The following is a 72,089-nucleotide window of genomic DNA, read 5'->3' on the forward strand; positions in this document are numbered from 1 at the left end:
CCTAGCTTGAGTCAATCAAGCTCTACTTTTGCTACTTTGTGAATCTGGGCAGATTGTCAACTTGTTTGCAATTTTGCCGATGTTGTTGTAGTTGATCCGTGCATGCTATGTTATTGTTCTTGCCATGGCTAGCTTGCATTTTGTGTGTTCTTGATGGGTGTATGCTTAGCTAGTCATGACTTGCACCGTAGTGAGTGCATCGAGCTCGTAACCATGCCTACTTGATATCTGTTTTCAGCATGCTTCAGTTTTCACTAAGTCTGAAAACTGATTATGTTTTTGCTATGTTCACATGCTTGCAATTGTATTTTCTGATCCCTTTTGGCTCAAGGTCACTAAGGGACTTTTGTTAAGACTTTTGAGTAGCTCCATGCCATGCTTTACTTTGCCATGTTCAGGTCCTGTAGCATGTAGTTTTGTTGCTCCGAAGAGGGCTACCTGATCTGAAATTCTAGACAAGTGTTAATTTCACTAAGTCTGAGATCTGTTTGTCATATGCATATTTGCCATTCTTGTTTGAACCTGTTAATGGATGAATTGGCCATAGCTCAGTGCTAAACTTTTGTTAAGCATCTTGAATGCATCCCTGCCATGTATTTTGTTGTCATGTTTGAGTGCTGTAGCATGTTCATCTCATTGCATTTAGATGGCTACTTGCTGTAAATCGCAGATCGTGGTCATATTTGAATCGCTTGCCATTTCCAAACCGTGACTCCGATTCCAGCGTTCTTTATATCGTTTTCAAGCGATTTAATCTCATATTTCCAGTGGCACACTTGGATTCCAAAGTTGAGGCCAGATTCATGCATCCCTTGTCAATTCTTGCATATGCATCCCGCATCGCATCCTGCATAGCATACCATCCTTGCATCATATTGTTTGATCCTTGCACGTGGTTGATTATGTCCTTGTTGCTTGTTTGTCTTGTTTGGGTAGAGCCGGGAGACGAGTTCTCTAACGAGGAGACCGTTGAGTTTGCTTTCGAGGATCCAGTCAACTCTGACAACTTTGCAGGCAAGATGATCATACCCTCGAAATCACTACTATCTTTGCTATGCTAGATTGCTCGCTCTTTGCTATGCCAATGCTACGATGCCTACCACTTGCTTTCAAGCCTCCCAAATTTCCATGTCAAACCTCTAACCCACCATGTCCTAGCAAACCGTTGATTGGCTATGTTACCGCTTTGCTCAGCCCCTCTTATAGCGTTGCTAGTTGCAGGTGAAGATTGGAGGTCGTTCCTTGTGGGAACATCATTTATTTACTTGTTGGGATATCATTATATTATCTTGTTATCTTAATGCATCTATATACTTGGTAAAGGGTGGAAGGCTCAGCCTCCCGCCTAGTGTTTTGTTCCACTCTTGCCGCCCTAGTTTCCGTCATATCGGTGTTATGTTCCCGGATTTTTGCGTTCCTTACGCGGTTGGGTTATAATGGGAACCCCTTGATAGTTCACCCTGATTAAATCTTTTCCAGCAATGCCCAACCTTGGTTTTACCATTTGCCACCTGGCCTCTTTTTCCCTTGGGTTTCCGGAGCCCGAGGGTCATCTTATTTAAACCCCCCCGGGCCAGTGCTCCTCTGAGTGTTGGTCCGAACCAGGCAGCCTGCGGGGCCACCTCGGGGAAACTCGAGGGTTGGTTTTACTCGTAGCTTGACCTATCTGAGTGTGCCCTGAGAACGAGATATGTGCAGCTCCTATCGGGATTTGTCGACACATTCGGGCGGTGTTGCTGGTCTTGTTTTAACCCGTTGAAGTGTCTTGAAGAACCGAGATACCGAGTCTGATCGGAACGTCTCGGGAGGAGGTCTATTCCTTCGTTGACCGTGAGAGCTTGTCATGGGCTAAGTTGGGACTCCCCTGCAGGGATTTGAACTTTCGAAAGCCGTGCCCGCGGTTATGGGCAGATGGGAATTTGTTAATGTCCGATTGTAGATAACTTGAACCTTAACTTAATTAAAATGAATCAACCGTGTGAGTTGACGTGATGGCCTCTTCTCGGCGGAGTCCAGGAAGTGGACACGGTGTTGGAGTAATGTTTGCGCAGGTTGTCCTTTAGTTTCTCGCTCGCGCTTTGCCTCCTCTTCTCGCTCTCTTTTACGAATAAGTTAGCCACCATATATGCTAGTCGCTTGCTGCAGCTCCACATATATTTTTACCTTGCCTTACCTATAAGCTTAAATAGTCTTGATCGCGAGGGTGCGAGATTGCTGAGTCCCTGTGGCTCACAGATTACTATTACACCAAATGCAGGGCCTGATGATTCCACTCCAGGTGATGCGCTCGAGCTCAAGTGAGAGTTCGACGAGGACTCTCAACGTTATTATGTTTCCTTTCCTGATGATCAGTAGTGGTACCCAGTTGGGGGTGATCGGGACCGTGTCGCATGTTGGGTTATCTTTAATTTTGGCGCCGTAGTCGGGCCATGAGTGTTTGGATGATGTAATGTTATTTATGTACTTGATTGACGTGGCGAGTGTAAGCCAACTATGTTATCCCTTTTTATTATCTATATTACATGGGATGTTGTGATGACTGCCTGACTTGCGACATATGCCTTCAATGTGATTATGCCTCTAAGTCGTGCCTCGACACGTGGGAGATATAGTCGCATCGAGATAGCATATAGAACGATGGCCGCACTAACAAACCTCATGACCCGCTTTTGCGTGGGTGAGGACAGCTAGCTAGCCAGATGCAGCACCAGCGACCCCAGTACATCTGAAGTTAGAGATGGAAATGAGAAATCACGGTGCAACAGCAATAACAAACGCCGGAATAAAGAAGACAACACGAAGGGCACGACAGTAAATGCCGGATTCAAAAGCTCTCGGCCAGGTCAAAAGCCGCCCCCTAAAGGCACCAGGGATGAATTGTCCGGCCTCAACAAAATTCTGGACCAAGTATGTTAGATTCATAGTACCCCTGGTAAACCTGCTAATCATACCCACAGAGAATGTTGGGTCTTCAAGCAGTCCAGCAAGCTCAACGCCGTACACAAGGGGGAGGATACACCAAGTGAAGACGAGGACGAGCCCCCCAAGCAAGACGCGGGGAACAAAAGAAATTTCCACCAGAAGTCAAAACAGTAAACGTGTTACACGTAATCAAGGGAAAAAACAACGTGGCACTCTCAGGAAATATACCCAAGTGCCTATCACCACGAAGTCCTGCCACTGGTCATCTCAACCGATAACTTTCGACCATCGTGATTACTCAGCAAGTATCCGACACGCAGGATGGGCTGCCCTGGTATTAGACCCAGTAATTGGCGGATATTACTTCACAAGAGTCTTGATGGACGGCGGCAGTAGCCTAAACCTAATATATCAGGATACAATCCGCGGGATGGGGTTTGACCCAACACAAATTCGCCATAGCAATACTAACTTTAAAGGAGTAACGCCAGGCCCAGGGGCTCGTTGTACGGGCTCCCTCTTACTACAAGTTATATTCAGCTCCCCCGATAACTTCCGTCGCGAGTATTTAACTTTCCACATCACTCTGTTTCAAAGTGGCTATTAAGCACTGCTCAGACGCGAAGTTTTCGCTCGCTTTAATGCAATACCACACTATGCCTCCCTCACACTCAAGATGCCCGGTCCACGTGGCATCATTACAGTGCACGGAAATATCAAGCGATCTCTGCGCGCCGAAGAGAGTGCGGCTGCCTTGGCAGCCGCACACTAAAGGCGCCCGGACCAGTGAAAGCATCCAAATAGGTCATCAAGACCTGAGAAACAACTAATCAAGTCCGGCGCCGCTATTTATACCGAATAAGTGGTCACACCCCTATTTGTCAATACAAGGGGCTCAACGCGCGCAGACAAGTGGCAATTTCTTATCATCTTGAATTATACATGGTTTCTTTAAAAACTATCTTTTCGCACGACAACTTTTTCACTTAAATTCCTCTCTTTTACAGATGATCATCGTGCTACACCCGTCCAGGTTACGGCACAACGGAGACACAGGCGCAGACGTGTAGTAGGGACCCGCTCCAAGGATTGTTTTTAGATTAAGACCCTGTGTAAACCTTTTTTACTGTCTCTTGTTGATACATATCAACCGTTGAGAAGGATGCTGGCGTCTTGGCATGTGGCCACGCTAGAACAATGCACGTACCTGGACACAAGGGGCTTCTTACAAAGGCCATTATTTAGGCCCGGTTTACCACAAAGATCGAATACCTTAGGGAGTGTTCGGCATCGCGAGTTTGGCCCTATATGCATCAGCTCCGAATAATTGTCTTTGGTCAAATGTTGGGTTTGCCCGGCTCCTGTGTTTTGGTGCCTTACGTTCCGCCTTGCCGGCTAAGGTAGCACCAGGAGAACTACTATGATTGTGCCCTGGTTCATTCGGATGAGCACCTCAGTAGAGAAAGCCGAAAACTGACTGTCATGATATAGCGTGAGACTGGTCAACCACTCGATGACCCGTGGGAATGTTAGAATTCCTCCCCCTTAACGAAGGGCCGTTTTTCGGCCAGGCATGTACGCACCCCGGAATCGGGAGAGTGCGGAGCCACCAGGGGCTATCTAGTGGCCCCACTGTCAAACTCCTATGGCTAAGTGAAAGTGCTAAAGCATTATAGTCCGGTTGCCTCGCTCGCTCCGCTATCACCTCCTTAATAGGACCAAGAAGTTGGGTTAAGTGTGAACGCGTGTTTTTGCGAGCACCTCCGCATTATATGCGTGGGGGTTGAAGCCGACGACTGCAATCTTTCAGGTTATACACATGTATACATAAATGGCCGCCCAGGAGGCATCATATTACTTTCAGGCAAAAGTATAAAAATAGCCTTATAAAACTTTATAAAAGCATTTTCACTTACAATAAGATTACATATCACTCAAACATAATATTTTTTGAGCACTGGGTCTCTATCAAACGAGCACCCTCAAGAACTTCTTCAAAGTAGTGCTCAGCAGCCATTCGGCCTATCGCCGAATCCCGCGCTGCAACAGTGGTGGCATCCATTTCCGCCCAGCATGCTTTAACATGGGCAAAGGCCATCTGTGCGCCCTCTATGCACGCCAACCTCCTCATTGCATTAATGCGCGGCACCACGTCAAGGACCTGCTGCACCAAGCCGAAATATCTGTTCGGTTTTGACCTTTCCGGCCATAGCTGATCCACAACAGACCTCATGGAGAGTCCGAACAACCTATTTAGTTCGGCCCATTCGGCTAATTGGTCAGTCAATGAAAGTGGATGCTCGGGAGAATGGAATTGTCTCCAAAACAGCTGGTCTACTTCACGGTCCGTCTGACCCTGGAAGTACTTGGCCGCATCGGCAGTGCTCGCCACCAAATCCATATACACATCCTCCGAACTCCACAGCCAATCCAGAGGGGCATACTGTGGATGTCCGAATTTCCTCCGCAACATAAAGGATTTCCCAGCTACAATATCCCCGGCTTCCTGCAGCTCCTCCTTCTTCGCCCTCATAGCAGAGCGGAGATCCTTTTTCGTCGCAGCAGCCATCTCAAGGTCCGATGCCTTCGCTTGGTTTTCCTTTTCAAGAACCCAGCAATGGTCGGCGGCGGCTTTTAATTCTATAGCCATCTTGGCCATCTTGTCTCGGGTCTCGCCATGCGCGGCCTTCTCGGCTTGCAACTCTTCGGCCGCCTTCACAGCAGCCGCATTACCCAACCTCGCTTGTTCCTTGGCTCGGGCAAGTTCTGCCCGCAAGGCTTCAACAGTGGCAGCTCCATCTGTAGTCACAACATATTAAAGATACTGTCATCATGCTGCTCTTCCTATGTGGCGTTTACCAGATAATGACACTTACCCTGCGCCTCGTCAAGCCTTTTGTTAACAAGCTCGATGTCGGCATCTGTCGCATCCAACTGTCGTTCTAAATGGGCAAACTCGCTAGTCCGGCTAGCCACCGGAGCTTCCATCACCTGCACATAGAGGCAGTATGGTTATTACCTGGGAATATGATCCTCTGTTTGTCGTCATTTCCGACGACAACCAGAGTCTCAGGGGCTACTATCTACACAGGGCACACCTAGCATGTGCAGGACTATCATACATTCTTTTACGTACCTCAAAGCCTGTCAGTAGACTCATAAAAGCTTCATGCAATCCACTTTTGGCGGATGATATTCTCTCCATCACCGTATTCATCAGCACATGGTGTTCATCTGAGATGGCCGCTCGCCCCACCAACTCCCTGAGAACATCCGATCGCACACCAGACGGTGCCGGACTCTTTTGTCTGCTCTCTTCGGGAGCCGGACACTGGGAGCTTCGGGGGTCAATGGGATTATCTTCTGGCCTCACTGGACTCGGAGAAGCCCTCCGCGACGACACTTCGGGATCGCCCGCTTCTAGAGCGGAGGAGTCCGGAGGAGGCGTTTCGCTCTCCATCATCTCTAGAAGAAGATCCCCCGAAGACGAGCTCATTTGAGAGGGGCTAAGGCCCGAACTGCAAAAATATATGCGGTGGTTATTTTCTCAGAAGAAAAAGATGGCATATCTGTACTATTCAAAGTATTTTGGGTCACTTATGACTCGCGGGAGAATTGATCCCCCCGCGGACTTTGTGCGGCAACGGCGCCCCCCGAGGTAGGACCCTCTGTGGGAGACTTCTTCTCCCGTTTGGAAGCTTCGGCTTCCGAATCCCCGGGCGTAGTCCTTTTCCTCTTCTGGTCGTCTTCCTTCATGGAGACGCTCGCTCCCCCGGCTAGAATGGGCAGCATTGGGGGCCCGCATCCGCCCGCATTATCCTCCACAGTATCTTCCTTCAAGGGCTCCGGGCAAGGTGCGGTCTGGAGCATTTTTTCCAATACCGGATTTTCCAAACCCTCAGGGACGGGGGCCGAACACCGAATCAACTTCGCCTTTGTTAGCCAGTCCTGGTCAAAAAGCGAGCTTTCAGAAATAACTTCGTAACAAAGAGAGATAGTATGTTCGGCCGGAAGATGCCTTACCTGTTCGGCGGTGCGGTTACTACTCAGGCCCATGTCCTCAGTGATTTCCGGACACTCCACCTGAGGTCCGAAGAATGACTTGTACATCTCCTCGTGCATCGGGCCGAGGAAATTTTGAATGGCACACGGTCCCTCGGGATTGAACTCCCACAGGCGAAGAGGCCGGCGTTTGCAAGGTTGGACTTGACGAACCAGCATAACCTGTATTACCGCAACCAAACTGAAATCTCCATTAAAGAGATCTCGAATGCGGCTTTGCAGTATAGGCGCGTCCTTGGCTGGCCCCCAGCTCAGACCTCTGCTGATCCATGACATCAGCTGTGGTGGGGGGCCCGAGTGGAAAACAGGGGGGCCGCCCACTTGGCACTTCTAGGAGTCATGATGTAGAACCACTCCTGTTGCCATAATTTAGACACCTCTAGGATGGAACCTTTGGGCCGCGGAGCTCCCGTCATCTTGCGTATTGAGGCACCTCCACATGCTGCATGTTGCCCCTCGATCATCTTCGGCTTCACTTCAAAGGTCTTAAGCCATAGGCCAAAGTGAGGGGTAACTCGGAGGAAGGTCTCGCACACGACAATAAATGTCGTGATATGAAGAAAGGAGTCCGGAGCTAGATCATGAAAGTCTAGCCCATAGTAAAACATCAAACCCCTTACGAAAGGATCCAGAGCAAGGCCTAGACCTCGGAGGAAGTGGGAGACGAACACGACGTTCTCGTTGGGTTCGGGGGTGGGGATGGCCTGCCCTCGGGGAGGCAGCCGATGCGAAATCTCGGCGGTCAGATATCTGGCCTCCCTCAACTTTTTGATGTCTTCTTCCGTGACGGAGGAAGGCAACCATCGGCGTTGAAGGCTAGATCCGGACATGACTGAAGGTTCGGAGCACCTGACCTGAACTTCGGGCGTTTGAGCTTGAGGTAGGGGAATGATTCGATTGAGCACGGGAGGGAAAAATAAAAGCCTTGTCCCCTTTATAAAGAGGGTGGATATCAAGCGCCCTCTCCGTGTCCGTTTGGACTTGCCTATAATCTAGGGGTCCTAGAAGCGGTTGGGTTACCCACGCCCATATTGATGAGAATCCCGGAATAAGGGGACACGATCTCTGCTTTAACAAGACGTGCCAAGGAAACCGCATCGCATGACGCGCTGAGGTGGGATAATAAAACGACTCGGATAAAGGCTTGGTCGTGGTGTGTCACACTACGGAATACGTCAGCAGATTAGATTTGTGTAAATATTATTCTCTCTATGGCAATATGTGGAAACTTATTTTGCAGAGCCGGACACTATCTTTGTGTTCAAAATCTTCTATGAAGTACTTGGAGGAGGAACCCGCCTTGCAATGTCGAAGACAATCTGCGCGCCAGACTCGTCATCATTGAAGCCTGGTTCAGGGGCTACTGAGGGAGTCCTGGATTATGGGGTGTCCGGATGGCCGGACTATACCTTCAGCCGGACTCCTAGACTATGAAGATACAAGATTGAAGACTTCGTCCCATGTCCGGAAGGGACTTTCCTTGGCGTGGAAGGCAAGCTTGGCGATACGGATATGCAGATCTCCTACCATTGTAACCGACTTTGTGTAACCCTAACCCTCTCCGGTGTCTATATAAACCGAAGGGTTTTTAGTCCGTAGGACAAGATACACATCAACAATCATACCATAGGCTAGCTTCTAGGGTTTAGCCTCTCCCATCTCATGGTAGATCTACTCTTGTACTACCCATATCATCAATATTAATCAAGCAGGACGTAGGGTTTTACCTCCATCGAGAGGGCCCGAACCTGGGTAAAACTTCGTGTCCCTTGCCTCCTGTTACCATCCGGCCTAGACGCACAGTTTGGGACCCCCTACCCGAGATCCGCCGGTTTTGACACCGACACCTTCTATCACAGATCCGAAGGCAAGATATTCGTTGCCAAGAATGGATCCTTTCTAGAGAAGGAGTTTCTCTCGAAAGAAGTGAGTGGGAGGAAAGTAGAACTTGATGAGGTAACTGTACCTGCTCCCTTATTGGAAAGTAGTTCATCACAGAAATCAGTTCCAATGATTCCTACGCCAGTAAGTGAGGAAGCTAATGATGATGATCATGAAACTTCTGATCAAGTTACTACTGAACCTCGTAGGTCAACCAGAGTAAGATCTGCACCAAAGTGGTACGGTAATCCTGTTCTGGAGGTCATGTTACTTGACCATGATGAACCTACGAACTATGAGGAAGCGATGATGAGCCCAGATTCCGCAAAATGGATTGAGGCCATGAAATCTGAGATGGGATCCATGTATGAGAACAAAGTGTGGACTTTGGTTGACTTTCCCGTTGATCGGCAAGCGATAGAGAATAAATGGATCTTCAAGAAGAAGACTGATGCTGATGGTAATGTTACTATCTATAAAGCTCAACTTGTTACGAAAGGTTTTTGACAATTTCAAGGAGTTTACTACGATGAGACCTTCTCACCCGTAGCGATGCTTAAGACTGTCTGAATCATGTTAGCAATTGCTGCATTTTATGATTATGAAATTTGGCAAATGGATGTCAAAACTGCATTCCTTAATGGATATCTTAAAGAAGAGTTGTATATGATGCAACTAGAAGGTTTTGTCAATCCAAAAGGTGCTAACAAAGTGTGCAGGCTCCAGCGATCCATTTATGGACTGGTGCAAGCCTCTCGGAGTTGGAATATACGCTTTGATAGTGTGATCAAAGCATATGGTTTTATACAGACATTTGGAGAAGACTGCATTTACAAGAAAGTGAGTGGGAGCTCTGTAGCATTTCTGATATTATATGTGGATGACATATTGTTGATCGGAAATGATACTGAATTTCTAAATAGCATAAAAGGATACTTGAATAAGAATTTTTCAATGAAAGACCTTGGTGAAGCTGCTTATATATTGGGCATCAAGATCTATAGAGATAGATCAAGACACTTAATTGGACTTTCACAAAGCACATACCTTGATAAAGTTTTGAAGAAGTTCAAAATGGATCAAGCAAATAAAGGATTCTTGCTTGCATTACAAGGTATGAAGTTGAGACAGACTTAATGCCCGACCATTGCAGAAGATAGAGGGAAAATGAAAGTCATTCCCTGTGCTTCAGCCATAGGTTCTATCATGTATGCAATGCTGTGTACCAGACCTGATGTGTGCCTTGCTATTAGTTTAACAGGGAGGTACCAAAGTAATCCAGGAGTGGACCACTGGACAGCGGTCAAGAACATCCTGAAATACCTGAAAAGGACTAAGGATACATTTCTCATTTATGGAGGTGACAAAGGGCTCGTTGTAAACGGTTATGTCGATGCAAGCTTTGACACTGATCCGGATGACTCTAAGTCACAAACTGGATACATATTTTTATTGAATGGTGGAGCTATCAGTTAGTGCAGTTCCAAGCAGAGCATCCTGGAGGGATCTACGTGTGAAGTGGAGTACATAGTTGCTCCGGAAGCAGCAAATGAAGGAGTCTGGATGAAGGAGTTCATATCCGATCTAGGTGTCATACCTAGTGCATCGGGTCCAATGAAAATCTTTTGTGACAATACTGGTGCAATTGCCTTGGCAAAGGAATCCAGATTTCACAAGAGAACCAAGCACATCAAGAGACGCTTCAATTCCATCCGGACTAAGCCTCTCTCACGAGCAAAACATGATCATCACCGAGACTCCATGGGTGTTAGAATCATTACTATGTAATCTAGATTATTGACTCTAGTGCAAGTGGGAGACTGAAGGAAATATGCCCTAGAGGCAATAATAAAGTTGTTATTTATATTTCCTTATATCATGATAAATGTTTATTATTCATGCTATAATTGTATTAATTGGAAACTTAGTACATGTGTGAATACATAGACAAACTAAGTGTCACTAGTATGCCTCTACTTGACTAGCTCGTTAATCAAAGATGGTTAAGTTTCCTAGCCATGGACGAAAGTTGTCATTTGATGAATGGGATCACATCATTAGAGAATGATGTGATTGACTTGACCCATCCGTTAGCTTAGCACTATGATCGTTTAGTTTATTGCTATTGCTTTCTCCATAACTTATACGTGTTCCTATGACTATGAGATTATGCAACTCCCGAATATCGAAGGAACACTCGGTGTGCTATCAAACATCACAACATAACTGGGTGACTATAAAGATGCTCTACAGGTGTCTCCGATGGTGTTTGCTGAGTTGGCATAGATCAAGATTAGGATTTGTCACTCCGTGTATCGGAGAGGTATCTCTGGGCCCTTTCGGTAATGCACATCACTATAAGCCTTGCAAGCAATGTGACTAATGAGTTAGTTGTGGGATGATGCATTACAGAATGATTAAAGAGACTTGTCGGTAACGATATTGAACTAGGTATTGAGATAACGATGATCGAATCTCGAGAAAGTAACAAACCGATGACAAAGGGAACAGCGTATGTTGTTATGCAGTTTGACCGTTAAAGATCTTCATAGAATATGTAGGAACCAACATGAGCATCCAGGTTCTGCTATTGGTTATTGACCGGAGATGAGTCTCGGTCATGTCTACATAGTTCTTGAACCCGTAGGGTCCGCACGCTTAACGTTCGATGACGATCGGTATTATGAGTTTATGTGTTTTGATGTACCGAAGGTAGTTCGGAGTCCTGGATGTGATCACAGACATGACGAGGAGTCTCAAAATGGTCGAGACATAAAGATCGATATATTGGAAGGCTACGTTTGGACATTCGAATAGTTCCGGATGAGTTCGGGCATTTACCGGAGTATCGGGGGGTTACCGAAACCCCCCGGGGAGTCAATGGGCCTTATTGGGCCTTAGTGGGAGAGAGGAGGAGGCGGCCAAGGTGGGCCCCCCAAGCCCAATCCGAATTGGGAGGGGGGCCAGCCCCCCTTTGCTTCTCTCCCTCTCCCTCTTCCTTCTTCTCCTACTCCAACTAGGGAAGGAGGAAAACCTACTCCTACTAGGAGTAGGACTCCCCCCTTGGGCGCGCCATGAGAGGTCCGGCCCTCCCCTCCTCCACTCCTTTATATACGGGGGAGGGGGCACCCCATAGACACACAAGTTGATTGTTTAGCCATGTGCGGTGCCCCCCTCCACAGAATTCCACCTCGGTCATATCGTTGTAGTGCTTAGGCGAAGCCCTGCATCGGTAACTTCATCATCACCGTCATCACGCCATCGTGCTGACAAAACTCTCTCTCAGCCTCAACTGGATCAAGAGTATGAGGGACGTCACCGAGCTAAACGTGTGCAGATCACAGAGGTGACGTGCGTTCGGTACTTGATCGGTTGGATCGCGAAGACGTTCGACTACATCAACTGCGTTTCATAATGCTTCCGCTTTCGATCTACGAGGGTACGTAGACATACTCTCCCCCTCTCGTTGCTATGCATCTCCTAGATAGGTCTTGCGTGATCGTAGGAATTTTTTTTGAAATACTGAGTTCCCCAACAAATACGACCACGTATGTACATATGGGCGGGGTCTCGAACACCTACTCGCGCATACGTACGGCCAGGGCTCGCGTACATGGATGGGTCAGAACGGAGAAACTGTGTCGTCATGTTCATCGGGAGGCAACGGAATGCGTCTTGTTCATTAGGAGCCAACCGGCTTGGACGGAACAATCGATCGAAGCGAGGCCTTGCGTTCCGCAGAACAGAGGAAACGGCCTTGTGTTCGACTGCCTACGGTCGAAACAGTATCCTATTCACTGGGAGGGGTGTGGCGTACCACAGAACAGAGGAAACAGACTTCTCTTCGAACTCCTACGATCGAAACGGGGTCCTATTGATCAGGAGGGGTGTGGCGTACCGCAAAATGAAGGAAACAGACTTGTGTTGGAGCGCTACAGTCGAAACGGGGGTCATGTTTATCGGGAGGGGTGTGGCGTACCGCAAAACGGGACTCCACGGACTACTGTTCATCTCCACCATCGACTGCCTCCACGAGCAACTGTTCATCCACCGTCGACCTCCTCCAGCCTCCACCTGCGACTGTTCATCCACGGCGTCTCCCCTCCTGCCTCCACCAGCCACTGTTCATCCACGGGCTCCTGTTCATCCAGCCTCCACCGCTCCTCCACCGTCTACCGTTTAACCAGCCCTCTCCACGAGGTCCTATTCAACCACCCCTCCACGGGCTACTGTTCATCCAGCCCTCCACCGGCTACTGTTCAACCAGCCCTCCACGGGGTCCTGTTCATCCAGCCCTCCATGGGTCTTATTCATCCATCCTCAACCGGCTCGATCGGGGTCTTGTTCGACTAGCGGCAATGACCTCTACTACCACGGGGTCCTATTCATCTAACCCCCCACTGGGAACTATTCATCCAACCCCCCAACAACGCTCACTGTTCATCAAGAGGCAGCAGGTTCGATCGGCTTCAGTTAGCAGTAGTAGTGAAGGAATCACTCAATCGGGTTCAGTTAACAGCTAGATCGATCGATCGCTCGGGTTCAGTAACGCCTAGCCTGCAGTGCAATCGCTCGGGTTCAGTTAGATCCCACGCCTAACATCTACGCACGTACGTGTACGAGAGAAACGCGCATCGCTCAGCCCCCGACCACCCACCGTAACCGGGAACTCCCTAATATTTTCCTCGCCCTCGCTTCTACCACGGTTTTTTTGTCATGGACGGCCCAAAGAATGTCATGCAGCTGCGTCTCCGGCCCACCCAGGACGAGAAGCCCATTTTTTGTCATGATTTTTTGTCATAGAAGTAGGAGCCCACCACATTTATGATGATACCGGGTTTTGTCACAATTATCATTATAGAAGTGTCATAAGCATGACAGGAAAAAAATCGTTCGGCCCAAAATGTCACAGATGTGTCTTTTTTATAGTGATTGTTCGGTGTGAAAGGCTTCTAATGTGGGACATGGAACACCAGACGAATCTTGTTGTCGGCCTTGAGCTTGATGCGAGCCTGAGTACGGATGACTTGCTCCCGAAGCATCTCAGTGTGCTTGCTCCAGTCCATGTGGTTGGTTGTCGTAGTTGTTCAGGGGCCTAGCCAGCTTGCTGAAGCTCCCAATTTTGATTCTTTGCCATACAATGCCTTGAAGAGTGAGCAGTTGAGTGATGAGTGAAACGAAGAGTTGTACCACAACTCTGCCATTGGTTGCCAGCGCTGCCACTTGCTTGATGTCTCGTGAATGGCACACTGAAGATACATCTCGAGGCACTGATTCATCGCTCGCTCCGAACGTCGGTCTGCGAGTGGTATGTTATGCAGTACTAGATCTTGGTGCCCACAGCTATGAGCATCTCGCACCACATGTGACTGATGAAGATGCTATTGCGGTTAGAAGCGATCGACTTTGGCACCCCATGCATATTGACAACCAAATCCAAGAAAGCTCGAGCAACTTGTTGCACTGTGAAAGTGTGTTAGAGAGGAACAATATGTGTTATCTTGATGAAGCGGCCGACCACGACCATGATCATGTCGAAGTTGCCGGACTTGGGCAAATCTTTGACGAAGTCCATAGGTAGGTCGGTCCATGGCCCTTCCGGCACTGGCAGGGGTTCGAGGAGGCTTGCTGGTTTGGTGTGCTCGAGCTCAACATGTTGGCACACAGAGCACCGATAAACAAAACTGTAAGTACACAGGGCCTGCGACACCTCCTCCTTCACTGCCTTGTTGTGCCAGACGGGCGTGGCGATGCAGGGATGACTGGTCTATATGGATGTACCAGCTGTGGAGCGGTGACACCTACTCCGACCCGACATTCGATTTGGACACTGCAGTTACGCGCGGGAGTGGGGCGCCTACTCTGCCTTCACGCGGCGAAGAGGGCGGCGACGTCGGCTCCGTCTTGACACAATAGCGAGGTGGCGATACCGGCTTCTCCTTGACGCGGGCTCGCAATGGCAAGGATGGCACCGGACAGCGACCACTTGATCATGAGCTTTTTTAGGGGTAATAGCCTGATTTTATTCATCGAACTCCACAGAAAGTGGGATGGAAGTTACATTATGCGGCTGGCCAAACCACACATGACACCCATGAGCTAAAGAGAGTGAAAATTTAGCTAATCTATGCGCCTCAACATTTGAGTCACGACCTTCAAAAACAAAAGTACAAGTAAAAGGTGCCGCCCTGGCTTTGATCTCCTTGATAATTGCTCCTCCTTTGCCTTGGTTGTTCTTCACAATATCATCCACAACCTGTTTCGAGTCACATGCTACCACAAACTAGTTTACGTGTAGGTCTTCTACTAAGCAAAGAGCCTCCCTACACACTATGGTTTCCATGGGAGATGGATCATCCATTCCGTCAACAACCAAAGATGAACTACCCATGAAATTTCCATGGTGGTCCCTACATATTGCTGCAGCTGATACTTTTCTTCCAAACCTGATTCCCGCATCAACATGAATTTTGCAGAAGTTAAGGGACGGTGCCTTTGGTCTTTGTACTGGGCGTGAGCCTATGGCTAAGGCACTCACCTTTTTTGTGTTGATTACCTGCGGTTCGTCCAAAAACCTTCCTACAAATGAATGAACTGTTTGAGGGCTTTGGAAAATCCCCTCATGGATTGCTTTCCTCCTTGATGTCCATATGGCCCATAGGGTAACAGCGAGCTTTACAAACCGAGCATGTGATAATGTTTCCATCTGTGAGAACAACCAGTGTCTAGCATTCGGTTCAGTGTTAGCAACTACTGCTTGGCACACCTCCTCATCTGCCATAGCCCAAGTGCATCGGGATGTTGTACATTCAACTAGGGAGTGACACCATGAGTCCGGTGCTCCACAAAAGCCGCACATGCTGGATGTGGACATATGATGGTGAGCCCGGACATCCTCCGTGGGTAATGACTGCTTTGCTAGCCTACATAGAAACATACATATTTTTTTCAGGACTTGGGTTTTCCAAAGACTCTTCCATGCGTCCTTGTTCATGTTTCTTTCCGAAGAGCCAGGCAAGCCATTCAGCCAAGCTTCGCGGCGATCCCTGGTAGAAATTAACATTCTGTATGCAGATTTCACCGAGAAGTGGCCTTTTTTCTCATAATTCCAGCTCCATGAATCCTCAATATTCCGTGTGCACAACGGTATACTCGATCATGCATCCCCGTTGGTACTCATCATCACAAGCCTGACGCGGACTGGCCCAACCCAGCCCAACTGACCTGGACTGGCCCAACCCAGCCCACCTGCGCGCGTACTTCATCGCACCCCTCTCCCCGTCGGCTCGCACTGTCGCACCCGTGCACCACCACCACCCCACCATCACCAAAGGGGAACGAGCGCCGCCGAGCACGCACGCCCGCCCGCCTCCCCCCACCGGAGCACGCGCGCCGCCCCGAATTCGCCTCTCGCATCCGTCGGGCGGTCTCCTCCCCGTGCCCCTCCACTTAGCTGGAATGGCGTCGAGCGGTGACGCAGCCGGAGTTGTCGGTAAGCCCTAGCTCGCCCAAACCTCTCCTGCTACTTTCTCCTCCCAGCCAGCCAGCCGCCAAGCCCCAAATCTCCCCGTATGCGACCGATACGATGCTTCAATCCGTCCAATCAGTCGCGGATTTGCTCTCTGACGCCGTGGATCCGTTCCCGTCCACCCATCCATGGTTCGAATCTGGTCTTCTCCGGCGCGTCCGCGGGGGAAGAGATCCCCCTCTGCTCAAGTACCTGTGTTAGGGTGTGGACTACTGCTGCGAATGGCAGATTCTTAAATTTAGCAAAAACTGGGGTTCAGTTGAGCTCAGTTCATTCAATTCTCGGGACTCGTGTTAGGTCGTCGCCTTCATGCTTCATGGTAATATAAGTTGCAGTATTTAGGAAGAATTGATGAGCTGGCATCCGTTGCCGCCTGCCTTCCCGCGATGTCTTGGCTGCAGGGCTCTGACACATTAGGCAACAAGTAATGTTTTGACTGCGAGAAAATTATGGGAAGTGGTCTTTCATAGGTCGCGGTATGGTATGGTGCAGGAAGCTCTGCACCTGAGCCACATACTGTTGCCCCCATGTCACTAGGATGATGATGCGGGGTTGCTTGTTTGGATGAAGATACCATGGAACTGGAGTCCATAGCTGCTGGTAATCTGTGTGATCTATGATGGAGTAGGAATTGTCAAATTTTATCTACCCAGAAGATAGGATGAACGTAATGACTTTGCTGCTGGTGCCGATATTTTCGTAAAATGCATCATATGGACTAGCTTTGTGCCAAGTGGTGGTAGATAGGACACTATCATACGGATGCAAGCAGCGACCCACTTATCCTGCAAAACTCGGCAATAGTTCGCCGCTCACAAAATTGACGCTAGCATGCATAATATGATACTGGCCGCGAACACGCCCCACTTACATCCTTAGACTATCAGCTCTTCATCTAGTCCAGAGGGTTGCTACAACTGAATACTTGGGGTTAATGTGTTCCCCGTCTATGCTTGTTTGTTGTCACGACATGAAATAGTTTGTTGGCAGCTGGCCGCTTTGTTCTGGGAAATTCACTATGCGAGTCTGCAAGGTGTAGTCAACTGGGCGATTTTTCCCTAAAAGAGCAACCAATCACACTTTATATATTTATAGAATTCACGAATCCTTGGAATAGAAGACACTTAATGTATTAATCCTTATTGCTTCCACACCACATTCCCACTATTGTCTAGAGCTTGTGAATAGCCGCACCTTTTGGAAATACAGGAATAAAATCTCATTTCTGTGATTGTTTAGCTGTACAAGCGAGTAATCTTCTGATGCTACACAGCCAAGGGAAATGGCACATTAAAAGAATGAGAACAAAATTAGGTAGAATCCAAGATATCTGAGAATTTTTGTCATTTAGGATTGCGATAATTTACTCTATGCAGCCGGGTGCAATTATCCCTTCGTTATCTACTGGTCCTAATTGCTCATTGGAACAACTTGTATTAGAAACTCTGCAAGCAGAACTAAAATTGTTAGTAAGCTGCCGGCTACCTGGTTCAGTGTATTTTGGGTGGAAAAAAATTATGGTCATTTTTCGTTTTATGTATGTAGCTATTCTGAACATCAGATTTGATGATGTGCCTATGCCGTATCTATTAATGTTGTTGGAAGTGAATTATTGATACTGACTGCCATAAAAATATTTCTGTAGTGCCGAGGAACTTTAGACTGCTGGAAGAGCTTGAGAGAGGAGAGAAGGGCATTGGGGATGGAACAGTTAGCTATGGAATGGATGACGCAGATGATATCTACATGCGCTCCTGGACAGGAACAATAATTGGTCCCCACAACGTGAGATATTTCCACTGACCATTGTTTTCTTGAAATATGATTTGTTGCATTTCTGAGTTTGTGCTTTCTTGTTGATCTATATATGGTTTTGTAGACTGTCCATGAGGGCCGGATTTATCAGCTGAAGCTTTTCTGTGACAAGGACTATCCCGACAGGCCACCGACTGTTAGGTTTCACTCAAGAATCAACATGACCTGTGTAAATGCCGAGACTGGATTGGTATGGCACTGTCTCTTGTATATCCACTTGTTCTCCTTGTATTTCAAACTTAACCTGGAGCAAAAATGCAGGTGGACCAAAGGAAGTTTAGCCTGCTGTCCAACTGGCGCCGTGAGTACACAATGGAGAACATCTTGATACAGCTTAAGAAAGAGATGGCGACATCACACAACCGGAAACTAGTGCAGCCTCCGGAGGGGACGGTCTACTGAACGAGCGCTCATCGCGTCGAACGTGTCATTCCCAAGGACCCTCGCGGTTCTCATTTTAGATATCGCATAAGATCGCAACATTTGGTGCAAACGATTATGTATAACTTTGACGGTGTCCTTCACATGGTTTTGTGTGTCTTGTCTTGTTATATCTCCTGGGTAAGCCTGTGTTGTAATGATACGCTGGAGCTTCAGCTATGTTTTTAAAAGTACCATTACGTTGCTTCGTTCTTGGGGTCGTGAGTACTATGCTATGCTGTTTGGTTATTTTGTCTGTAAAACCTTCTCCTTCTCCTGTGTAAACCTTATCCTCGTGATTCTGGTGATCAGTGTCATCTTGCCAATGGTTTTGCTCTGCATGATGGATCTTAAGACAGTATATATGTCGAATGGGTATGTTCATATGTGCATTGCTCTCTAAAATGCAATGCTTGCACACTAGTAGAAACTTTTAAAATAAATTGCACAGCCTGTTCACAAAAGTTCTTTAACAAATCTGCCTTTTTTGTTCCTCACTTAATTGTAGCAAATTACTTTTGAGTTTATAAGAACAGTGCATGCACAAACGCCCACAACATGTGTAAACATAAACACTGATTATGCTTTAGCCGGTTGATGGTCAATTTATGCTTTAGCCGGTTGATGATCGGATTGACCGCCTCAACAACCGTTGGGTGGCGTGCGTAATGGCCCTCCGATCTCTGTCACTCAGCTGCGCCCAGCCATTTGCAACATGGCTCATGCTGCGTCCGGGCGTTTGCAGCATGAGTTGTGTTGTGGTCTGTCGAAGCGTTTATACCTTTGCAATGTGGCCTATGTTGTGTCGGCAACAAACCCTATTTGCTCATATCTGCAAACAGAGTTGGTATTGCGCTTGAAGCCGTTGCAACAAGGGCCATATTCTAAACTGGACTACATTGTATGAGTTGCTGTGGTCCGTTCGATCAAACTTAGATCCAACGGCCATGAAGGCAGTCAACGCGCAAAGAGTTATGAACGACTGTTTTTGAGTGTTTTCCTTTTGGAGATTACCATTTAAATTCGATAAATACTTCCTCCGTTCCTAAATATAGGGTTTTTAGAGATTTTATATAATAAGAACTACAAGCGGATGCATATAGACATTTTTTAGAGTGTATATTTATTCATTTTGCTCCATATATAGTCTTAATTAAAATCTTTAAAAAGACTTGTATTTAGTAACGGAGGGAGTAATTTAGTACTAGGAATTATAGTGTACTCCACTTTGTGCGTAATTAAGATCACTAATGGCCTCCTTACAATCCTTGCCGTAGAAAATCAGGAGTGAACCGGGATCAAAAGAGGACCCACCGATCTGGACCCTCCAGCGGCCCGTCCCGAATCCTAAAGCCCCCCACGCGCCGTCCGATCCACCTCCCCCTGCGCCTTCCTCTCCAATCCCACTCCGCCTCGTTCACTCCTCCACCTCTCTCCCCCTCCCTCTCCCCCGCCTCGCCACCACGGCGAATCCATCGCCGCCTCCGCCGCAGCCGCCGATCGGGCGGCCGCCGTCGCCCTGCCCGATGGCGGCCGCGGGGGATCCAGAGGAGCCCCCGAGGCCCCCGCCGCCGCTCGAGCCCTCCGGATCCGAGGCCCCCACAGACGCCCCCGCGCCCGCGCCCGCCCCCGTCCCTCCCCCGCCTCCCGCCCCAGCCCCCGCCCCCGCTCCGGCCGCTCCTGCCACCGAAGCTATGGCGCTCGTCTCCGCGCCCGCGCCCGCCGCGGTGTGGACGGCTGTGTCGCCGCCGGCCGAGGCGAACGGGAGCTCCGACAGGAAGAAGAAGTCGGTGCCCCCACTTTTTACCCTTTTCGGCAAAATTCGGGTTTCGCCTCCGATTTCCTCTTTTGGTTCGTTGCGTGCGGAGTATTTTCTCTGGGATTCCCTCTCACCAGCCTTTCATTTTCTCTCCCGTGTTTGGTTATAGGAGGAAAGCGGAGGACGGCGAAGGGTGCAGGACGTGCAGCTGCAAGAAGTCCAGGTGCCTGAAGCTGTAAGTCGCACGATTTTTCCACTGTCTCGCTGGTAATGCCAAATGCTGCAAATGTCTCATCGTAGAACGCCTGAATTTAGTGAGGGGAGAGATATAGCGAGCTTGGATTCTCAGTGCATCTTCTAATTGTTTAGGAGCAATTGGCGTTTTGATCCGGCACTAGTTCAGTTGGACATCTGCAATGAGTCTGGTGCTCTTTTTTAGCAACTCTAGATTCGGTGGTCGAGCATTTCAGATGTTTGATGGATAAGGCACCCAATGTAGCCAATCGAGATCCCTAAAGATTTTGTGACTCTATTTGAGCATGTTTACCAGCTCTATTTGAACATGCCTACAACTTAAAAAAACACAGCTTTATCCAAGCATGTTGATTTGTTGTTTCAATTTTACGTTCACCTGTACTTACTGGTTACTGCTGCAATGTCACACACTTGAAGCACAATTAAAATTAGTAGATTGGCTGTGATTCTGGTCTAGCTGTACATAGCCTGCGTGTTAGTGTAAGGCTTCACAGCACTCTTGCAATGGAGGGAACTGAGTTTCTGGCAGGGGGTGGTGATGCATGGAAAAGATGGGGAATGCTGACTTTTGCATGCACTGATGCACCCACCCTGCACACACAAAACATACACCATACCTATCTATCCACGCTCATGCATACCCACAACATGATTTATGATTTCTTACTGCTAAATTCAAGTTCATTACTGTTGTACTGATCAATTGCTTTATGTCTTGGCAGTTATTGTGTGTGTTTTGCTTCTGGGTCACAGTGTTCTGAATTATGTGGCTGTGACCCATGTTATAACAAGACTATTCATGGTGTTCAACAGAATACACCACCAGGCTTGCCTTTGCAAGTTGTTCGACCAGCAGAGGGTGGTCAAAATTCAGCGGTATAAATCTTGTTCAAACATGACATGGTAAATGTGTAGCTATTTCCTTGTTCTATTTTTGACGATCCTGATACTTCTATTCTTCTCTCAAGGAATTTGCAAGATACCAAATTGATTTTTTTAGAAGAAAATGCACTTGCAAAAAGTCAGGCTGCCTTAAGAAATACTGTGACTGCTATCAGGTTCTCTATCCAACTCTATCCTATTTTTTAAAAAACGACAACCCTATCCTATTAGTTTTTCTCTTCTCTCAGTTTGTGACTGGTATTTTTTTTCTTCTGTGTTTGAAGGGAGGGGCGGGATGCTCCATCAACTGTAAATGCGATGATTGTAAAAATCCATATGGGAAAAAAGGTAACATAATCTAGTGCCAACTCTTGGAACTAGTGAACTACGTACTAAATTGCAAGATGTTAAAGTCAGTGCTGTGTAAAATGATATGTGCTATTTGGTGGATGGGTAACTACTAATTCATGAATGGGTTGTCACAATATGAACGTGTTATCAAAGTTCAACTAATTATTATTATGTGTTTTTGCGTCTATGAGAACATTTTTGTTTTAGAGTATTTAAGATTGATTAAGAAAAGCACCACAGTTATGCAAACCACCGGTCTACACATATGGAATAGTATTTGCTATACTCTACATTCTATAGGTTGTACTCCATCTATATGGTACACGTTGTGAACTATATACACTGCACAATAAGGTAAATTACTCCCAGTTAATTTATTAGTAGTGAAGATAAGCTAACTCGGCACTTAAATGTAAAAAAGGATGATTTATAGGAGAATGATCTATTATTTATATTATGTTCCTGCTTAATATTTGGCAGTGTTTACAACTGGCCATATGGTGTTACGGTACATTATCAATGTTTTGGTACCATAGATGACCTCAGCTTTTTACCACGTAATACTAACTCTGGAATGCATGCTGGTTCAGGGCCTTCAGAATAGCTTTGCTTTATTCTGCATATATTAGGTTAGGATATGTTGGAATTTGCTTGATGAATTCTATTGCAGTACCTTTTCTTCTTACAAAGATGTCTCATGTCGGACATAATATTGGGGATTTATTTTTTCTGATGATTTGCTTGCTACCCCTAATGGGAGAAGCTGACTTGATCTCAGTTATAATTTTTGGTCTGTACCTAAAAACGAAATTTTGTTTGTTCATGTTGTGCAGTTGGTGTTATTTTGGATGGTAAAAGTATTCTTGCCGCACCCACACCTACCCCAAATGAAAGGAATGGTGCGGAAGTTATCTCAAGTGATGATGATGATGATGATGAAGATGATTATTACATGAATCGTCCACTGTCACCTATCCCCCCATCTCCAGTATCCAGAGAGTCTTCATTCCAGCAGGAGACTCTAGTGGGCGTTGAAGTTCATACTGTGAATGGGCACCTGTACCCGAAACCGCTGACCCAGGTGCGGCCAGAGTCATGGCAGCTCTCGAGGAGGCCTGCCGAGGAAGCACGGGGAGATCAATGGCGCTACATGAGGAGGCCCAGCGAGGACGGAACATCCGATGCCATGGAAGGACACGCTGACCCCAAGTTTCATCATCAGAGAGACAGCAACAATAAACAGCGGGAGAGCCATGCCGACAACAGGTTCAGCATCCCGCGGTGCGTCGAGGTGATGAACGGCATGGCGGACCTTTCGCCGGTGGACAAGTCGCTCGCCCCAGACGTCTTCTTGGATCCAAGCAACCGGGAGATTTTCCTGTCGCTGAGTGTAGATATCCGGACCATGTGGCTGAAGCGAAAGATGAGGAGCCTTGTGTAGAGAATAGTAGCACCGCCGCGGCGATTCTTTTTCTCAGTCAGGAGTAATAACACTTGAAATAAGTAATGCGGTGTGTGCTGTAGATATCCCTAGTCTCTTCTGATTATGAGTTATGTGTTTGATGTGTATCTAGCACCGACTAATCTATTTATGGTAAATCTATATTGGGACCCAGCCTGTTCGCCGTGCCGCAGTAAGTTTGCCCTGATCTTCGGCTAGAAATGAAGTTCTTCACCCTGCTGCTGCTGCTGCTGCTGCTGCCTGATCTCCTCTCAAGGTTCATGTATCATCTGTCTGTCCGCCTTCTTCTGGAAGGGGCATCTGTCTCTGGGATGCAAGAGCCACTGATTGTACATACAGTTTATAATGGTGATGCTCAATGATTGAGCCCTAAACTGCAACCCTGATGATGCAACCTGAAGCATGAGGTTGACAGGAAGGAAAAGAGAGCGCTACTAGTGAGGGTTGCAGCAGCTGAGTTGACAGCAACAGCACCAAGACAGGTCCTTTGCTCCGGATGCTCCCTGTAGCCCAATGAGACAAACCTGGGGGCATGTGAGCCATGGGCGCCATGGAGGAGTGCCCCACATGGGGTGCCGGCGCCGGAAGGGACCAGCGCCTAACTGATTGGCCGTCGCCCATGGACCATTGCCCGTGCTCTTTTTTCTTCTTCCTTGGCCAACAGGGATGTCGACGTTCAGTAACATTTTCAACATGAGCTTCCGTTCTAGTAGAAGGGGAGAGTTTCTCCAGATCACTGTCCGTGGTCATCTGTTCTCCTTTTGAGATTTGTGCACCTTTTCTTCCTTGGCTAACAAGGATTATCATCTTCATTGCTGATACTGGTCGAAAACCGATGTCGGTGCTCAGGAACATTTTGGCATGAGGTTCTGTTCTTCAAGGGGAGACATACTTGTTCACCGCGAAAATCTGGCATAAAGTCCTTCGTTCCAAACGTGGCCTTAGTTTTTTTACCATTGTTATTAGTACCCTACTAATTGAGTTCATTACGGCCCACTTATGCTCTTTACAGTGGTTCCTTCTTCGTAGCAAATATTTGTGCACGTTATGTCTGAATTTGTCGACACCATATACGGTTTTCTATTTAAACAGTCCTCTCAGAGGAACCATATATGATCTGACAGTCCAACGATTTCATCCTTTTTTTACACCAAGTGTGCACCCTGCTGGAAGCCGAAAGCCTGCGCTGTTTTGGTGCTCCAAGAAGCCGACATTCCGATTTGAAGCTCCAGGAAGCAGGATCGTCTCATCATGTCCTTTCTCTCTCTCCATCTTCTTGTTCTTGACTGAATTTCTTCGGCATGATAATGTGTTTAGGGAAAGGGGTCTCGTAGGCACATTAAAGGTTTATATAATTGAAAAAAAAAGGCTCGTGGCTGTCATCAGAGGCTACACAAGTTGCACCTTACAAGGTGGCAGATGCTCGCCAAAGTGCAAGTAGAGGCAGGGTTTTCAGGGGTCAGTGATGGCATTTTGCATTAGCCGGAATTTTAGAAAGTGCACACGTACTATATGTCCTGGACAGTGTAGAACCACATAAATAAATTGGCTTTAGCCATTTTTTCCAGGGAATGTCGAATGACAAAAGGTTTTAGCTGCTCATCGGATCAGCCATGTCTCAGCCAGAGAACGTGATTAAAAATGTGGAACTAAAGTAGACGACACATGGTAGCCTGGTAGGTCCAGCGGCCCAACTGATGTCTGGCCCACGCGCAGTGGGCCCATCACAAGTAAGGCTGCTTGTCAGTGAGAGCGGAAAGCAGGGGAGGAACCAAACTGGTGTGTTCCGGCCCGGCTTGTGCGGCACACTTGCGGCCATCATTGCGGCTTGCTCCCCTCAGTCCTCACTGCCACTTTTGCTTGTCTCAGAAAAAAAAAGGAATAAAAGATTAAATATTTTTCAGAAACTGATCATGTACTGCTGGACATTTTGTTACCAATGGTTCAATGCCAAACATGGCCTAATATATATACTGAGATAGAAAGCAGGACGGCCAGATTTCACGGCATCATACCAAGTTATCAACCCTCCCAAGAGGCGAAAACACCTCGATGCGAAATGGAAATTCCCGTGTTTCAAACGGAGCGTAATGTTCATTTATTTATTTTTGAACACGGTACATTCACAGATGCTCATATACAATTACCCATATATAAGCGCACACCACCCGCCTTTATGAACATCTTCGAAATAATTAATGTTTATTTGACGCGTTTGTTCCCACGACGCAAAGGGTCAAAAGGCACACATGAATCAACCGTAGGCGGGCAGTGACAGTGAGGCCGTGATGGGCACCTTTCATGTGCACATCCGAAAAAGGACCGGAGATCATCAAAGAGATCACACACGGCCACACAGGCTGCAGGCAAGCAAGCTACATGCCATGCTGAGCTCGCCAAAGCTCATTGATTGATTAAGCGAGATACATGAGATCTCCCCTTTTCTTCTTTTATTTTTGGGTTGCCCGCATCGATCACATGGAGGTACTGCCGATAATCATGGATGGAGAGAGCATGCATGCTTGCCACCATTGTAAAGCCACCATTTGTATATATGTTGGTGTCGTGTTGCATGCCTAGCTAATTTTGGTTCCACGTACATGTGGTGGGGGCACACATATTGTTTTTCTTCTTAGCCTTTTCTCCAAAAAGAGAGGCCCTTATTAGCATTTATGGTAATGCGTTTACGTACACTCTAAAGTGTCGAATAATTGCGAGCAAATCGAGAGTACGTGTATGCTACAACTGGTTTTCTTTCTTTCTTCTTCTTTAACTAATATTGTGTCAATGCGCTTTGGATGTCGTACCGGAATCAAACTTTAGTCATTTTTTCTATTTCATGCATACCAAAATACATGTTGTAGATATAGACATGGTTTCTGAAATACAACTCCAAGCGTCAATTTAATATGAATATACTAAAGTTATATCAAGTCATCGACAAGTAATACAGATCGGAGGAAGTAGTATTTTTTTTACCAAGCAGTCAGCTTGGTAAGCTATGAAGAATGCAATCGATGTTAGTTTTTTTTACAAAACTGTAGAACACTTTCATGAAAAAATATTAATCAACATTATGTTCATTTGGTCAATCAACAATATTGCTTGTATATCGATAGTTAAAGTCAGATTAGTTTGGTTGCACATTATTCTCTAGGGAGCTAGGGTGCATCTTGGAGAATCGAGCAAAAAAAAAAAACTGGCCCTAAATATGATGGCAAAACCAGTTTGGCGTGTTATATTGCCTCTGGCTTGGTGTGATCCTGTATCGATCCATGCATGTGAACAACCTATGGCTATGCTAAAACCTAATTTCGCTTTCCATTGCTAGATCAGATATCAAGCGGAAGAAAACAACAAATATGTAGGTCGGCATGTATACCAAAATGTAGCTAGCCGGCCGGCAAGTTTCACCTAACCACGATTTCTAAAATAAAAAAAAGGTTTCACCTAATCACGTTCACATGCGTCCAGGCATGGCTAGGCCAGCTCTAGACTTGCGACAGGTGGACAATCACACAGTGCTTGAGCAGAAGAGCAGGGCAGGAGCTCCGAGTTATATCTTGCATGTTAGCTAGGGCATTATCCATGAATTAATGGATAGCACTTGGACTGAAGAAGTTGGTGCCCAATTAATCTAGATGAACGTCGTACGCACCAACGTGGTGGGAACTGGGAAGACGATCAGACCAGACCAGACTAGGGCCAGGGGGTGCACATTGCCTTGCGTCTACTGGTGGACAGCGAAGCTAGCCAGCTATGTAGGCATCAATGGCGTTTGAGTGCATGCACTGGAACTGGGTGCATGAGAGCCAGGCAGCGGCGGACCCAGGATTCGAGTATAGGAGGGCCGAATATGTATATTGATCTAATCTCGTTGAGAGTGGCGTTTTGGCTCCTAGGTGCATATGCACCCATTGTCGAAATCCAAATTCCTAGAAGTTGAAAAATTCAAAACAAAAATCCCGCGTGTATATCCGGACATTTTATGTGCGTTCACAAGGTTTCGGTGAAAAACGACGTTTTTTGTGGCTTGTGTAAAAAAGACAATTTCTGATGCTTCATTCTAACTATTCACGAGGCATTTCTTTATCTTTTTTACACAAGCCACAAAAAACGTCGTTTTTCACTGAAACCTTGTGAACGCACATAAAATGTCCGGATATACACGCAGGATTTTTGTTTCGAATTTTTTAACTTCTCGGAATTTGGATTTCGACAATGGGTGCATATGCACCTAGGAGCCAAAGGCAATTACCGAATCTCGTTGGTAATTATTCGTCGCTTCTACTAAAATTGTTGATCGTTGGGGAGGGGGGGTGGGGAGGGCAGGCCCCTGCTCGTCCCCCCTGGCTCCGCCCCGAGAGGGTCCTTTCCAGTGTTATCAGTATCAGTGTGGGCTCATCAGACCTCTCTTGTACTTGCACGTCCCACATGGGCTATTTTGTGGTACCCCCAGGCCCCGTTGCCTGCCTTTGCTGCTCCACAAAATAAAGGGTGAGAGGATCCGGATCCGTATTGGCGCGGGAGGAGGATCCAGGTCATCCTCCAGTTCGAGCTATAAGATCGTGAGAAAAATACTACATAATTTGCAAAACTTGAAATGTAATTTGGTCTACATATGTGCAGAGATATACTCCTACCGTCTTGAATTAGTGTTAGATACGTCCGTATATATACACAAATCTAAGACAGGTAATTAGGGACGAAGGTAATATAAAAATAAAAGTATTTTTTAAAGATGGATCAAATAAAAATCCAGCTATAATTAAGAAACGCTAATAAGTGGCTTTCCTAGAGTAAATGCTATGACTTCGACAGTGCACCCAAGAAAAGCCCGATTAAGCCTAGCTCGTTGATTAAGTCATTCACTCTCGCCCCCCCCCCCCCCCCCCACACACACACACACCTTAGTATTCTGGGGATTTGCGTGGACCCTAAAGCATCCACATCACACGATCCCTTCCCAGCTAGGAACACACTTTTTTTTAAGATTTAATTAGAAACTCTTCCGAAATTTAAAACCCACCAACCCCTGAACATGCAGCGTTGCATCAACCGATCACGAACCAAAAGAATCTGAGAATAGTGTCTCTATCATGTCGATCATGTGTTGTACTACGCCCCATGCGCACCAGCTTGTAATTCAAGCTGCTTAACCACACAAATTGCATGCACATTCTAGTTTAGCCAATAGAAAAACTATTATAACGTTACCTAGTTTGGTTTAGCGGATGTTGTGCCATTGTATGGATAGCGAAAGATGCACGCTCGGTCATTGATCTTGTCCATAGCTTTTACTTTCGCGTAAAATACATTTTTAGTCATTGAGCTTGTGGAGATGCTCACTTTGCTGACTTAAGTGATTAAAAAATAAATTCTATTACTCATACCAAACGTAGCCAGTACTTTGCTAGTGATGCAATGACATCTTTTTTTTTCTTCGAAAAATGCAATGGCATCTTATGGTCAAACTGAACCTATAAAGTTATGGCCAGATGTAGTCCTGGTTGAGTAATACAATTAAAAGAAAATAAATAAATAAATACTTCCTTCGTCCCATAATGTAAGACGTTTTTTGGCACTAGTGTAGTGTCAAAAAACGTCTTACATTATGGGACGGAGGGAGTACAAGATATTACTACCTCCGTTCGAGTTTATTAGCCCCCTTATAGTTTTGGTCAAACTTTTACCTCTGATTTAACTATCAAAAAATAGGTTGTAAACCATAAAAATAACATCATTGAAAAACTTTCCAAATATTAATCTAACAATATAATTTTTGTTAATCAAATGTATGATTAAAATTTGACACAAAATACGAGAGGCCAATAAAGCAGGGTGGATGATGCCTTTTTGCTAGAAGTACATAGACAATGTAATGGTAGACAACAACCATCAAACGTGTGTAGTCAAGTCATCACAAAAAGAAGACAGCAAGCTCTGCATGCAGCATAGCCAGTGTGCTTGTTTAATTACTTCCATTATTAGTATTTAATCATGGTTTTCTTTTCTAATTCTAGCACTTCCCTAGTAGCTCTCATGCCTGTCTCCACTACTACACATGCTTTGTTATACAAATGCTGCTCTTAAGAATGATTAGGGGCCGTGGTTAGGCGTGCAATCCCTCTCCCACACACTAACCACAGGCTGTTAATAATAACTCTTGAATTGACTGGGAGAACATGGCATCTGGTCATCATGCAGTCCATGTAACTGTATAAGTAAACTATAACCACAGCGGCCACGATTTTGCCACTACTCTTTCTGTTAGAGAACCGGCAGCAGAGCTGTGTTCGGAACTGAAAAGGCAAGAAGATTGTTACATAGAGGTGTATTTATATTCATTATGATCTTTCTTGGAATTTATATCTCTGTTTTTTTTTCAGAACCAAATATAAGAGCTACTCCCTCCGTCCCATAATATAAGAGCGTTTTAGACACTACACTACAGAGAAATTTCACACTACAAAACCTCTTACATCCAGAGTATAATCACGTCTTCTATTAAATATCCTCTATAACGCTATGCTCCCTAATTTTTGAAGGAAATATACTCTAGAGGCAATAATAAAGTTATTATTTATTTCTTTATATCATGATAAATGTTTATTATTCATGCTACAATTGTATTAACCGGAAACATAATACATGTGTGAATACATAGACAAACAGAGTGTCACTAGTATGCCTTTACTTGACTAGCTCGTTGATCAAAGATGGTTATGTTTCCTAACCATAGACATGAGTTGTCATTTGATTAACGGGATCACATCATTAGGAGAATGATGTGATTGACTTGACCCATTCCGTTAGCTTAGCACTTGATCGTTTAGTTTGTTGCTATTGCTTTCTTCATGACTTATACATGTTCCTATGACTATGAGATTATGCAACTCTTGTTTACCGGAGGAACACTTTGTGTGCCACCAAACGTCACAACGTAACTAGGTGATTATAAAGGTGCTCTACAGGTGTCTCCGAAGGTACTTGTTGGGTTGGCGTATTTCGAGATTAGGATTTGTCACTCCGATTGTCGGAGAGGTATCTCTGGGTCCTCTCGGTAATGCACATCACTTAAGCCTTGCAAGCATTGCAACTAATGAGTTAGTTGCGGGATGATGTATTACGGAACGAGTAAAGAGACTTGCCGGTAACGAGATTGAACTAGGTATTGAGATACCGACGATCGAATCTCGGACAAGTAACATACCGATGACAAAGGGAACAATGTATGTTGTTATGCGGTCTGACCGATAATGATCTTCGTAGAATATGTGGGAGCCAATATGAGCATCCAGGTTCCGCTATTGGTTATTGACCGGAGACGTGTCTCGGTCATGTCTACATAGTTCTCGAACCCGTAGGGTCCGCGCGCTTAACGTTTCAATGACGGTTATATTATGAGTTTATGAGTTTTGATGTACCGAAGGTTGTTCGGAGTCCCGGATGTGATCACGGACATGACGAGGAGTCTCGAAATGGTCGAGACATGAAGATTGATATATTGGACGACTATATTCGGACACCGGAATGGTTCCGGGGGTTATCGGATATATACCGGAGTACCGGGGGGGGGGGGTTACCAGAACCCCCCGGAGGTTATTGGGCCTCATGGGCCCAAAGTGGTGGGAGAGGAGAGGCAGCAGGAGGTGGCGCGGGGCCCCCTTACCCCAATCCGAATTGGGAAAGGGAAGGGGGTGCGGCCCCCCTTCTCCTTCCTTCTCTCCACCTCCTCCTTCCCCCTTCTCCTAGTTGGAATAGGAAAGGGGGGCAAAACCTACTTGGAGTAGGATTGCCCCCCTTGGGCGCGCCTCCTCCTCTTGGCCGGCCCCCTCCTCCTCCCTCCCTTTATATACGGAGGAGGGGGGCACCCCATAGACAACAATTGATCAAGTTGATCTTTTAGCCGTGTGCGGTGCCTCCCTCTACCATAGTCCACCTCGATAATACTGTAGCGGTGCTTAGGCGAAGCCCTGCGTCGGTAGAACATCAACATCGTCGCCACGCCGTCATGCTGACGAAACTCTCCCTCAACACTCGGCTGGATCGGAGTTCGAGGGACGTCATCGGGCTGAACGTGTGCTGAACTCGGAGGTGCCGTGCGTTCGGTACTTGACCAGTTGGATCATGAAGACGTACGACTACATCAACCGCGTTGTGCTAACGCTTCCGCTTTCGGTCTACGAGGGTACGTGGACAACACTCTCCCCTCTTGTTGCTATGAATCACCATGATCTTGCGTGTGCGTAAGATTTTTTTTTTGAAATTACTACGTTCCCCAACAGTGGCATCCGAGCTAGGTTTTATGCGTTGATGTCATATGCACGAGTAGAACACAAGTGAGTTGTGGGCGATATAAGTCATACTGCTTATGAGCATGTCATACTTTGGTTCGGCGGTATTGTTGGATGAAGCGGCCCGGACCAACGTTACGCGTACGCTTACACGAGACTGGTTCTACCGACGTGCTTTGCACACAGGTGGCTGGCGGGTGTCAGTTTCTCCAACTTTAGTTGAACCAAGTGTGGCTACGCCCGGTCCTTGCGAAGGTTAAAACAGCACCAACTTGACAAACTATCGTTGTGGTTTTGATGCGTAGGTAAGAACGGTTCTTGCTCAGCCCGTAGCAGCCACGTAAAACTTGCAACAACAAAGTAGAGGACGTCTAACTTGTTTTTGCAGGGTATGTTGTGATGTGATATGGTCAAGACATGATGCTAAATTTTATTGTATGAGATGATCATGTTTTGTAACCAAGTTATCAGCAACTGGCAGGAGCCATATGGTTGTCGCTTTATTGTATGCAATGCAATCGCCCTGTAATGCCTTACTTTATCACTAAGCGGTAGTGATAGTCGTAGACGCATAAGATTGGCGAGATGACAACGATGCTACGATGGAGATCAAGGTGTCGCGCCGGTGACGATGGTGATCATGACGATGCTTCAGAGATGGAGATCACAAGCACAAGATGATGATGGCCATATTATATCACTTATATTGATTGCATGTGATGTTTATCTTTTATGCATCTTATCTTGCTTTGATTGACGGTAGCATTATAAGATGATCTCTCACTAAATTTCAAGATAAAAGTGTTCTCCTTGAGTATGCACCATTTCCAAAGTTCATCGTGCCCAGACACCACATGATGATCGGGTGTGATAAGCTCTACGTCCATCTACAATGAGTGCAAGCCAGTTTTGCACACGCGGAATACTTGGGTTAAACTTGACGAGCCTAGCATATGCAGATATGGCCTCGGAACACTGAGACCGAAAGGTCGAGCGTGAATCATATAGTAGATATGATCAACATAGTGATGTTCACCATTGAAAACTACTCCATTTCATGTGATGATCGGTTATGGTTTAGTTGATTTGGATCACGTGATCACTTAGAAGATTAGAGGGATGTCTTTCTAAGTGGGAGTTCTCTAGTAATATGATTAATTGAACCTAAATTTATCATGAACTTAGTCCTGGTAGTATTAGCATATCTATGTTGTAGATCAATAGCTCGCGTTTAGCTCCCCTGTTTTATTTTTGATATGTTCCTAGAGAAAACTAAGTTGAAAGATGTTAGTAGCAATGATGCGGATTGGATCCGTGATCTGAGGTTTATCCTCATTGCTGCACAGAAGAATTATGTCCTTGATGCACCGCTAGGTACAAACCTATTGCAGGAGCAGATGCAAATGTTATGAATGTTTGGCTAGCTCAATATGATGACTACTTGATAGTTTAGTGCGACATGCTTAACGACTTAGAATCGGGACTTCAAAGATGTTTTGAACGTCATGGACCATATGAGATGTTTCAGGAGTTGAAGTTAATATTTCAAGCAAATACCCGAGTTGAGAGATATGAAGTCTTCAACAAGTTCTATAGCTAAAAGATGGAGAAGAATAGCTCAAGCAGTGAGCATGTGCTCAGATTGTCTGGGTACTACAATCGCTTGAATCAAGTGGGAGTTAATCTTCCAGATAAGATAGTGATTGACAGAATTCTCTAGTCACCATCACCAAGTTAGTAGAACTTCGTGATGAACTATAATATGCAAGGGATAACGGAAACGATTCCCAAGCTCTTCGTGATGCTGAAATCGACGAAGGTAGAAATCAAGAAAAACATCAAGCGTTGATGGTTGACAAGACCACTAGTTTCAAGAAAAGGGCAAAGGGAAGAAGGGGAACTTCAAGAAGAACGACAAGTAAGTTGCTGCTCAAGTGAAGAAGCCCAAGTCTGGTCCTAAGCCTGAGACTAAGTGCTTCTACTTCAAAGGGACTGGTCACTGGAAGCGGAACTACCCTAAGTAATTGGTGGATAAGAAGGATGGCAAAGTAAACATAGGTCTATTTGATATACATGTTATTGATGTGTACTTTACTAGTTTTTATAGCAACTCCTCAGTATTTGATACTAGTTCAGTTACTAAGAATAGTAACTCGAAACGGGAGTTGCAGAATGAAGAGAGACTAGTTAAGGGTGAAGTGATGATGTGTATTGGAAATGGTTCCAAGATTGATATGATCATCATCGCACACTCCCTATACCTTCGGGATTAGTGTTAAACCTAAAATAAATGTTATTTAGTGTTTGCGTTGAGCATAAATATGATTGGATCATGTTTATTGCAATACGGTTATTCATGTAAGTTAGAGAATATTTATTGTTCTGTTTACATGAATAAAACCTTCAATGGTCATACACCCAATGGAAGTGGTTTGTTGGATCTCGATCGTGGTGATACACATTTTCATAATATTGAAGCCAAAAGATGCAAAGTTAATAATAATAGTGCAACTTATTTTTGGCACTGCCGTTTAGGTCATATTGGTGTAAAGCGCATGAAGAAAATCCATGTTGATGGGCTTTTGAAACCACTTGATTATGAATCAGTTGATGCTTGTGAACCATGCCTCATGGACAAGATGACTAAGACTCCGTTCTCTGAAACAATGGAGCGAGCAACAGATTTGTTGGAAATCATACATACTGATGTATGTGGTCTAATGAATATTGAGGCTCGCGGCAGGTATCATTATTTTCTGATCTTCACAGATAATTTGAGTAGATATGAGTATATCTACTTGATGAAACACAAGTCTGAAACATTTGAAAAGTTCAAAGAATTTCAGAGTGAAGTGGAGAATCATCGTAACAAAAATAAAAATTTCTACGATATGATCGCAGAAGTAAAATATTTGAGTTACGAGTTTGGCCTTCAGTTAAAACAATGTGAAATAGTTGCACTACTCACGCCACCTGGAACACCACAGTGTAATGGTGTGTCCGAACATCGTAACCGTACTTTATTAGATATGGTGCGATCTATGATGTCTCTTACCGATTTACCACTATCGTTTTGGGGTTATGCATTAGAGACAACTGCATTCACATTAAAAAAGGTCACCATCTAAATCCGTTGAGACGACACCGTATGAACTGTGGTTTAGCAAGAAACCTAAGTTGTCGTTTCTTAAAGTTTGAGGTTGCAATGCTTATGTGAAAAAGTTTCAACCTGATAAGCTCAAACCCAAATCGGAGAAGTGCGTCTTCATAGGATACCCAAAAGAAAATGTTGGGTACACCTTCTATCACATATCCGAAGGCAAGATATTCATTGCTGAGAATGGAATCTTTCTAGAGAAGGAGTTTCTCTCGAAAGAAGTGAGTGGGAGGAAAGTAGAACTTGATGAGGTAACTGTACCTGCTCCCTTATTGGAAAGTAGTTCATCACAGAAATCTGTTTCTGTGACTCCTACACCAATTAGTGAGGGAACTAATGATGATGATCATGTAACTTCAGATCAAGTTACTACCGAACCTCATAGGTCAACCAGAGTGAGATCCGCACCAGAGTGGTACGGCAATCTTGTTCTGGAGGTCATGTTAATTGACCATGACGAACCTACGAGCTATGAGGAAGCGATGATGAGCCCAGATTCCGCGAAATGGCTTGAGGCCATGAAATCTGAGATGGGATCCATGTATGAGAACAAAGTGTGGACTTTGGTTGACTTGCCCGATGATCGACAAGCCATAGAAAATAAATGGATCTTCAAGAGGAAGACGAACGCTGATAGTAGTGTTACTATCTACAAAGCTAGACTTATCGAAAAAGGTTTTTGACAAAGTTCAAGGTGTTGACTATGATGAGATTTTCTCACTCGTAGCGATGCTTAAGTCTGTCCGAATCATGTTAGCAAATTGCCGCATTTTATGAAATCTGGCAAATGGATAAACAAAACTGCATTCCTTAAAGGATTTATTAAAGAAAGAGTTGTATATGATGCAACCAGAAGGTTTTGTCAATCCTAAAGGTGCTAACAAAATATGCAAGCTCCAGCGATCCATCTATGGACTGGTGCAAGCATCTCGGAGTTGGAATATACGCTTTGATAAGTTGATCAAAGCATATAGTTTTATACAGACTTGCGGTGAAGCCTGTATTTACAAGAAAGTGAGTGGGAGCACTACAACATTTCTGATAAGTATATGTAAATGACATATTGTTGATCCGAAATAATGTAGAATTATTCTACAAAGCATAAAGGAGTTTTTCAAAGAAAGACCTCGGTGAAACTGCTTACATATTGAGCATCAAGATCTATAGACATAGATCAAGATGCTTGATAAAATTTTTCAATGAGTACATACCTTGACAAGATTTTGAGGTAGTTCAAAATGGAACAGTCAAAGAAAGTGTTCTTGCCTGTGTTACAAGGTGTGAAATTGAGTAAGACTCAAAGCCCGACCACGGCAGAAGATAGAGAGAGAATGAAAGTCATTCCCTATGCCTCAGCCATAGGTTCTATAAAGTATGCCATGCTGTGTACCGGACCTATTGTATACCCTGCCCTGAGTTTGGCAAGGGAGTACAATAGTGATCTAGGAGTAGATCATTGGAGTTGGTCAAAATTATCCTTAGTGGAATAAGGATATGTTTCTCGATTATGGAGGTGACAAAAGGTTCGTCGTAAATGGTTATATCGATGCAAGTTTTGACACTGATCCAGATGACTCTAAGTCTCAATCTGGATACATATTGAAAGTGGGAGCAATTAGCTGAATAGCTTTGTGTAGAGCATTGTTGACATAGAAATTTGCAAAATACATACGGATCTGAATGTGGCAGACCCGTTGACTAAACTGCCCTAACAAGCAAAACATGATCACACCTTAGTACTCTTTGGGTATTAATCACATAGCGATGTGAACTAGATTATTGACTCTAGTAAACCCTTTGGGTGTTGGTCACATGACGATGTGAACTATGGGTGTTAATCACATGGTGATGTGAACTATTGATGTTAAATCACATGGCGATGTGAACTAGATTATTGACTCTAGTGCAAGTGGGAGACTGAAGGAAATATGCCCTAGAGGCAATAATAAAGTTATTATTTATTTCCTTATATCATGATAAATGTTTACTATTCATGCTAGAATTGTATTAACCGGAAACATAATACATGTGTGAATACATAGACAAACAGAGTGTCACTAGTATGCCTCTACTTGACTAGCTCGTTGATCAAAGATGGTTATGTTTCCTAACCATAGACATGAGTTGTCATTTGATTAATGGGATCACATCATTAGGAGAATGATGTGATTGACTTGACCCATTCCGTTAGCTTAGCACTTGATCGTTTAGTTTGTTGCTATTGCTTTCTTCATGACTTATACATGTTACTATGACTATGAGATTATGCAACTCCCGTTTACCGAAGGAACACTTTTTGTGCCACCAAACGTCACAACGTAACTGGGTGATTATAAAGGTGCTCTACAGGTGTCTTCGAAGGTACTTGTTGGGTTGGCGTATTTCGAGATTAGGATTTGTCACTTCGATTGTCGGAGAGGTATCTCTGGGTCCTCTCGGTAATGCACATCACTTAAGCCTTGCAAGAATTGCAACTAATGAGTTAGTTGCGGGATGATGTATTACGAAACGAGTAAAGAGACTTGCCGGTAACGAGATGGAACTAGGTATTGAGATACCGACGATCGAATCTCGGGCAAGTAACATACTGATGACAAAGGGAACAACGTATATTGTTATGCAGTCTGACCGATAAAGATCTTCGTAGAATATGTGGGAGCCAATATGAGCATCTAGGTTCCGCTATTGGTTATTGACCGGAGACGTGTCTCGGTCATGTCTACATAGTTCTCGAACCCATAGGGTCCGCATGCTTAACGTTTCAATGACGGTTATATTATGAGTTTATGAGTTTTGATGTACCGAAGGTTATTCGGAGTCCCGGATGTGATCACAGACATGAAGAGGAGTCTCAAAATGGTCGAGACATGAAGATTGATATATTGGACGACTATATTCAGACACCGGAATGGTTCCGGGGGTTATCGGATATATACCGGAGTACCGGGGGGTTACCGGAACCCCCGGGGGTTATTGGGCCTCATGGGCCCAAAGTGGTGGGAGAGGAGAGGCAGCAGGAGGTGGCGCGTGGCCCCCCTTGCCCCAATCCGAATTGGGAAAGGGAAGGGGGCGCGACCCCCCTTCTCCTTCCTTCTCTCCACCTCCTCCTTCCCCCTTCTCCTAGTTGGAATAGGAAAGGGGGGCAAAACCTACTTGGAGTAGGATTGCCCCCCCTTGGGTGCGCCTCCTCCTCTTGGCCAGCCCCCTCCTCCTCCCTCCCTTTATATGCGGAGGAGGGGGCACCCCATAGACAACAATTGATCAAGTTGATCTTTTAGCCGTGTGCGGTGCCCCCCTCCATCATAGTCCACCTCGATAATACTGTAGCGGTGCTTAGGCGAAGCCCTGCGTCAGTAGAACATCAACATCATCACCACTCCGTCGTGCTGACGAAACTCTCCCTCAACACTCGGCTGGATCGGAGTTCGAGGGATGTCATCGGGCTGAACGTGTGCTGAACTCGGAGGTGCCGTGCGTTCGGTACTTGATCGGTCGGATCGTGAAGACGTACGACTACATCAACCACGTTGTGCTAACGCTTCCGCTTTCGGTCTACGAGGGTACGTGGACAACACTCTCCCCTCTCGTTGCTATGCATCACCATGATCTTGCGTGTGCGTACGATTTTTTTTGAAATTACTACGTTCCCCAACAATTTTAATGGGCTCACAATCAATTGAGGTATCCAATTGAAATTGGGTCACCCATTTTGACCGAGTCAACAATTTCTCAAAGCTCTCTTATTTAATTCTTTCATATTATACAATTATTTATTGAGGTCTTCCATTTAAAATCGAGTCACTCAATTTTGACTAGGACAACAATTTTTTAAGTAGCTCTCCCATACAATTATTTTAATTCACCATTGTTCCTCAATTCTGAAACTTTTTAATTCGATTGAGGTATTCGATTATGGATTTGGTTTACGATTTTGGTCGGGCCAATCATTTTTCAAATCAATTAGCAGCAACCAGGGTGTAAAAACGTATCAATCACGCACACCCTCCCACCACCCAGAAAAAAGAAACGTTAACATATGATACTGTAACACTAATACAGTACATGCAACTACCGACATAGAAATTTTCCTACATAGATATGAATTTCTTAGCGGATAACCCAAAATCACATCCAGAAAGGCCCACCAAATCATCGAATTATATATAAAAAAACACTCCATCATCTCCCTGCCCCGCCAAACTAAATACTATCAGTTCCAAAATATATAAGGCGTATTAGTTTTTTCGAAAGGCAAATTCCTCAGAGCCAAAAATGTCAACATCCATAATATTAAACCAAAAAAATATGGAAATTAATTTCATGATGAATCTAATTATACCGATTTGGTATTATGAATTTTGATATATATTTCTCTACTAATTTGATCAAAGTTAAAAATGTTTGACTTTTTAAAAAGTAATACACCTTATTTTAAAATAGAGTGAGTTATGTTTTTAAGAGACCCAACAATAATGGCGCAGCAAAGCGCGCCCAACCCTTCTAGTAGGGGTGAAACTAGATTGGATTCGGTCGCATAACACTAGTACGCGTTGGTGTTATACAAATGGTTTTTAACCCCTTTCCGCGAAGACATTTGGGATCGTCGCCTAGTGAGTGACTGCGATAGAGGGGGTCCTTCCCACACGGCCCAGAAGCCGTCGAGGATAAGGTCCCTACAGTACTCTTACTCGTTTGTACTCACATTGCCATCAAATTCGGTATTCTGTGGTGCTACGTTTATGATGCACGGCCCATCACAAACCGTTCACTATTATAGAACGTGTACGATAAGCATACAATCACACACATTTGCTTTTCACAAACCGTATGCGATAACTAATTAAGAAGATTAGCTAATCGTCGTACGAGTGCCGGACAGGATTACGAAACATCGGACTGTCGTAACATCGTCGTACACAACAACTATCGCACACGCTATTCTGTGGTGCAATGTTTACGATGCATATTTCATCAAAAACCGTTCATGGTTGCGAATCGTGTACGATAAGACAACTAACACAAACATATAGTTTGCCCGCACCATTTGTGATATTGTCTGACATCGCACACGCTTTGCAAACGGCAACTATGTGCATGCTTGCACGCATTTCCTCTCTGTGAATCGTCTTGGATTATGGTGTATATCGCAAACGTTTGTGTTTTACCAATCGTGTGTGCCGTAACAACCTGGAGAGCATAATTTCACCGTAATTTAATTCCTGCTATTTCAAATTGTATCGGATTTGAATGTATGCTACAGCTTTATTCATACCCATCAGGTTCAAACAACTAATGCATTATTCGATTCATAGATACATATGTTTAAAAATTACATAAGAGCCAAATAAAGAATGAAGCGCAATGTTCTGGTTGCCGAACAAGGTGAAGCGCAATGTTCATATTGTGCCCTCCTTCATGTAGAAGGCATGCACGATTCTAGTCCAACCCCTTGTGATGGCCGACCGCCCATCCTTCACGGTATTCATGAAAACATATAGATAATCATCGTGTTCTGGTAGAAATACTTTAACCTTTGAATACCCACCAATCATGTAGTTTGAGAGGTAATCTTGAGAAAACTGATTTGGCAACCACTGCAAAGGAAAACGATTTAGACATTGTCATCTAACACAATTCATTATGGGCAGTAAAAATAAGGTTGGAGAGTTCTTACTTACGATCCTGCAGTTCGATGTTGTCTTGGATAAACTGTAAACAAATAGTTTAATTGCCATCTTTGGACCCATTTTACTAACAATCTTTATTAGCATCCTCACTTGATACTGGTTCATCGATATCTCATTACCCCATACGCAGAAAGGGTCGAAGCTCGGATCTTTACCAATGACATATGTACCTAAAAGCACCAAGTTAATATTAGAAGCTAAACAACAATTGCACAATGATGTAGTACAACACTCTTTTATAATACTCCCTCTGTTCCTAAATATTTGTCTTTCTAGCGATTTCAACAAGTGGCTACATACGGAGCAAAATGAGTGAATCTACACTCTAAAATATGTCTATATACATCTGTATGTGGTAGTCCATTTGAAATCTCTAAAAAGACAAATATTTAGGAATGGAGGGAGTATCTTATAACATCCATTATACTCACATATTAGATGAATTACATCTTATATTATGGTTCGGAAGGAGTTTAGTGCATTCTTACAAATTATCGGTTGATTAACTGCTGCGGTATCCATGGTTTATAGTTAGTTTGAGCTAGTTCGGGCTCAAATAGCCCTAAAGTATATCTAAACATGATGGCTAGTTTGAGCTAGTTGCATCTATAACCCACCCCAAAAAACTATCCAACCCAAGAGGTGCTAATTGGAGCTAGTTCTCCTAGTGCATTTATTGTCAACCTAACCCTGCCATCCAAACAACTCTTTGGATGGAGTTAGTTCAGGGTTAGTCATGAGCTAGAAACTAACTCTAACCTCTTGCTAAGTTGAGTATCCAAACAGGGATGTGTTGTTGTTGCTACTGCTACTGCTCTTCTACGTATATCTAGACATCATTAGAACATTAATGTAACACTCTTCCTTGTTGCTATGTAGCCTAGGATTGCATATTTAGACATTAAGTACAATGCATGTTGCTATGTAGCCTCAGATATATTACATATGGCCCTAGTTAACCTAACGATAAATGGGTTGCAGATATATTCAGTTAAAAGTCCGATTCACCCGATTAGTCCCTTATCAGCCCCCGACTTATATGGTACCAGCTACCGATATCCTGAACAGTGAGCAGATATAAGCCATGGGATGAAACTAATCTCGATGGAAAACAACAGTCGTTCCCAAAATTATCATGTGTAGGTACATCAAGAAGCATGTTAAGCACAACAGGCTAAACATCAACCAAAATTATCCATGACGGACAAAATAATATCCAGAAGATAGCTTCAGTGTGCAGGTTTAAGCACGCTAGTAAAGCAAAACAAGTGGAAAGGTGTGTTAACTGCAATAGGCCTAACATTTAACAACAAGCAAACATAGTCATTCAAACTGGTATTGTGCCGGTCTAAGTACACTGGTTATTGTTAAATAAAAATAGAAAGGCGTGTTAACTACAAGATGCAGCAACCAAATGTAGTCATTCATAGTGGTATTGTTGAAACTGGTATTGATGAAATTGAACTGCACAGTTCATACTTGCACATATAGAACATCAAGTTATGAATAACTGGAATAAACAAGGCATACTACGAACAACCAAAGATAGCATTTGAAACTGGACATATGCTAACTACAAACAACCGAACAATCAAAAACTTTAAAAGAGGCATATGCTAGCTATAACAAGCTTAATAGTAAGCAAATATATGCATTCCTATCGGTATGTTTAAAACTGGATTGATGAAATGTACTGCACAGTAAATAATTGCACATATAGAGCACCACCTTGTGAACAACTGAAATAAACAAGGCATACTGCAAACAGTCAGATATAGCAATTAAAATTGGACATATTCTCACTACACTACAAAAGGGACTCGACAAAACAAATCATGGGTTTCCCACTATGAAGAGGCTCGACAAAACAAATCATGGGTTTCCTCACTTGTCACAGATGGGCTCGTTCTCGTGGGAAGTGCACGTACCCTGGATGCGCTCCATGTTGTCGCAGATGGGCTCCTTCCCCTTTGAGGAGCACAGTTGTAGGGTGCCCTCCTTGATGTCGCATACGGGCGCTTTCTCCTTGGAAGAGCAGATTGGCTCTTTCCCCTTGGAAGAGCTGGAGAGGGTGCCCTCCTCGTGCTCGTCGTCGATGAGGTCTAACTTGGAAGCTGTGGATCCCAAGCCAGCGTCACAAAACGTGTCCTTCAGAAATGACAAAAGGGGCTCATTGGCGATGTAGGATGGCAAATTGTTGACAGCGAGCCAAAGGAGATCAGCGGCGGGGCCATGGATGAGATCGCCGACGGTTGAACCCGAGGGGTTGGGGGTGGGCCACTTAACCTGTGACATAGCCTGCCTCAGGTCATCGATGTCATAGCCGGCGGCTGAGACATGCCAGCATACTCTAGCCTGCTGCTTGAGTGCCTGCCGCCAGTAATGGTCGTCAGCTTCCTTGGCGATGTTGGGCGAAGAGATCATGATACACCTCTTTTGGGCCAGTCGCTCCTCGAGCTCCATGGGAAGCGTAGCCGGGCTTAGGTTGCGATGCTCTGGAGTAGGGAATGGGGATGGGGATGGGGATCTGTGGGAAAGGGAGTGTTTGGCAGGCGTCATCTAAGAAACTCAGGGCGGCCTGGGTATGGAGATCGGTGGGTAAGCTGCACGGGCAAACCGACAGATGTTGACAATGGAGGCCTTGCGGTGGTGGCGGCAGCAACGGTAGCGGGGACCTTGCTAGGGTTTCGAGCGAGGGTGTGATAGCCTGGCTTATTAGGGATGATAGACTACTCATATCGATAAGGAATTCCTTCTTTTCCGGGAGCCCATTCGGAAAGAACTCCAAAGTTAAGCGTGCTCTGGAGTAATTTCAGGATGGGTGACCGACCAGGAAGTTGCTTCCGGGTGTGCACGAGTGAGGACAAAGTATGCAAAAAAGACTAGTATTAATCTGTGGGGCCAGTCTAGATCCCGCCAGGAGTAACGATCACCGGCGGGTGTGTCCGGGGTGTTACAAGTTGGTATCAGAGCCGACCCTCGCGGTTACACGGATGTTTGTGGACAGATGCGCGGTCATGTTGTGTATGACGTTTGTGACCCATCGTGGCACACGACATGGCACATGGGCCGGACTGGATGCACAGACGTATGTGCCAAGAGGGAACGTTCCTGTGGCCCGACGAGGACGTCGGTTCCTCTGAGTGGGGGTGTATGTGATAGCCTGGCTTATTAGGGATGATAGACCACTCATATCAATAAGAAATTCCTTCTTTTTTAGGAGCCCGTTCAGAAAGAACTCCAAAGTTAAGCGTGCTCAGATTGGAGTAATTTCAGGATGGGTGACCGACCAAAAAGTTGCTCCGGGGTGCACACGAGTGAGGACAAAGTGCGCAGAAAAGACTAGTATTGATCTGTGGGGCAGTCTAGATCCCGCCAGGAGTAACGACCACTGGCAGGTGTGTCCGGGGCATTACAGAGGGAGTGTGTGTGTGTGTGTGTGCACGCACACCCGAGGAGGTTTTGATGTGTGTGTGTGTGTGGAAGGGGGCGGGGGGTGTTTGAGAAAATGATGCGGGTACTGAAAATTTTACTACGCGGGAGTCAAACGCGGGAGTGAAATGCCAGGGCTATTGAAAATTTTGATGATAGTGCATCGCACACGGTCCCGAGATAACAACCGTGTGTTATGAAACAGAAATACCCTCGAGGCGGGCAGATATTTTGTAGGGATGCAGGCAGGATTGGGAACAAGAAACATCGCACACGGTTCAGATATAACAACCGTGTGTTATGAAACAGAAAAACCCTCGAGGCGGGCAGATATTTTTGAGAGGGGGAGCCTCGTGGAGCCCAATGTACTGTGCAGATGTGTGCGTAACAGGGGCACCGTCATGGCACACGGTTAGTTTGAGTGAACCATGTCTGTTGCATCACCCGACTTGTCTAATGTTTATAAATTTGACGAAAACTGACGCGAGAGAGGGTCAGAACACGAACACACTTGCATGTGGACCAAATTTATGTATGAAAAGGGTGGTTTGATTTTCAAATACCAAATGCAACTTCGATGTGGCACCTATCTCGCAAAGCGCACGGTATTGCTTGCCCCCACCCCCCTCATGTCGGCATGAAGGAAATCCTAAGCTATGAATGCATGCCCCCAACCGAGGTTCACCTAGCAAAGTGCGAAGTAGCAACCCCCTCCACACACACACACACTTTCAGTAGACCAAAACGATTCTTCATCTACTACTATTACTCCACACATCGACCGCTATCCAGCATGCATCTAGAGTATTAAGTTCATAAGAACAGAGTAACGCATTAGGCAAGATGACATGATGTAGAGGGATAAACTCAAGCAATATGATATAAACCCCATCTTTTTATCCTCAGTGGAAACAATACAATACGTGCCTTGCTGCCCCTGATGTCACTGGGAAAGAACACCGCAAGATTGAACCCAGAGCTAAGCACTTCTCCCATTGCAAGAAATATCAATCTAGTAGGCCAAACTAAACCGATAATTCGAAGAGACTTGCAAAGATATCAAATCATGCATATAAGAATTCAGAGAAGAACCAAATATTGTTCATAGATAATCTTGATCATAAACCCACAATTCATCGGATCTTGGCAAACACACCGGAAAAAGTATTACATCGAATAGATCTCCAAGAACATCAAGGAGAACTTTGTATTGAGAACCAAAGATAGAGAGAAGAAGCCATCTAGCTAATAACTATGGACCCGAGGGTCTGTGGTAAACTACTCACACATCATCGAAGAGGCTATGGTGTTGATGTAGAAGCCCTCCGTGATCGAATCGCCCTCCGGCAGATCGCCGGAAAAGGCCCAGATGTGATCTCACGGGTATAGAAGGTTGCGGTGGTGGAAAAGTGGTTTCGTGGCTCCCCTGGATGTTTTCAGGGTATAAGAGTATATATAGGCGAAAGAAGTAGGTCGGTGGAGCTACGAGGGGCCCACGAGGGTGGGGGGCGCGCCTACCCCCTGGGCGTGCCCTCCTGCCTCGTGGCCGCCTCGTTGTGTCTCTGACTTCCACTCCAAGTCTCCTGGATTGCGTTTGTTCCAAGAAAGATCCTCGCGAAGGTTTCGTTCCGTTCGATATTCCTTTTCTGCGAAACACTGAAATATGCAAAAAACAGCAACTGGCACTGGGCCTCCGGTTAATAGGTTAGTCCCAAAAATAATATAAAAGAGCATATTAAAGCCCATTAAACATCCAAAACAGATAATCTAATAGCATGGAACGATAAAAAATTATAGATACGTTGGAGACGTATCAGCATCCCCAAGCTTAATTCCTACCCGTCCTTGAGTAGGTAAATGATAAAAACAGAATTTTTGATGTGGAATGCTACCTAACATAATTTTCGATGTAATTTTCTTTATTGTGGCATGAATGTTCAGATCCGAAAGATTCAAGACAAAAGTTTAATATTGACATAAAAATAATAATACTTCAAGCATACTAACCAAGCAATTATGTCTTCTCAAAATAACATAGCCAAAGAAAGCTCATCCCTACAAAATCATATAGTTTGGTCATGCTTCATTTTCGTCACACAAAATGCTCCTATCATGCACAACCCTGATGACAAGCCAAGCAATTGTTTCATACTTTAGTATTCTCAAACTTTTTCAACTTTCACGCAATATATGAGCACGAGCCATGGACATATCACTATGGGTGGAATAGAATATGATGATGGAGGTTGTGTGGAGAAGACAAAAAAAGGACAAAGTCTGACATCGACGTGGCTAATCAACGGGCTATGGAGATGCCCATCAATTGATGTCAATGCGAGGAGTACGGATTGTCATGCAACGGATGCACTAGAGCTATGAATGCATGAAAGCTCAACAAAAGAAACCTAGTGGGTGTGCATCCAACTTGCTTGCTCACGAAGACCTAGGGCATTTTGAGGAAGCCCATCATTGGAATATACAAGCCAAGTTCTATAATGAAAAAATCCCACTAGTATATGAAAGTGACAAAATAAGAGACTCTCTATCATGAAGATCATGGTGCTACTTTTAAGCACAAGTGTGGAAAAAGGATAGTAACATTATCCCTTCTCTCTTTTTCTCTCATCATTTTTTTGGTGGGCTTCTTTGGCCTCTCTTTTTTATTTGGGCTTCTTTGGCCTCTTTTATTATTATTTTCATCCGGAATCTCATCCCGACTTATGGGGGAATCATAGTCTCCATCATCCTTTCCTCACATGGGACAATGCTCTAATAATGAAGATCATCACACTTTTATTTACTTACAACTCAAGAATTACAACTCGATACTTAGAACAAAATATGACTCTATGTGAATGCCTCCGGCTGTGTACCGGGAAATGCAATGAATCAAGAGTGACATGTATGAAAAATTAATGGTGGCCTTGCCACAAATACGATGTCAACTACATGATCATGCAAGGCAATATGACAATGACGAAGCGTGTCATAATAAACGGAACGGTGGAAAGTTGTGTGGCAATATATCTCGGAATGGCTATGGAAATGCCATAATAGGTAGGTATGGTGGCTGTTTTGAGGAAGATATAAGGAGGCTTATGTGTGATAGAGCATATCATATCACGGGGTTTGGATGCACCGGCGAAGTTTGCACCAACTCTCGAGGTGAGAAAGGGCAATGCACGGTACCGAAGAGGCTAGCAATGATGGAAGGGTGAGAGTGCGTATAATCCATGGACTCAACATTAGTCATAAAGAACTCACATACTTATTGCAAAAATCTACAAGTCAGCAAACCCAAAGCACTACGCGCATGCTCCTAGGGGGATAGTTTGGTAGGAAAAGACCATCGCTCGTCCCCGACCGCCACTCATAAGGAAAGCAATCAAAGAACACCCCATGCTTCAAATTTGTCACACAATGGTTACCATAGGTGCATGCTACTGGACTTGCAAACCTCAACACAAGTATTTCTCAATTTCATAGTTACTCAACTAGCACGACTTTAATATTAACATCTTTATATCTCAAAACAATTATCAAGTATCAAACTTCTCATAGTATTTAATGCACTCTATATGAAAGTTTTTATTATATCCATCTTGGATGGCCATCATATTAGGACTAATTTTATAGCCAAAGAAAATTACCATGCTGTTATAAGAGACTATCAAAATAATATAAGTGAAGCATGAGAGATCAATAATTTCTATAAAATAAAACCACCACCGTGCTCTAAAAATATATAAATGAAGCACTAGAGCAAAATTATCTAGCTCAAAATATATAAGTGAAGCACATAGAGTATTCTAATAAATTCCGATTCATGTGTGTGTCTCCAAAAGGTGTGTACAACAAGTATGATTGTGGTAAACTAAAAAGCAAATAATCAAATCATACAAGACGCTCCAAGCAAAACACATATCATGGGTGAATAAACATATAGCCTCAAGTAAAGTTACGGATAGACGAAAATGAAAGAGGGGATGCCTTCCGGGGCATCCCCAAGCTTAGGCTTTCGGTTGTCCTTGAATTTTACCTTGGGGTGCCTTGGGCATCCCCAAGCTTAGGCTCTTGCCACTCCTTGTTCCAAAATCCATCAAATCTTTACCCAAAAACTTGAAAACTTCACAACACAAAACTCAACAGAAAATCTCATGAGCTCCGTTAGTATAAGAAAACAAACCACCACTTTAAGGTACTGTAATGAACTCATTCTTTATTTATACTAGGAAACATGCCCGTGCGTTGCTATGGGGTAAAAGGGCAGTGATTGGAGAGAGAGGGGTGCATGAAGGACTTTGGTCTGAGTGCATTTTTTCTCAACTTTGAAGCACATTCTCCAAGAGTTCAGTTACTAATTCAAAGAATTTTTAAAGTAAGAGCGCACATGATGTTTTTTGTCTGATTTCAATACCACATTGTAGATTATACCGTCCATATATAGTGACAATGCATATCTCACCTGCAAATTAATCATCACGTTGACAATCAAAAAATCATACACGCAACACTTATGTTGAGTTACTAATATCACACAATAAAAAATGTCGTATACTTCGGCTGGCGTCTAAGAATGTTGTGTGTGTGCTACCATCAAGTCCTTTTGGTATAGAGGATTCTCCATCGTAATTGAATCTTTGTTTAATGTGTTGCACTCCAACTCACAGGTATTTTTAATTTGCTCTATTCTAGCTTTCTTTTGTTGTGATTGCATATTTGTGTATTTCTGCCTTTCTCATGCGCACTTTTTTTATCTTCTGTGTTGGCTCCATGTTTGCATATTTCTTCTTCCCTTGTTCTTGGGTTGAATCTTTTATTCTTTTATTGGTCGATAGGCTTCATGATGCTTTTTCAGTTGTTCTTCACTCATCATTTAGCATTAGTTTTTTTTGTTGTTCTTCATTGGTCATTCATAAATACGGATCCCTATCTTTTTTCCCTCTTTGTTCCTTGGCATCCATGACTCGAGATTGCCATCCAAATTGCTTGAGTACATGAGAGTTTTGTATACTATATGAAGTTGTTGTTGATTAAATAACGAATATAAAATTTGCATCATAAATAGAGCATATGTAGCTACATATAAATAGATCTAATTACACCCAGACATAAGCATGAGAATATATGTGTTGTTTGCATGCTAGAGTATCATATTTTTCCTTGAAGCAATTTAGAAAGCAGAAAAATAATATTAAAGTAAGAGCATTGATTCACCATGTTTTTTGTCCGACTTCAATATGACATTGTAGATCATTCTGTCGATACCTATTGACAAAGCATACCACACGGATAGATTAACCATTGCACTGACTTCACAAAATAAAAATGTCGTATATGCAACACTTCCAAAATATTTTTTTCTGGATGCAATTGCTCTTGTTTCTTCATAGCATCAATGTTTGGGTCAAAATAAGTGGTTGTCACGTTCCTTTGTACCACCTTCAACATAATCATCTTCAGGGACTTCTCTGAAGAAAACAACTTCTCCAAGGACATCAAGCATGACATCTTCTTCCTGATCTGAAAGAACTTTATTGACAACAATTAAAGACTTTGTGGCCATGACATGTAAATGCCTATGTTTTGCGCTGATGATTTATTATGCACTTGTGTAAACTGGAATCAGCAGCGCCCAAAGATAATTTATGTATTTACTTCATTGGGCGTTCAGGCATATGTGTTTTTGCCGCGTGTGTCCTGACCTATTTATAGTGAGTCAAAACCACAAACAGATGCAAATCTTCCTTCAAGAAGAAGAAAAATTAAAACCAAACCCGGCATGTGTATGTAGATTCAGAGAAACAATCAAATGGATGCACTGCGAGAATCAAATGATTTGATGAAAGGAGCGTATCCTCTTGAGTTATTTAGCAAAAAAAATACATTGGATCCTACCAAATATAGCTAATATAATCCTATCCGTGTCTTGTGTCTACTGCAACCCGCTTGGGTGTCCACGTCCGTCCCTCGTTAGGCCAACCATATCCAGCTGTAGACAAACCAGCCGTCTCGAGCGGGTGACCTCTGTCGTCTGGCCCCACGCACCGTTATTCTCACCCTCCTCCTGTGTTCTCATCCTCCTACCGCAGCTTGATCCAGATCCCTACTTTCTGCTTCTTCCTCTCAGTTCTTTCTTTTCCTTGGCAGGGAGCACGCAGGGAGCCTCGTGGTCGCTACCAGAGCTGGACGTCCTCGCGTCGCCGCCGCCTCCGAGTTTTGATGCAGCGAGGCCTCCGATGTATACATGGCGAGTTCATGGCACAACCGCTCGCCTCTGTCCCCATGATGCCTGTGGCCCAACCACCGCGACTGCACTCTGCACTGCGCTGCCGTCTCGTTCGACCTCCTGTCGCTGCCCTCTCCCTTGTTCTCTCCCTCACCACCGTTTAATTCTAATATATCGTTAGAGATTTGTTTGCTTCTTTAATTAATTCCTCCCAGCGTCGTGTCATTAATTCATAGTCGACACGCTCCAATCTTATCTTCCTTGCACAACCCTCTTTTCTTCTCGCACCACTGCCTCTTTGCTTTTTTTATTCTTCTTTCATTTCTTGCCTCATGTCTTGGCTTGCTTGATTCTTACAACTGACGAACACATATAAGTCGGTAGGATTTGATTTGAAGGAGCAAGGTGGGACTATGCTTCTTATATACATATATAAGTTGGTAAATTAGAACAAAAAATTGTGGAGAGGGCCCAGGCGGGCCTAGCCAGGGCCATGTGATGAGCGATGTACGTGCCAGAAAATCGAAAGTGACGGACGAATTTTGTACGGAGTGATATATAAATAGATTATTAGTATCACCTTGGATGTTGGGAAAAATATGGACGTGTTGAAAAAAAACTAAAAGCGTAAACTTACGAGAAGAAGCGTATTGTGACGGTGAACCCACAGAGTCAATCCGTGCTTTATTATTAGGGAGAGATTGCTGATAAACCTACTGTATTCCAACTTCTCTATGGTTAATACCCCCGATACTAGCCATAGATTCATCAAAATAAGCAAACAACACACGAAAAACAGAATCTGTCAAAAACAGAACAACCTATAGCAATCTGGAGGTTTCGAATACTTCTGTAACTCCAAAAATTCTAAAAAATTAGGACGACCTAAATAATTTGTGTATTGATCTACTTAAGTTGGAATTGGTATTTTATCGCTCTCTGGTAAAAAATGAAAATTATTTTCGTGAGCGCATACTTTCTGTTTTTTTCAGCAAGATCAAACAACAATCACCCAAGAAGATCCTAAAGTCTTTACTTTGCACAAACACTAATTAAAACATAAAACCACATCTAAACATAAGCTAGATGATTTATTTGTTACTAAATAGGAACAAAAAGCAAGGAACAAAAATAAAAATTGGGTTGCCTCCCAACAAGCTTATCGTTTAAAACACCTAGCTAGGCATTGAAATTTCAACGATGCTCACATGAAAGACAAGAATTGAAGCACAAAGAGAGCATCATGAAACACATGACAAACACATCTAATTATAACATACTTCCTATGCATAGGCATTTTATAGGCAAACAAATGATCATAGCAAGCATAGCATATTGCAAGGAAGCGGAAAGAAACAATAGCAATCTCAACATAACGAGAGGTAATTTAGTAACATGAAAATTTATGCAATCATATTTTCCTCTCTCATAATAATTACATGTGGGATCATAAGCAAATTCAACAAAATAGCTATCACATAAAATATTTTCAACACGATCCACATGCATGCAAAGTTGACACTCTTCCAAAATAGTGGGATTAACATTCACTAAAGTCATGACTTCTCCAAACCCACTTTCAACAATATTGCAAACACTATTATCAATCTCATATTAATCATGGGGCTTAAATAAATTTTCAATATCATAAGAAGAATCACCCCAATCATGATCATTGCAACAAGTAGTGGACATAGCAAAACTAGCATCCCCAAGCTTAGGGTTTTGCATATTATTAGCATAATTGACGTTAATAGAATTTATAATAATATCATTGCAATCATGCTTTTTATTCAAAGATCTATTGTGAATCACTTCATAAAGCGCTTCATCACAATTTTCAGATTCATGAATTTCAAGCAAAACCTCATAAAGATAATCTAGTGCACTCAACTCACTAGCATTTGGTTCATCATAATTGGATCTTTTAAAAAGATTAGCAAGAGGATGAGGATCCATAACAATAGATTTTTAGCAAGCGAAGATGCAAGAAAATAGAAGGCACGTGGTAACACGAGCAAACAGAAGGAAGAACGGAAGAGGGGCGAAGAAAAGGCAAATCTTGTGAAGTGGGGGAGAGGAAAACGAGAGGCGAATGGAAAATAATGAAATGCGAGGGATAAGAGTTTGTGATGGGTACTTGGTATGTCTTGACTTGAGCGTAGATCGTCCTAGCAACGACGCCAGAAATCCTTCTTACTACCTCTTGAGCATGCGTTGGTTTTCCCTTGAAGAGGAAAGGGTGATGCAACAAAGTAGCGTAAGTATTTCCCTTAGTTTTTGAGAACCAAGGTATCAATCCAGTAGGAGACTACACGCGAATCGCCTAGTACCTGCACAAACAATCAAGAACCTTGCAACCAACGTGATAAAGGGGTTATCAATCCCTTCACGACCACTTGCAAAAGTGACATCTGATAAAGATAATAAGATAAATATTTTTGGTATTTTTGTTGTATAGATTGGAAAGTAAAGATTGCAAAATAAATGGCGACATAAATTGGCAAGTTGACGGGAAACTAATATGATATAAAATAGACCCGGGGGCCATAGGTTTCACTAGTGGCTTCTCTCGAGATAGCATGTATTATGGTGGGTGAAGAAATTGCTGCCGAGCAATTGATAGAAAAGCGCATAGTTATGAGAATATCTAGGCATGATCATGAACATAGGCATCACTTCCTTGTCAAGTAGACCAACATGATTCTTCATCTACTACTATTACTCCACACATCGACCGCTATCCAGCATGCATCTAGAGTATTAAGTTCATAAGAACAGAGTAACGCATTAGGCAAGATGACATGATGTAGAGGGATAAACTCAAGCAATATGATATAAAACCCATATTTTTATCCTCGATGGCAACAATACAATACGTGCCTTGCTGCCCCTGCTGTCACTGAGAAAGGACACCGCAAGATTGAACCCAAAAGCCAAGCACTTCTCCCATTGCAAGAAATATCAATCTAGTAGGCCAAACTAAACCGATAATTCGAAGAGACTTGCAAAGATATCAAATCATGCATATAAGAATTCCAGGAAGAATCAAATATTGTTCATTGATAATCTTGATCATAAACCCACAATTCATCGGATCTCGGCAAACACACCGCAAAAAGTATTACATCGAATAGATCTCCAAGAACATCGAGGAGAACTTTGTATTGAGAACCAAAGAGAGAGAAGAAGCCATCTAGCTAATAACTATGGACCCGAAGGTATGTGGTAAACTACTCACACATCATCGGAGAGGCTATGGTGCTGATGTAGAAGCCCTTCGTGATCGAATCCCCCTCCGGCAGATCGCCGGAAAAGGCCCCAGATGGGATCTCATGGGTACAGAAGGTTTGCGGCGGTGGAAAAGTGATTTCGTGGCTCCCCTGGATGTTTTCAGGGTATAAGAGTATATATAGGCGAAAGAAGTAGGTAGGTGGAGCTACGAGGGGCCCACGAGGGTGGGGGGCACGCCTACCCCCCCGAGCGCGCCCTCCTGCCTCGTGGCCGCCTCGTTGCGTCTCTGACTTCCACTCCAAGTCTCTTGGATTGCATTTGTTCCAAGAAAGATCCTCGTGAAGGTTTCATTCCTTTTGGATTTCGTTTGATATTCCTTTTCTGCGAAACACTGAAATAGGCAAAAAAACAGCAACTAGCACTGGGCCTCCGGTTAATAGGTTAGTCCCAAAAATAATATAAAAGAGCATATTAAAGCCCACTAAACATCCAAAACAGATAATATAATAGCATGGAACGATCAATAATTATAAATACGTTGGAGAAGTATCAATGCAATCCCCAACCGAGGTTCACCTAGCAAAGTGCGAAGTAGCTAGTAGCCCCCTCCCTCGTGTCGGCACGAAGGGAATCCTAAGCTATGAATGCATCCCCTCGAACCGAGGTTCACCTAGCAAAGTGCGAAGTAGATAGCAGCCCCCTCGTGTCGCTACGAAGGGAACCCTAAGCTATGATTGCATGCCCCCCAACCGAGGTTCACCTAGAAAAGTGTGAAGTAGCAACCCCCCCCCCCACACACACACTTTCAGTCGGCGAGCCAGAGAGGCATATCTCACCAAGATGGATCATAAAATGGACCAAGAATAATCCACCTTGGTCGTACAACTTCTCTCTTGTTGTTGGTCAGAGTGATGGCCGTCCATGCGACCCCGAAGATGGGCTAGCTCGCCAATAATCATGGAAGTAGCTAGTCCCTGAAGACAACCACTGCATGCGTGTGGCCCAAACGTATGTATGGAGGTGTGTTTTTGAGTAACAATGGAACAACTTTGATGTGGCACCGTGATTTCGAACTAGAAATCCCCACACTGAGTGAGGGTTAGGTTGACGATGCATATTTATGTTACACGACACTTCAAGCCAACGACGGGGATTCATGCATGCATGCGTGCATAGTATATGCGCTCAAACTTAAGGCCTGAATCTAACCATGACCTATACTATGATAACATGAACCAAATGAAGAATCTGCCATGGTAACCTATCTTGTTGTTGGTCAAGGTGATCATGGATGTCCACGCGGGCCCAAGAATATATAGGCTTGTCGCCGATAACCACGCGAGGGAGTGTACCGTTCGAAGGCAACCACTACATGCATATGTATGGAGGTGATGCGTGCATGCATGCTTGAATACCATTTCACAACATTGATGTGGCGCGTGCGTCAAAAATTGTACACTAGCTCCCCACACAGAGCGAGATCGGTTCATGACGTGTCGTTGTACTAGCCACTTCGACTCGATGGGAGGGATTCATGCGTACACACATGCATGTGTGTGTGCTCAAACTGTATCATGCATGCCATCCCAGAGCATGACCTATATACATATATATACCGTATTACAAGCAAAAATAATAATCCCCTCCTAAGTCAAATTAACCTCTCTGTTGTCAGGCAAAAAGTAGTGATGGACCAAACGGACCAACAGATGGAAAGCATCGATATCACTGATAACCACATAAGTGGGTGCGAGAGGACAACCACCACCGCTTTGCATATGGGCCAAACATATATATATATATGTTTGGCCCATATATATATATGTTGAATACCTAAAATGCACAACTTTGATGTGCCACATGCCTCAAAAACCGTAAACCATGCACCCACACAGAGCGAGGTTCATGAAGTGTACTACATATGATGGTCCCCTTCCCCCTTCTTCACTGCATACTATATGCTCCTGCCGTAATATGTACAACCCAAAAGAATCCTCATCGATGGTGAAATTAATTAACTTCTCCCGGTGTAGGTCAAAGTGATGCATGCATGCATCAACGATGGCCTCATGGGCCCACAGATGGAAGCGTCACACATGAGTGTCCTAGCTAGGATAACCACTGCGTGCATGCATGTGGCCCAAAGAGGTGTTGTGTGATGTTTGAATAGCTAATTTCACAATTTCGATGTGGCACGTGCCTCAGAGACCAAAATGTCCCGACACTAAGTGAGGTGTACTTGTTCACGGACGCGTACGTATAATATATATGCGTCCCCTCCCACCTGTTTGACGCGTACTATATATCACCATAACAAAAACAAAAAAGATTCTACCTTGCTGGTGAAATTAACCTCACTGTCGGCTGTTCATCAAAGTGATGGACGATGACCTCGCGGGCCCACAGAAAGTGTCACACGCGAGTATCAAGTGTCGTATAGGACAACCATCGACTGCATGTGGCCAAAACATGTATGTATGAAAGGGTTGTGTAATGTTTTAAATAACGATTTCACAACTCTGATGTGGCACCGGCCTGCCTGACAAAACAGCCAACACGGTGGCTCACAACTCGTAGTGTACCGCGAGCCACCCGCCACCCCCAAACGCACACACACACACACACACACACACACACACACACCGCGAATCCACCACAACTACGATGCATGTTAAATTAATTATCCGGCGGTGAACATATGTTACCAAAGGAGGGACGTTTTAATTTCGAAAAAATCACAGAGATCATTAAGACGTTTTAGTACTTTAATTGATTGATTTTCTACGGGTATAATGTGCAAAAATCAAATTTGAGCTACATGCACATGTGACAGTGCACCTAAATGGATTGCAAAAACACATGTGTCTCACTGGGTGCATGTTTACTCCCTATGCAACAAATTTCAAACATTGAGAATCTTGATTTTTAAATTCTAGTACATCCAAAACTTATTTGAAGTTCATGAAACTTATCGTGTTGTCATATGGACACCAATACAAAGTGGCATTGTACTTTTTTGTCAAATTTGAGACCAGTTTTGATGTAATTTTTATCTAATCACAAACGAGAGATTATTAATAATTGGGGACCAATTTCCCAAACGGATAGCCGTGAGCGTTAGACCAACATTGGATACGTGCCATGCTTCAGTTAAGCAATAAAGTGGCAACATTAATCATCCAAATAGAAAAATAATATAGGTGTCGCCGCACGACCTGTGTGCCGTGCGAGCAGGCGTGAGTTGACGGGACGCATGCGAGCAGTCCATTGTGCAGGCAGACGGGGAGGCGTGCGTGCAGGTGTGTGAATTGACGGAGGCGTGCTCGCTGCGCAGTGTCATCGGGAGGCGTGCGAGTAGCTGTGTAAAACTTTGGTAGATATGCTAGCAGTCTGATGCGCAGGCTCACCGGGGAGGCGAGCCATCAGTTTGACCGCCCGTATCTCTCCCACAACTCCCACTACTCCATATTAATGGTGCGCCCGATCGACTGCAACCCCCATCCTCGCCACACACACACAATCCTCCTCTCCGCTTGCATCCTCGATGCCGCTCTCAGTCCTCAAAGCCGCAAGTGTATGAGGATGCCGCCGAAGCGCCCCATCGGAGGGAGTGGCGATGTCGGGGTTGCTAAAGCACCAGAGCATGGCGTGGAGATGGAGACAGAGCTTGCCGTCACCGCCGGCGAGTTATCGCTGCACCCTGACATCGTCGATGGCATCAAGCTTCCACAGCCGGAGGCGGAGTTCCACACCGACTCTGGTGATGACCCCGGCGATGACTCCGATGACCACTCCGGCGACGACTCCGACGACGACTCCGACGACGATGGACAGCTGGTTAGTCATCTATACCCATCCATGTGTCAAATAGATCATAGAGTGCCCCAAAGTTTCTACCGGAGAGTAAAGACGAAAGCGTGTGCCAACCCCTATGCATAGGTTCATGGGCGGAACCCGCAAGTTGATCACCAAAACATACATCAAGTCGATCAATAGAATACCCCATTGTCACCACGGGTATCCCACGCAAGATATACATCAAGTGTTCTCAAATCCTTAAAGACTCAATCCGATAAGATAACTTCAAAGGGAAAAATCAATCCATTACAAGAGAGTAGAGGGGGAGAAACATCATAAGATCCAACTATAATAACAAACCTCGTGATACATCAAGATCGTGCCACCTCAAGAACACGAGAGAGAGAGAGAGAGAGAGATCAAACACATAGCTACTGGTACATACCCTCAGCCCCGAGGGAGAACTACTCCCTCCTCGTCATGGAGAGCGCCGGGATGATGAAGATGGCCACCGGTGAGGGATTCCCCCTCCGGCAGGGTGCCGGAACGGGTCTAGATTGGTTTTCGGTGGCTACGGAGGCTTCTGGTGGTGGAACTCCTGATCTATTCTGCTCCCCGATGTTTTTAGGGTATATGGGTATATATGGGAGGAAGAAGTACGTCGGTAGACCTCCGGGCTGTCCACGAGGCAGGGGGCGTGCCCAGGGGGGTGGGCGCGCCCCCACCCTCGTGGGCAGCCCAGGACTCTCCTGGTCCATCTCCGATACTCCGTGGGCTTCTTCTGGTCCAAAAATAAGTTCCGTGAAGTTTCAGGTCAATTGGACTCCGTTTGATTTTCCTTTTCTGCGATACTCTAAAACAAGGAAAAAACAAAAACTGGCACTGGGCCCTGGGTTAATAGGTTAGTCCCAAAAATAATATAAAAGTGCATAATAAAGCCCATAAACATCCAAAGTTGATAATATAATAGCATGGAACAATCAAAAATTATAGATACGTTGGATACGTATCAGCATCCCCAAGCTTAATTCCTGCTCGTCCTCGAGTAGGTAAATGATAAAACAGAATTTTTGATGTGGAATGCTACCTAACATATTTATCCATGTAATTCTCCTTATTGTGGCAAGAATATTCAGATCCATAAGATTCAAGACAAAAGTTTAATATTGACATAAAAATAATAATACTTCAAGCATACTAACAAAGTAATCATGTCTTCTCAAAATAAGATGGGCAAAGAAAGCTATCCCTACAAAATCATATAGTCTGGCTATGCTCCATCTTCACCACACAAAGTATTTAAATCATGCACAACCCCAATGACAAGCCAAGCAATTGTTTCGTACTTTCGATGTTCTCAAACTTTTTCAATCTTCACGCAATACATGAGCGTGAGCCATGGATATAGCACTATATGTGGAATAGAATGGTGGTTGTGGAGAAGACAAAAAGGAGAAGATAGTCTCACATCAATTAGGCGTATCAACAGGCAATGGAAATGCCCACTAATAGATATCAATGTGAGTGAGTAGGGATTGACATGCAACGGATGCACTAGAGCTATAAATGTATGAAAGCTCAACAAAAGAAACTAAGTGGGTGTGCATCCAGCTTGCTTGCTCACGAAGACCTAGGGCATTTGAGGAAGCCCATTGTTGGAATATACAAGCCAAGTTCTATAATGAAAATTTCCCACTAGTATATGAAAGTGACAAAACAAGAGACTCTCTATCATGAAGATCATGGTGCTACTTTGAAGCACAAGTGTGGAAAAAAAGGATAGTAGCATTGTTCCTTTTTTGGGCCTTCTTTTTTTATTTGGCCTTTCTCTTTTTTTGGGACAATACTCTATGAATGATGATCATCACACTTCTATTTATTTACAACTCAATGATTACAACTCGATACTAGAACAAAGTATGACTCTATATGAATGCCTCTGGCAGTGTACTGGGATGTGCAATGACTCATGAGTGACATGTATGAAAGAATTATGAACGGTGGCTTTGCCACAACTAAAATGTCATCTACATGATCATGCAAAGAAATATGACAATGATGGAGCGTGTCATAGTAAACGGAACGGTGGAAAGTTGCATGGTAATATATCTCGGAATGGCTATGGAAATGCCATGGTAGGTAGGTATGGTGGCTGTTTTGAGGAAGGTATATGGTGGGTTTATGATACCGGCGAAAGGTGCGCGGTATTAGAGAGTCTAGCAATGGTGGAAGGGTGAGAGTGCGCATAATCTATGGACTCAACATTAGTCATAAAGAACTCACATACTTATTGCAAAATCTATTAGTTATCGAAACAAAGTACTACGCTCATGCTCCTAGGGGGATAGATTGGTAGGAAAAGACCATCGCTTGTCCCCGACCGCCACTCGTAAGGAGGAAAATCAATAAACAAATCATGCTCCGACTTCGTCACATAACGGTTCACCATACGTGGATGCTACGGGAATCACAAACGTCAACACTAGTACTTCTCAAATTCAGAACTACTCAACTAGCATGAATCTAATATCACCATCTCCATATCTCAAAAGAATTATCAAGTATCAAACTTCTCTTAGTATTCAATGCACTTCATATGAAAGTTTTTATTATATCCCTCTTGGATGCCCATCATATTAGGACTAAATTCGTAACCAAAGCACATTACCATGCTGTTCTAAAAGACTCTCAAAATAATATAAGTGAAGCATGAGAGATCAATTATTTCTATAAAATAAAACCACCACTGTGCTCTAAAAAGATATAAGTGAAGCACTAGAGCAAATGACAAACTACTCCAAAAGATATAAGTGAAGATCAATGAGTAGTCGAATAATTATGCAACTATGTGAAGACTCTCTAACATTTAAGAATTTCATATCTTGGTATTTTATTCAAACAGCAAGAAAAACTAAATAAAATGAAATGACGCTCCAAGCAAAACACATATCATGTGCTAAATAAAATATAGCTCCAAGTAAAGTTACCGATGAACGAAGATGAAAGAGGGGATGCCTTCCGGGGCATCCCCAAGCTTAGGCTCTTGGTTGTCCTTGAATATTACCTTGGGGTGCCTTGGGCATCCCCAAGCTTAGGCTCTTGGTTGTCCTTGAATATTAACTTGGGGTGCCTTGGGCATCCCCAAGCTTAGGCTCTTGCCGCTCCTTATTCCATAGTCCATCGAATCTTTACCCAAAACTTGAAAACTTCACAACACAAAACTTAACAGAAAGCTCGTGAGCTCCGTTAGCGAAAGAAAGCAAAACACCACTTCAAGCTACTGTAATGAACTCTTTCTTCATTTATATTGGTGTTAAACCTACTGTATTCCAACTTCTCTATGGTTTATAAACTCTTTTACTAGCCATAGATTCATTAAAATAAGCAAACAACACACGAAAAACAGAATCCGCCAAAAACAGATCAGTCTGTATTAATCTGTAACTAACACAAACTTCTGGGACCCCAAAAATTCTAAAATAAATTTCTGGACGTGAGGAATTTATATATTAATCATCTGCAAAAATAATTAACTAAATACCACTTTTCAATAAAAAATGGCAGCAATTCTCGTGAGCGCTAAAGTTTCTGTTTTCTACAGCAAGATCAACAAGACTTTCCCCAAGTCTTCCCAATGGCTCTACTCGGCACAAACACTAATTAAAACATAAAAACTCGATCATAACAGAGACTAGATAAATTCTTTATTGTTAAACAGGAGCAAAAATCAAGGAACAAAAATAAAGTTGGGTTGCCTCCCAACAAGCACTATCGTTTAACGCCCCTAGCTAGGCATGATGATTTCAATGATGCTCACATAAAAGATAGGAACTGAAACATAAAGAGAGCATCATGAAGAATATGACTAGCACATTTAAGTCTAACCCACTTCCTATGCATAAGGATTTTGTGAGCAGACAACTTGTGGGAACAAGAATCAACTTGCATAGGAAGGTAAAACAAGCATAACTTCAAAACTTTAAGCACATAGAGAGGAAACTTGATATTATTGCAATTCCTACAAGCATATATTCCCCCCTCATAATAATTTTCAGTAGCATCATGAATGAATTCAACAATATAACCAGCACCTAAAGCATTCTTTTCATGATCTACAAGCATAGAAATTTTATTACTCTCCACATAAGCAAAATTCTTCTCATTCGAAATAGTGGGAGTATCATATGAGACTTGAATACTATAAATTGTTTCCACATTAAAAGAGTAATGTTCAGAAAAAGGGTAATCATAATCATGACAAGTTTTATAAATATAATCATCACTACTTTTTATAGCATAAGTATCATCACAGTAATTATCATAAGTAGCGACTTTGTTCTCATCATAATCGATTGAAACCTCTTCCAAGATAGTGGAATCATCACTAAATAAAGTCATGACCTCTCCAAATCCACTTTCATATTTATCATAATAAGATTCAATAACCTAAAAAATAGTGGGATCATTACTTCCAAAGTTGACACTCTTCCAAACCCACTTTCATCAATATAATCATCATAAGTAGGAGGCATGCTATCATCATTATAAATTTGCATATCAAAACTTGGGAGACTAAAAATATCATCTTCATTAAACGTAGCACCCCCAAGCTTGGGACAAACATTAATTGCAGCAAATATATTCTCAAAAACATCATCTTCATCAAACATAGCATCCCCAAGCTTGGTCCTTTTCATATCACAAGCATAATCACTCTCATTATTAATAGTATGGATAGCACCAATAGTATAGCAATTATCATCATCACAAGGAGTAATAGGAGAAACATCATTTGGGAGAGATACCTTTTTACCTTTGCTTCTTCGTCTTTTCTTTTTCTTCTTCACATCATGTGTGGGTTCAACCCTCTTTTCGGAACTCCTTATTAATGAGATTGGTTGAATAGAAGGCTCCTCCTAGTTACTTGATCCATCATAAGAAATAATAGGAGGATATTGGGAAGTCTCTTCCATTTCATTAGTATTCTATTCATCTTCTATTTGTTTTATTTTCTTTATGTAGTTGGCAATATAAGGATTTTAAATACAATTCACCGCACAATACATATAAATTTCCTCTAGATCAAAACCAAGAAGTTTATCACGGGCAAATACTGGAAGATAGTTAGTTATACGTTTCATTTCTTCATAACCCATAAGCAAACTAAGTTCATTATGATGTGCAAGAGAAATCAAGTCATCACAATTTTTGGAAACGATTAGATCATGAAACAATTTGCATCGGATGGTTAAATGACCACGTTCATTACAAAGTTCACAAGTAAGGCCAAGAAAATTTAAATTTTCAGCACAAACATCTAGCCTTTCTTGCAACCATTTAGTTTCTAGGTACTTATGCCTCGTGCAAAATCTATATTCCCTAATTGGTGTGTACTTGCAAACTCTATGCACTCCACAAAAATCGACATGCTTATAAGAGACATTCTCATCATGACTAGTGCAATCATCATTAGTACTATGGATATTCAAAGAGTTCATACTAATAACATTGCAATCATGATCATCATTCAAAGATTTAGTGCCAAACATTTTAATGCATTCTACTTCTAACACTTTGGCACAATTTTGCTTTCCATCATACTCACGAAAGATATTAAAAAGATGAAGAGTATGAGGCAAACTCAATTCCATTTTTTTGTAGTTTTCTTTTATAAACTAAACTAGTGCTAAAACAAGAAACAAAAAGATTCTATTACAAGATCTAAAGATATACCTTCAAGCGCTAACCTCCCCGGCAATGACGCCAGAAAAGAGCTTGATGTCTGCTACACAACCTTCTTCTTGTAGACGTTATTGGGCCTCCAAGTGCAGAGGTTTGTAGGACAGTAGCAAATTTCCCTCAAGTGGATGACCTAAGGTTTATCAATCCATAGGAGGCGTAGGATGAAGATGGTCTCTCTCAAGCAACCCTACAACCAAATAACAAAGAGTCTCTTGTGTCCCCAACACACCCAATACAATGGTAAATTGTATAGGTGCACTAGTTCGGCGAAGAGATGGTGATACAAGTGGTATATGGATAGTAGATAAAGGTTTTTGTAATCTGAAAATATAAAAACAACAAGGTAACTAATGATAAAAGTGAGCGTAAACGGTATTGCAATGCTAGGAAACAAGGCCTAGGGTTCATACTTTCACTAGTGCAAGTTCTCTCAACAATAATAACATAATTGGATCATATAACTATCCCTCAACATGCAACAAAGAGTCACTCGAAAGTCACTAATAGCGGAGAACAAACGAAGAGATTATGGTAGGGTACTAAACCACCTCAAAGTTATCATTTCTGATCGATCTATTCAAGAATCCGTAGTAAAGTAACACGAAGCTATTCTTTCCATTCAATCTATCATAGAGTTCGTACTAAAATAACACCTTAAGACACAGATCAACCAAAAACCCTAATGTCACCTAGATACTCCAATGTCACCTCAAGTATCTGTGGGTATGATTATACGATATGCATCACACAATCTCAGATTCATCTATTCAAACCAACACAAAGCACTTCAAAGAGTGCCCCAAAGTTTCTACCGAAGAGTAAAGACGAAAGCGTGTGCTAACCCCTATGCATAGGTTCATGGGTGGAACCCGCAAGTTGATCACCAAAACACACATCAAGTCGATCAATAGAATACCCCATTGTCACCACGGGTATCCCACGCAAGACATACATCAAGTGTTCTCAAATCCTTAAAGACTCAATCCGATAAGATAACTTCAAAGGGAAAACTCAATCCATTACAAGAGAGTAGAGGGGGAGAAACATCATAAGATCCAACTATAATAGCAAAGCTCGCGATACATCAAGATCGTGCCACCTCAAGAACACGAGAGAGAGAGAGAGATCAAACACATAGCTACTGGTACATACCCTCAGCCCTGAGGGAGAACTACTCCCTCCTCGTCATGGAGAGCGCCGGGATGATGAAGATGGCCACCGGTGAGGGATTCCCCCTCCGGCAGGGTGCCGGAACGGGTCTAGATTTGTTTTCGGTGGCTACGCAGGCTTCTGGCAGCGGAACTCCTGATCTATTCTGCTCCCCGATGTTTTTAGGGTAATGGGTATATATGGGAGGTAGAAGTATGTCGGTGGACCTCCGGGCTGTCCATGAGGCAGGGGGGCGTGCCCAGGGGGGTGGGCACGCCCCCACCCTCGTGGGCAGCCCGGGACTCTCCTGGTCCATCTCCGATACTCCGTGGACTTCTTATGGTCCAAAAATAAGTTCCGTGAAGTTTTAGGTTAATTGGACTCCGTTTGATTTTCCTTTTCTGTGATTCTCTAAAACAAGGGAAAAACAGAAATTGGCACTGGGCTCTGGGTTAATAGGTTAGTCCCAAAAATAATATAAAAGTGCATAATAAAGCCCATAAACATCCAAAGTTGATAATATAATAGCATGGAACAATCAAAAACTATAGATACGTTGGAGACGTATCACCTGCCGCCGCCGCCAGGCTGTCGGGAAAGCCCACCGCATTTCGCCACTTCCGCTTGCTGCCGCCTATCGCCATCAACTTTCTCGACGCTGCTCGCGGTCGTCCCAGCTCCGCTAGGTTGGGGAATCTACCATACTGAGGGTTCTTTCTCATGGACGACAAGGTAACTAATTTAATGAGATATTATCTCATCTCTTTTCCCAGTTCATCTGCCTCCTTTAATCACCTGGCAGAAATCACCGTGAACTCATTTTTATTCGAGCTTTTTTGAGGGTTTTCTTTCATTCATAGAATGTATACTGCACCGACACATCAGGGCTTTGCGACCTCCGCTAGAGATTCCATCTCACCGTACCAGATCACTTGAGGACGCGCACACTATGTTCAATCTCACGCTAAATCGGTTGGCATGGCCTACTTTCTTGAACATATTCTAAATATTGCTACATTTGGATAAAAGGTGCCACATGCACCATATACGTCAAAGGGGATTTCCCCCTCTTCTTTCTATATTAGGCAAATTAATGATGTATTGTTCTTTCGATTAATTTCATATTTCCATGACATCATGTTTACCCTATCTGTTTAATTATAGATTTTTGTCCTTCGATTTCAACTGTTGTACAGTTCTTTCAATTTGGGCCCATATTTGCATGTTACCATATTTTCTTTAACAATCCTCTGCAGCGCATCCCTTGCTATGCAACAAATTATGTAGTGCACAATCTTTCCCTTTACATAGATCAAGATTGCATGGACGTCATACTACACACAAACCATGGATTTACAATCGTTGCTACTGTAAGACTTGATGGACGTGGTGACTCCTATTTTGGCATTGGCTTTTGGAAAGAAATTTCTAAGTGTTATGTACTGAAAGCTGGCACTAAAATTGCACTGCACATAAAAGGGCCTGGTCATGAGATATATGCTAACTTCCCCGACAAAATCATCCGTCCAGACTTTGTTTGAAGTAAGTTTTCTATTCAACTATATGCATGTTGACTTACCCAGCAATGTCAAATGAATTGTGTAGTATTTAAGCAACCAATTGTTATTCCCTTTTCTTACTATATTCCTACCTAATGACTTCTAGTTACCAATACACTTTTCTATTTCCCTGTTCTAACTAAATATTCCCTGTACTCCCATTTCTATCAGAAAGCGCCGCTGACAAGGAGACTCCGGAGGTGGAGAACGGGGCTGCCAACAAGCGGAGGCGGGGCGAGCCAGAACTGCAAGAGACTCCAGCAGGCCTAGACTTCATCAGCAGCCTTCCCGATGATATGTTGACAATCATCATCTCCCTCCTCCCAATCAAAATATGGGGCGCAGACAACTGTCCTTTCCCGGCGGTGGCGCCCCCTATGGAACTCCAGCCCTCTCGACCTCATCGACACCCACGAGCTCTGCCATGGCTATTGCAAAAGCTTGGATGCGTTCTCCAAGATCCTCGGCAGTCACCTTGGCCAAACCAGAGGCCTTAGAATGGGCAAGTTCCGTTCCAATGGCAAGGACCGAGCCAAGCTTGATGACTGGTTCCGATCCCCCGCCCTAGATCAGCTCGAGGAGCTCACGTTTGATAATGGGCATATGCGGTCGCTGCCAACGTCCGCACTCTGCCTCGCGCCCACGTTGCGTGTCATCAAGTTCAGGAACTGCCATCCCCCCTTAATGACGCGCCCGCTCTTATTCTACCACGACTGAAGCACCTCGAGCTCGTCGCCATCTGCCTCTCAAACAGTGACATGGAGCGCCTGCTCCATGGCTGTACTACACTCGAGTACCTTCGTCTTCATGCGATCAATGGGTTGAGTACCTTCCACATCACCTCCATGACTCTCCGGAATATTTATGTGTGTTGCTGGTGCGGCAGTAAGACATCACAAGATGTGTACCACGGTATGGTCATTGAGGACACACCTGCACTTGAGAGATTACTTGTAGTTGATCAAGAAGGTCCAACAAGAATCAATGTCATTTCTGCGCTGACATTGACAGTTGTGGGCTACTCGTCTGACAAATACTCCGAACTTGTTATTGGATCCACACCCGTTCAGGTATGACAGCCGCCTTGTACCTCTCCTTCTACAAATTAACATTATTTCTAATTTTGAAGATGTTTGTTCGTCTGTCATTCAGAAAATGATTCCGACAAGCTTGACCCCGAAACTGCGCACAGTGAAGGTCTTGGCACTAGAATCTATCGGCCCCAACCTGGAGCAAGTTGTCAGTTTCCTGAGATGCTTTCCGTGCCTGGAGAAGCTATATATCGAGGTGATGTTCCTTTCCTGTTAAATGTTAACCATAAGGGAGTTCAATTTGTGACAACTTTTTCCAAGTTTATAATGACAATGCACTACGATTTCTGAAGGATTCTTTTGGAGGATTTCAGTACATACATGTTCCACCCCCCCATATTGGTTGCTTGATCCATATGGTTACAATCAATAATCATTTCTCCTTTGGATTCATCTGTACTAGTTTTCTTAGGGAACTTTTCATCCACTCCAACCTCTTGTGAAGACGGCTACATTTTTCTAGAATGTAATCAAATGCCCATGTTAATCATGTCAGATTGAAGATGGCATGTTAGTGCATTTTACAAATCCTGCAAACCAAATAGGCCTGTAGTAATGTTCAAAACTGCATGTAGGCACTAACATGTTTTCTTCTTTTGTAGATAAGATTAGGCCCAGTGGTGGATAATGTGATACAATATAACAATCACGTCGAATGCTAGATCTGCATCTCTCAGAAATAACTTTGAACTCCTACCGAGGGACCTTACCGGAGATTATATTCGCTAGGTTCTTTGTTCATAGAGCAAGGGTGCTGAAGGAAATGAGGTTTGCCCTACATTTATTTCGCAAAAATGAATGGTTTGTTGATCCGCGCCGGCGCCTGCAGCAGAATGGAATAGGCTCCAAAAATGCTGAATTTCATTTTGGAACTTCAGATGATAGAGAATCAGAAGACATCGTGTCAACCCCATACATGACTTCTCAGTGGCTAACCCCTTTGCAAAAATTGTGAGGTTTCGAAACTAGACTTAGAAGTGGTAATATTAGTTTGAACCTCTCTGATATCCATGTTCAGCGAATCAGCGCGATCATTTATAGCTGATGAGCTGAATTTCATTTCTAATATCAGTTTGAACCTTGTAATGTTCGAATTTGAGCCATAAAACTTTGGAATTTGAACCTTGTAATATTTCGAGCTTTTGTGGTACAATCGGTGAAATGACATCGTATGAGACTCGTATATTGGTAGCACTATTTTGACCTTAATATGCAATGGTCTTAGATTTTATTAACCATTCTCAAATCTGTTTACCTTGTCGATCTCACATCACACAATTTGTATAGCTAACTCGACTGCGATCTTCGACATTATTGCACACAGTTGGTTTCTTCCACCGTGTGCCCTCTAGAGCACATAATTAATTATCGCACTCGAGTGTCCATCATCACACTTCTGTGTAACTTTGACCTTATCACCCACGGGTAAACTTATGACCGAAGTCATTCCACACACTTCATTTTTACAAAGCTTTTTGCCAATAAATGCCCACGATTTGTCCCTCTTCTAGCCGACACGTGGCCAAACTAGTCGGGCGGGAATCTTGCGCGGTAAACTGCGCGACAGCGCGGGAACAGGCTCACCGACGATACATTTGCCGCCTCTTCAAGCCCACGCGTGCGGTGCGGTGTTGTCAATCGTGCACTGGAATCCTCCGCTATGAACATCGTGATAAGACGTGACGATTACATGCCGGCCGACCCCCATTTATTATAGTGGCCAACCTTTCGATCGCACCCAACCATTGCAAGAAGCACACCCACCACGAGAAATGCTTAGAGGGTATCCTGCGCGGCTCCAATGGCGCTCCGAGCGGCTGCCGACGATGAGCAGCAGTTCACCATGTGTGCCGTGGTGGACACCCACAGAAGGTTCATGGACCTTTCGGTGGTGTACACCAACGACCCAGTCTAGGTGGAGCACTCCATCCACATCATGGAGTTGTTGCTTGCCGAGGAGAAGTACAAGATGGTCGGGTTCGACCTCGAGTACACCCGTGCTCGTGCCGGGTCTCGTCCCAAGGTCGCTGTTACCTAGATGTGCGTGCACCACCACGTCCTCGTCTACCACTGCTCCCTGGCCACAAGGACTTGCGAGTGTTTCGCTAGGTTTGTCAATAGCCCCCACTACATGTTCGCTACGGTGGACATCACCAATGATGTAAAGACGCTCAATAATTCAGGCATCGCCTGCCAGAATCTTGCTGACATCCAGGGCCTATACAAGATCTGGGGCAGCAAGGAGCATGAGGACTCACTGGTTCACCTCGCCGAGGCCATCATCGAGCCCTACTACAGAGACATGAAGGATTTGTGCAACTAGGACAAGCATGCTTGGCACTCGGCTTGGATGGAGAAACTCGACAAAGCTCACGTCGTGTACACAGCCAAGGAGGCGTACACGAGCGACGACATGTACAGGCGGATCGTTGACATGAGGAAGTGCCTCCTTCCCCAAAACAGCCAGGGATCCAGCCGGAAGCAGAGCAATGGCAAGCGTCGTCGCAACAATAAGTGAAGGAAAGATGCCCTAGAGGCAATAATAAAGTTGTTATTTATATTTCCTTATGTCATGATAAATGTTTATTATTCATGCTAGAATTGTATTACTCGGAAACTTAGTACATGTGTGAATACATAGACAAACAGAATGTCACTAGTATGCCTCTACCTGACTAGCTCGCTGAATCAATGATGGTTATGTTTCCTAACCATAGACATGAGTTGTCATTTGATTAATGGGATCACATCATTACAGAATGATGTGATTGACTTGACCCATCCATTAGCTTAGCACGATGATCGTTTAGTTTGTCGCTATTGCTTTCTCCATAACTTATACGTGTTCCTATGACTGTGAGATCATGCAACTCCCGAATACCGGAGGAACACTTTGTGTGCTACCAAACGTCACAACATAACTGGGTGATTATAAAAGTGCTCTACAGGTGTCTCTGATGGTGTTTGTTGAGTTGGCATAGATCGAGATTAGGATTTGTGACTCCGATTGTCGGAGAGGTATCTCTGGGCCCTCTCGCTAATGCACATCAATATAAGCCTTGCAAGCAATGTGACTAATGAGTTAGTTGCGGGATGATGCATTACGGAATGAGTAAAGAGACTTCTCGGTAACGAGATTGAACTCGGTATTGAGATACGGACGATCGAATCTCGGGCAAGTAACATACCGATGACAAAGGGAACAATGTATATTGTTATGCGGTTTGACCGATAAAGATCTTCGTAGAATATGTGGGAGCCAATATGAACATCTAGGTTCCGCTATTGGTTATTGACTAGAGACATGTCTCGGTCATGTCTACATTGTTCTCACACCCGTAGGGTCCGCATGCTTAACGTTCGGTGAAGATCGGTATTATGAGTTTATGTGTTTTGATGTACCGAAGGTAGTTTGGAGTCCCAGATTTGATCACAGACATGACGAGGAGTCTCAAAATGGTCGAGATGTAAAGATCGATATATTGGAAGCCTATGTTTGGACATCAGAATGGTTCCGGATGAGTTCGGGCATTTTCTGGAGCACCGGGAGGTTACCGAAACCCCCCGGGGAGTATATGGGCCTTATTGGGCGCTAGTGGAATCCGAATTGGGTGGGGGCCGCCCCCCTTTCCTTTCCCCTCTTCTGCCCTTCCTTCTCTCCTACTCCTACTACTTGTAAGGGGGGATCCTACTCCCCTAGGGCGTGCCATAGAGGGCCGGTCCTCCCCCCTCCTCCACTCCTTTATATACGGGGGAGGGGGGCACCCCATAAACACACAAGTTGATCATTGATCCCTTAGCCATGTGCGGTGCCCCCCTCCACCATAACCCACCTCGGTCATATCATCGTAGTGCTTAGGCGAAGCCCTGCGACGGTAGCATCATCATCATTGTCATCACGCCGTCGTGCTGACAAAGCTCTCCCTTGACACTTAGCTGGATCGAGAGTTCATGGGACGTCACCGAGCTGAACGTGTGCAGATCGCGGAGGTGCCGTACTTTCGGTACTAGGATCGGTCGATTGTGAAGACGTACAACTACATCAACCGCGTTGTCATAATGCTTCCGCTTACGGTCTACGAGGGTATGTGGACAACACTCTTCCCCTCTCGTTGCTATGCATCACCATGATCCTACGTGTTCGTAGGAACTTTTTTGAAATTACCGCGTTCCCCAACAATAAGTAGATGATTAGATCCTCATTTCTCCTACTTTAGTATGCATGTAATTGCTTACTTTGGTGTGTGGAAATGTTATGTGTGTAGTCACTTGTGTAATTGTATGCTTAATTTGGTTATGCAATGCTGTCTTTTTAAGTATATATGTTGATGCTCTGTAGACAGAGCGTAGATGTTGTGCGGACAAAGAAAATCACATCGCACACGGACTAAACAATGGAAACCGTCGGTGATGTTTTCATCAATCACTCACAATTGTATACTAGCAATCGTTTGTTCACTACACACACGACTTGTTAGCAAGAATCATCTGTGTTCTTTTCGGTCTCCGCACACGTTTCTGATTACAGACATGTTTGCCGCGTATCACACACGTCTTGTTAAGTTGAACCATTTCTGTTCTCATGTCTCAATGCAAACAGTTCATCCGAGTGAACCACATGCCATATATAGCACACACCTTGATCTGGCTGACCGTTTCTTTTGTGTTGCCTAATCACAAACAATTCATTCGAGTGAACCGTACGCTATATATCGCACACACCTTCATCTGGCTGCCCGTTTCTTTTGTTCCTCCTCATTGCAAATAGTTAATTGAGCTGAACCGTATGCCCTGCATCGCACACGCAACTAAAATCTGAACCGTGTTTCATGCATCCTCCATTGCAAACGACTTGCACCTTTTTTGACAGGTTGTTTACACCATCGTTTGCGATTATGGCATCACACACATTTTCTTCGAAGGGTCTCTGATCGTAGTGTCGCGTTAGCAGCATCCTGCAACAGTGTAAGGCTTATACCGTACCATTTTTATATTTACTTTCATATTTACAACAGGAACAAATGTGGATTCAAATATTGGATTACGCGGATTTGTGCCTTGTACCGTAACAGAACAGCGTCGAATTGCAAACGTTCATTTACCACATATGCATATACGAGGAATATATAAATACTTTAAACTAAAATTATACATAGATCATCTCATCTAAAAATATACATAAATAATGAGCAGATATTAGTACATGTACGTTTGAAAAACAAATATAGCACTAGATAGTATTAAAATAGGCCAAACAAATTACTAATAAGCATATGCTTTGTCACATACGCAACGATAGCATTCATGTATCACCAATTGATACTTCAAAATTTACCCATAAATCATATATCCATATTTAAAAGGTTGGATTATCTGG

At 44.0% G+C, this 72,089-nt stretch overlaps 1 protein-coding gene and 1 pseudogene across 1 annotated transcript; both read left to right on the forward strand.

The window, feature by feature from the left end:
* The first annotated feature begins 16,147 nt into the window (after positions 1–16,147).
* LOC123102276 (ubiquitin-conjugating enzyme E2 variant 1D) lies at positions 16,148–18,837 on the forward strand. Its single transcript, XM_044523571.1, has 4 exons — positions 16,148–16,357; positions 18,039–18,178; positions 18,273–18,398; positions 18,470–18,837. Exons 1-4 carry the CDS (start codon positions 16,324–16,326, stop codon positions 18,608–18,610), a joined length of 441 nt encoding a protein of 146 aa, XP_044379506.1. The 5' UTR covers positions 16,148–16,323; the 3' UTR covers positions 18,611–18,837.
* A 1,215-nt stretch (positions 18,838–20,052) lies between these two features.
* LOC123102277 (protein tesmin/TSO1-like CXC 5) lies at positions 20,053–23,493 on the forward strand (annotated as a pseudogene).
* Positions 23,494–72,089: the final 48,596 nt, after the last annotated feature.

Source organism: Triticum aestivum, chromosome 5A, assembly GCF_018294505.1.
Source record: "Triticum aestivum cultivar Chinese Spring chromosome 5A, IWGSC CS RefSeq v2.1, whole genome shotgun sequence".
NCBI lineage: Eukaryota > Viridiplantae > Streptophyta > Magnoliopsida > Poales > Poaceae > Triticum > Triticum aestivum.

What these genes read in the sequence shown, in the direction of transcription:
- LOC123102276 (XM_044523571.1), top strand. Translation starts at nt 16,324, where the DNA reads ATGGCGTCGAGCGGTGACGCAGCCGGAGTTGTCG. An exon ending in TGACGCAGCCGGAGTTGTCG is followed by an intron (nt 16,358 to 18,038) that starts GTAAGCCCTAGC and finishes ATATTTCTGTAG; the next exon opens with TGCCGAGGAACTTTAGACTG. An exon ending in CAATAATTGGTCCCCACAAC is followed by an intron (nt 18,179 to 18,272) that starts GTGAGATATTTC and finishes ATGGTTTTGTAG; the next exon opens with ACTGTCCATGAGGGCCGGAT.